The sequence below is a fragment of the Heteronotia binoei genome, chromosome 15 (assembly GCF_032191835.1).
Source record: "Heteronotia binoei isolate CCM8104 ecotype False Entrance Well chromosome 15, APGP_CSIRO_Hbin_v1, whole genome shotgun sequence".
Taxonomy (NCBI): domain Eukaryota; kingdom Metazoa; phylum Chordata; class Lepidosauria; order Squamata; family Gekkonidae; genus Heteronotia; species Heteronotia binoei.
Window position 1 is genome coordinate 18,095,800 of NC_083237.1, and position 69,673 is coordinate 18,165,472.

Below are 69,673 nucleotides of genomic sequence, written 5' to 3' on the forward strand. Positions count from 1 at the left end.
GCTACGCGCACGCGCACCCCTACCTTCCCCCCCCAATGTGTCCCTGGCTGGCCTTCAGACATTATGGTCACCCTAGTTCTATCCCAATGCTGTTTGACATTTACATGCGACCCCTTGCTCAGATTTTCCGGAGGTATGGGCTGGGTTGTCATCAGTACGTCGATGACACCCAGCTTTATCTACTGATGGACGGTCGGCCTGGCACTGTCCCAGAAAACTGGATCAGGTGTTGAAAGCCGACGGCTGGTTGGCTTAAGCTGAATCGAAAAAGACAGAGGTCTTTTGCCTGAGTCATGCAGCCTGGGCAGGGAAATCCCCCTACCAGCCTTTGAGCGACACCACTGTCAATGGCGCCAAGGTCAGAAGCTTAGGGGTGCTGTTAGAAGCCTCCCTGTCAATGGAAGCCTAAATAGCAGCAACTGTGAAATCCACCTTTTTTCATCTGAGGCAGGCAAAACAGCTGGTTCCCTTCCTCAACTGTCGCGAACTGGCAACTGTGATCATGCAACAGTCACCTCGAGATTGGACTACTGTAATGCCCTCTACGTGGGGCTGCCTTTGTCGTGAACCCGGAAACTCCAGCTAGTGCAGAATGCGGCTGCAAGGCTGCTGTTGGGGCTGCCCAAGTGGGAGCACATACAGCGAGCACAGCAGGAACTGCACTGGTACCAGTAGTGTACCGGATTCGTTACAAGGTGCAAGTTTTAAAGTTTTAAAGCCCTGTATGGCGAGGACCCGTTTACCGTCTGTCCCCACACGTTTCCCAGAGGGTACTAAGATCTGGATCATCTTCCAGTGATCCCTGGGCTGAGGGAGGCGAGATTAGTAACCATCGGGGATTGGGCTTTTCAGTGGCAACCGCGTCCTGGTGGAATCAACTGCCAGAAGAGGTTAGGGCCTTGTGGGACCTCGCCCAGTTCTGCAAGGCCTGTAAGACCATCTTCTTCCTGCAGACCTTCAACATACCGTAGGAGAATTCTGGAATAACCACCATCCTGGAACTACGAGGAATATCTACTGTGTTAGCACCAAGATGTATATTTTTTAATCTATGCGTTTTAACTTACATATTTAAGTGGTTTTATTGTTTATGCTGTAATCATAGCACACTATGACTTTGATGTAGCCACCCTGAGCCCGCCTTGGCGGGGAGGGAGGGGTATAAATCAAATTAAACATAAACATAAACAAATCTCTCTTCTTCAAGGGTCCCCCAAATAGGGTTATCCTAATACAGTTATGGCTGGTCAGCAGTGTTCCCTCTAAGTGAGTTAGTGTGAGCTAGCTCACAATTTTTTAGCCCCCAACTCACACATTTTTGTCTTAGCTCAGGAAAAATGGCCCAAGAGCAAGTTAATTGATGCAGTAGCTCACAACTTTAATGCAAGTAGCTCACAACAAAGAATTTTTGCTCACAAGACTCCACAGTTTAGGAGTATTGCTGGACAGGTGTGCACACAGAGAGATATCATTATCCCTCAAGAGTTAAGCTGATGTGGCTAGGCAGATATGCAGAGAGAGACTCACACTCAAAACTACGTGAATTCTTCAAATACCTGAGAACTTGCAATTACTGCTTTCCCCTCATAGTAACACTGCAGTCTGGATTGAAGGAAGCATCTTAGAGAGTGGGAAAGCTTGAGGAGGAAATCCTCACCTACAGTTCAACAGAAGAGGAGAAGAAACACTTTGCAAGCGTTGAACAGAGAGGAAAAACACCCAAGGGGGAAGTGAAAAGCTGCAGGAGACTAGGAGCTGGGAGCAGACTTAACTGGCTTCACCTTTCTTAAAATCATAAAGTTGGAAGGAACCTCCAGGGTCATCTAGTCCAACCCCATGCACAATGCAGGAAACCCACAAATACCTACCCCATATTCAAAGGATCTTCATCGCCGTCAGATGGCTATCTAGCCTCTGTTTAAAAACCTCCAAGGAAGAAGAGCCCACCACCTCCCGAGGAAGCCTGTTCCACTGAGGAATCATTCTAACGATCAGGACGTTCTTCCTAATGTTGAGCCGGAAACTTTTTCGATTTAATTTCAACCCATTGGTTCTGGTCCTACTTTCTGGGGCCACAGATAACAATTCCACACTATCCTCTATAGGACAGCCCTCCAAGTACCTGAAGATGGTGATTCTTCTTGTAGTTCTCCTTCACAGAAGACCAAGTCATCATTTTTTGTGTGTTGCTTAGGAATTGCCTGTGGCCACATCCCTGATTTAAGACATGCCTAACAAAGGCACTATCACAATATTGACAGCCAGCATGGTAGAGTAGTTAGAGTATTGGGCTATAATCTGAAAGATGCAAGGTCGAAACTCCACTCTGCCATGGACCCTTTCTTGGAGAACTTGGGCCAATCACACCCTCTCAGCCAGACCTACCTGACAAGTTTCTCACAAAGATGAAATGGTGATAGGGAGAATGTTGTAATCTACTTTGAGTCCTCACTGGGAAGAAACATGGAGTGGAAATGAAGTCAATAGATCAATAGATTCCTTCTGATCCTTGGTATGGTCGAAGTACCTTTTGACAAGATGAGTTGTCTTCCAGGAAGAAGATGCTGCTGATACTCAGCTAAGGACTGCTGTTGGTAAAGATGGGCATGGATAAGTCAGTAGGAAATATGCAGTCTAATTGTAACACATGCCTTACTGAATCACAGTGAAGTATTCTTATTTTGCAACTATTTGTCAAAACATCATCATCTAGCAGATAACAGGCAGTGCATATGAAATTAATAGCTGGGCAGGTGTTCTTCCTTCTGCCCTCCCTTCATTTTGATTTGTTATATTACTGAAAAGCAGCATTATATATTTGTCTGAATCAAACAACTGTGTTAATGGGAAGTGGGAACAAATAGCTCAAAATCTTTCAGACCAGCCTTCTTCTTCGATGACACTATTATCAGCTCTAACCTTATAGAAGGACTTCTCAATCTCTACTTGCTTCAAGATGCCTCAGTAGCTCAGAGACAAATATCCAAGACTCAAACTGATTCTGGTGGTGAAGATGGTGGCATAGGGTGAGGGTAGGAAGCTTGTTGTGGGTTCTCTGTGAAGTACGAATTAATTATTAAAAGATCTGCAGAAGTTTCTCTTCAGGAAATGAACAGATCTTTGGGATTTATTTACATTGTGTAGTCCTTTTTCTTATCAAAACAAAATCTCCTCAGAAACTAATTACCTCAGTTGAGAGAAGCAACAATTTACATGTTTGTTTTTTTCCACGTAATGAGGCCTCCAAGTAGCTAGGAGAAGAATGTAAGAACATAAGAGAAGCCATGTTGGGTCAGGCCAATGGCCCATTCAGTCCAACACTCTGTGTCACACAGTGGCCAAAAAAACTCAGGTACCATTAGGAGGTCCATAAGTGGGGAAGGACACTAGAAGCCCTCCCACTGTTGCCCCCCCCAGCACCAAGCACCAAATATACAGAGCATCACTGCCCCAGACAGAGAGTTCCAACAATATGCTGTGGTTAATAGTCACTGATGGTCCTCTCCTCCATAAGTTTATCCAATTCCCTCTTGAAGCTGTCTATGCTTGTAGCGGCCACCACCTCCTGTGGAAGTGAATTCAATCTGACTCAGGTCTTTCAACACTCCTCCCAAAATCAGCAGTTCTGGAGTGGGCAAACCCTTCTCATCTTCCACAGTGAAGACAGAGGCAAAAAATGTATTCAGTTTCTCAGCCATTTCCCTATCCTCCTTCAGTAATCCTTTTACCTCTTGGTTCCCCAGGCACCTTGCCCACACTCTTTTTCCATAATCCAAATGGGGCAGCACCCTACGTACTGGGAGACATCTTTGTGCAACCCTGGCCACCACAATTGTCTCTGAATGAGATGAAGTGTTTTCACAGACCCAAAATGCCCCCCCCCCCCCAATTTGCTGTCATGAGATCGCCCCAGTATTTCTCTCAGAATATTGAGGGGAATGTACAATTTGCCATCTTTGTAAAAATATCTGTCCGGATGCTTCTCCAGTTGCAACCCCCTCCCATTTGTCTTTTCCTCCCTTCTCTAGCTCCATCTGTATTCTCTGCAATAGGTTAGCAGAGGGCTGGGGAGGAATTAAGTGCTGACAAGCCCCCTGGCTGAGAGTGACAACACTCCCTCCCAACTGCGCAGGTGTGAACATAGAGTCAATAATCTCCTCCCTCTTGCTTTCGTGTTGAGGGAGGTGGCAGAGGGCATCAGACAAGAAGTTTGGTTTGCCAGGGAGGTGCTTGAGGGTGAAACAAAACTTAGAAAAGAACCCCACCCATCGTACTTGCTTAGTAGATAGTAGATAGTTTTTGTGGGGCCTTCCAGGAAGTGATGCCAAGTCTCCAAAGCAAATTTAATGGCAGATGCCTCTTTGTTCCAGACAGAATGATTGTATACAGTGGCTTTATTTTTATTTATTTTTTTAATATAAGCACAGGGATGGAGTCACCCATCTTCCCCCTCTTGGGGGAGCACCCCCTCTCAGGCAACATCACTGGCATCACACTGGACCACGAATTTTTTTCTTTCCTCAGGGTGCATTAGGATGGCCTTGGAAGTGAACAAACTCTTGTGCAGAACCGCATAATGTTTTAAACTATGTGCATGTGACACGCATGCACCTAATGCACATAGAAGTGGCAAAAAAAGAACTGCATGGTGCCGTTGTGTGGATGGCAGAAGACGACTTCACCACAGAGTGATTCAAATTGCAGTATGGCAGTCTGATCGATAATATCCGGAACAAAGATATTCGGAACAGAACCGGGTCAGTTTAACACGGACTCAACACGTTGTGTGAACAGGGCCTTAGTAATTCTTTGGTTAGTGGGAAGGGGTAGGCATTCATCATCAACAAGCGTCATTTCGTAGCAGGAGCTCCTTTGCATTTTTGGCCACACCCCTGATGTAGCCAATCCTCCAAGAGCTTACAGGGCTCTTTTTTGAAAGCTCTTGGAGGATTGGCTACATCAGGGGTGTGTGACCTGATATGCAACAGAGCTCCTGCTACAAAATGGCCCGTGGTCATTGATACTTCGTTTATTCCTCAATAATCTGTACACAGTCTCGGACTCCCGACATGGATGAATTTAGGTTTGTCTATATGAATTTTTGAAGCTTAGGTCTCCTGTCTATTCATTGAGTAGAGTTTAGCTTTTGAAAGTTGCTCCCCCTCTATGAGCTCAATAGCACAGTCTGTTGATCAATGAGGGGGGAGCTCATCCACTTCCTTCTGTTCAAACACCCTTTTTAAGTCTCTGTATGCACGAGGGATCAACTCCACTTCCTCCCTGGTGAGGCATGGTCTCTGGAATGTGGAAGGGGACCCACTGCCTTATCTGCCTAAGGTGATAAAAGGCTGACTTACAGTGGCCACCACCTGGGCCTCCATTGTCAATGAAGGCTCCAGGAGTAACCCCAGATTCTTAACCTCAGACTCTGGCACCAATGGCGTCCCATAGAAGGTCAATAGGGGGACCTCTCTTCCCAGACCGCCACAACCCAGGTGGAGGACCTCTGTCTTCATTGGATTAAATTTCATTTGACTCTGCCTGAAACAATTCACCATGGCTTGCAATGCCAGTTCCAGATTTTCTGGGGTGCAGTTAGATTGGCCACCCATCAATAGACAGAGCTTTTTTATTTCTTATTTGATGTTTCTTAGGCAGCAAACAGTAGCTTCCAGAAAAAAGTGGTCACATTCAGTGAAACCAGGGCTGAAAAGCTGAATCCTGCCCAACTAATACTTCAGCAGAAGTCAAATAATTCCATTCCCGCTACTTGGAGACCTCATTACATGGAAAAAACAAACATGTAAATTACTACTTCTCTCCACTGAGGCAATTAGTTTATGAGGAGATTTTGTTTTGATAGGAAGAAAAGGGACTACACACTGTAAATGAATCCCCAAGATCTGTTCATTTCCTGAAGGAAAACTTGTACAAATCTTTTAAGAATGGGTTCATACTCCACAGAGAACCCACAACCAAGCTTCCTATCTTCACCCCATACCACCATCTCTGCCACCAGAACCAGTTTGAGTCCTGGATATTTGCCTGTGCGCTACTGAGGTATCTTGAAGCAAATAGAGATTGAGAAGCCCTTCTATAAGCCTAGATTTGATAACAGTCTTCAAAGAAGAAGACTGGTCTGAAAGATTTTGGGCTTTTTGTTCCTGCTTCCCATTAACACAGGTGTTTGATTCAGACAAATGTATAGTGTTGTTTTTTTCAGTTATATAACTAGACATCCAAATAAAGGGAGGGCAGAAGGAAGGACACCATCTGCCCATCTATCAATTTCTTATGCACTGCATATTATCTGATAGATGATTCAGTTTTGGCAAATAAGTTTCAAAACAAGAAAACTTCACTGTGATCCACTAAGGCATATGTTTAAATTAGGTTGCATATTTCCTACTGACTTATCCATGGCCATCTTCACAAACAGCGGTCCTTAGTTGAGTATCAGCAGCATCTTCTTCCTGGAAGACAACTCATCTTGACAAAAGATAATTTTACAAAAGCAGGGATCAGATGGTATCTATTGATCTATTGACTTCATTTTGACCCCATCTTTCTTCCCAGTGAGGACTCAAAGTAGCTTACAACATTTTCTTCATCTCCATTTCATCTTTGCAGCAATCCTATCAGGTAGATCTCGCTGAGAGGGTGTGATTGGCCCAAGTTCACCCAGTAAACATCCATGGCAGAGTGGGGTTTTGAATTTGCGTCTCTCAGATCCTGGCCTGACTCTCAAACTACTCCACCACCCTGGCTCTCAATATTTTGGAAGTCTCTTTGGTGGTTGTCGTTTAGTTGCACAGTAGAGTCCAACTCTTTGCGACCCCAAGGACAAAGTCACGCCAGGCCCTCCTGTCTTCCACCATCTTCCGAAGTCTGCTCAAATTCGTGTTTGTTACATCAGTAACACTATCCAGTCATCTTATCTTTTGCCATCCCCTTCTTCTTTTGCCTTTTGTCTTTCCCAACATCAGGATCTTCTCCAGGGAGTGCTCCCTTCTCATTTGATGGCCAAAGTATTTGAGCTTCAGCTTCAGCATCTGACCTTCCAGGGAACAGTCTGGGTTAATTTCCCTTTGGTCTGACTGATTTGATCTTCTTGCAGTCCAAGGGACTCTCAAGAGTCTTCTCCAGCACCACAGCTCAAAAGCATCTGTTCTTCTGCACTTGGCCTTCTTTATGGTCCAGCTCTCACAGCTTGCGTCTCTCAGATCCTGGCCTGACTCTCAAACTACTCCACTACCCTGGCTCTCAATATTTTGGAAGTCTCTTTGGTTGTTGTTTAGTTGCACAGTCGTTTAGTCTGCACTCGGCCTTCCTTATGGTTCAGCTCTCACAGCCATACATTACTACTGGGAATACCATCGCTTTAACGATACGGACTTTTGTTGGCAGGGTGATGTCTCTACTTTTTATTATACTGCCCAGGTTCACCATAGCTGTCCTCCCAAGGAGCAAACATCTTTTAATTTCATGGCTACAGTCACCATCTGCAGTGATCTTGGATCCCAGAAATGTGAAGTCTGTCACTACTTCCATGTCTTCCCCTTCTATTTGCCAAGGTTTGATGGGGCCGGATGCCATGATCTTAGTTTTTTTGATGTTGAGTTTCAAGCCTTCTTTTGTGCTCTCCTCTTTCACCCTCAACAAGAGGTTCTTTAGGTCCTTCTCATCTTCTGCCATTAGAGTAGTGTCATCTGCATATCTGAGGTTGTTGATGTTTTTCCCAGCAATCTTAATTCCGGCTTGTGCTTCTTCCAGGCCAGCATTTTGCATGATGTACTCTGCATATAAATTAAATAAGCAGGGTGACAATATACATCCTTGTCGAACTCTTTGTCCTATTCTCTTTGGTAAGCATGCCTTAAATCAGGGATGTTGCCACAGGCAATTCCTATGCAAACTCAAAAAAAAAATGATAATTGGGACTTCAGTGAAGGAGATCTGTAAGAAGAAAGGTGAAGCCAGTTAAGTCTGCTTCCAACTCTTTGTTTCCTGTAGCTTTTCACTTCCCCCTTGAGTGTTTTTCCTCTCTGTTCAACTCTTGTAAAGTGTTTTCCCCCCTCTTTTTCTGAATTGTAGGTGAGGATTTCCTCCTCAAGCTTTTCTCCTCTCTAAAATGCTTCCTTAAATCCAGACTGCAGTGTTACTGTGAGGGGAAAGCAGTAGTATTGAGTTCTCAGGTATGAGAAGAATTCACACAGTTTTGGGTGTGGGTTGCACTCTCTCCACATATCTGCCTAGCCACATCAGCTTAACTCTTGAGGGATAATGATTTCTCTCTGACCAATTTTGCACTCACCCTACACGGCTCTCCTGTTCATCTGCAAAGTGTGGCTTCCTTCCGATTTCCCACTGTCTGCCCTGCGGCTGCAGCAAGGATCGCCGTTTTAGCACAGCAAACAGAAACTGGTTTTTAGCGGTTTCTGTTTGCTGCACGAAAACACCAATCCTTGCTGCAGCCCCAGGGCAGATAGTGGGAAATCAGAAGAAAGCCACGCTGAGAAGACGAGTGTGAGAGCGGTGTAAGGTGAGTGCGAAATTGGTCTCTGTGTGCACACCTGACCAGCCATAACTGTATTATCATAACCCTACTTGGGGAGACACCTGAAGAAGAGAGATTGAAAGTTCTGGCTGAGGCAAAGAAGCCAAATAGTGATACAATCATTTGAGAGCTAGTGTGGCATAGCCATTAGATGACTGGACTAGGATCCAGGAGACCCCAGGTTTGAATCCCCACTCTTCCATGGAAGCTCACTGGTGACCTTGAGCCAGTCATACAATTTCAGCTTATCCTACTTTATAAGGTATTTGTGAGGATAAAATGGAGGAGAGAAAAGGAGAAAGCTGTGTTTGGTCCCAATGGGAAAAACAGCAGGGCACGCATGAAATAATTAAAATGAAGGGGGTGAACAAACATGTGGACAAAGGAGACCTGATAGATATTGTTTACCTTGACTTCCAGAAAGCTTTTGATAAAGTTCCTCATCAAAGACTCCTTAATAAGCTCGAGAGTCATGGAGTAAAAGGACAGGTCCTCTTGTGGATCAAAAACTGGCTAATTAATAAGAAGCAGAGCGTGAGTATAAATGGGCAGTCTTCCCAGTGGAGGATGGTAAGCAGTGGAGTGCCGCAGGGCTCAGTACTGGGTCCCATTCTCTTTAACTTGTTCATAAATGATTTGGAGTTGAGAGTAAGCAGTGAAGTGGCCAAGTTTGCAGATGACACTAAATTGTTCAGGGTGGTGAGAACCAGAGAGGATTGTGAGGAACTCCAAAGGGATCTGTTGAGGCTGGGTGAGTGGGCGTCAATGTGGCAGATGAGATTCAATGTGGCCAAGTGCAAAGTAATGCACATTGGGGCCAAGAATTCCAGCTACAAATACAAGTTGATGGGGTGTGAACTGGCAGAGATTGACCAAGAGAGGGATCTTGGGGTCGTGGTAGATAACTCACTGAAAATGTCAAGACAGTGTGCGATTGCAATAAAAAAGGACAATGCCATGCTGGGAATTATTAGGAAGGGAATTGAAAACAAATCAGCCAGTATCATAATGCCCCTGTATAACTCGATGGTGAGGTCTCATTTGGAATACTGTGTGCAATTCTGGTCACTGCACCTCAAAAAAGGATATTATAGCATTGGAAAAAGTGCAGAAAAGGGCAACTAGAATGATTAAAGGTTTGGAACACTTTCCCTATAAAGAAAGGTTAAAACGCTTGGAGCTCTTTAGCTTGGAGAAACGTCGACTGCTGGGTGACATGATAAAGGCTTACAAGATTATGCATGGGATGGAGAAGGTAGAGAAAGACATGCGGAGTGACATGATAGAGGTTTACAAGATTATATATGGGATGGAGAAGGTAGAGAAAGAAGTACTTTTCTCCCTTTCTCACAATACAAGAACTCGTGGGCATTCGATGAAATTGCTGAGCAGTCGGGTTAGAATGGATAAAAGGAGGTACTTCTTCACCCAAAGGGTGATTAACATGTGGAATTCACTGCCACCGGAGGTGGTAGCAGCTACAGACATAGCCAGATTCAAAAGGGGCTTAGATAAAAATATGGAGCAGAGGTCCATCAGTGGCTATTAGCCACAGTGTGTATTTATGGCCACTGTGTGACACAGAGTGTTGGATTGGATGGGCCATTGGCCTGATCGAACATTGCTTCTTTATGTTCTTATGTTCTTAATGCCTAATATGTCTTTGTTATTCCATTTATATATATATTTGTTTATATCTGGTAAAATATATCAAAAGAGAAATTGCAACCTAAGTAGTCTTACGCTTAAGCAGGGAGGGTGTGTGTGTGCTTCATCAGGTAAAAAATGAAAATACATTTGCATGTTTTTAGGTGAGGTTGTGTGTCCTCTTTTTATCTTTACAATGGATTGGTTTTCCATTATTTGAATTGATGCCAGACCAGCATCCATGAGCAGGGGAGAGGTAGTGGCCAGGGGAGGGCAGATTCCTGGATGTATTTAAGCATCACTGATTATGGTGCTTTGCAGAATTTAAAAGCCCCCTCCCCAAGGAACTTACAATATACAATCTGGAACAAGGGAGACATCCGAGAGAGGCAGAGATGGAGATGAACAGAGAAAAATGTGAGTTCCAAATGCCTTGCTTTGGATTCTGGAAACTGTGTTTCGTGTAACAGCTCGGAAACTTATTGCTCCGGAACGTCAAAACACAATGTGCTGGAAGATTCGCCTGAAGGATCCTCTTTAGGAGGACAGGCAGAGAGGAAAATAATATTTGCTTCTTCTATGTGATGATTAGGGTTGCCAATCCCCAGGTGGGGGCAGAGGATCCCTCAATTTGGAGGCCCTCCCCCCGCTTCAGGGTCATCAGAAGGCAGGGGGTGGGATCTCTGCTGGGCACACCATTATTCCAATAGGGTATAATTGAGAACTGGTCCACAGATATCTGGGGCTCTGGAGGGGTGGGATGTTTTGTGAGGTGGAGATACCAACTTTCAAGTGCAGCATTCAGTGCCTCTCCTCAAAATACTCTCCAGATTTCAAAAGGATTGGACCGGGGGGTCCAATTCTATGAGCCCAAAGGAAGATGCTCCTATCCTTCATTATTTCCAATGGAGAGAAGGGATTGAAAAGGTGTGCAGTCCCTTTAAATGTGCTTCCCAGAGCTCCCTTTGGAGTTCAATTATACTTGTCACAACCTTGCTTCTGGCCCCACCCCCAAGGTCTCCTGGTTCCATCCCCAAAGTCCCCATATATTTCTTGAAATGGACTTGGCAACCCTAGTGGGGATGAATATGTCCTCTAATTCCAGATGGAGCTGGGCCAAACGGTCAATGGGACCAAAGTGACGGAGTTCATTTTGCTGGGATTTGGAGTCGGCCAACAGGAACGGTTCCTGCTCCTCATCTTTTTTTCCATTCTCTACGTGGTCACATTGGCAGAGAACCTCACTATCATCATACTGGTGGTTCTGGATACCCACTTGTCCCGGCTTCCCATGTACATCCTGCTGAGCAACTTTTCCTTGCTGGAGATTGGTTACGTGAGCACCACTGTGCCCCGGATGATCTTTGATCTGACATCCCCTCAAGGCGTCATCTCTTTCAGGGACTGTTTCCTCCAGTTCTACCTTTTATTTTCTCTTGGTAGCTCTGAAGATCTTTTCCTTTTATCCATGGCCTTCGACCGGTACCTGGCCATCTGTCACCCACTGCGCTATGCACAAATGATGTCTTCAGGTTTCTGCTTTGCTCTGGTAATTGCTTGTTGGGCCCTGGGCTTCATGGCCTTCATCATTCCAGTCACTATGATCTCCAAGTTGTCCTTCTGCGGCCCCAACATCATTGACCATTTTTTATGTGATCCTGCCCCCATCCTATCCCTGGCTTGCCCACCCATAGGAAGTGCTCCCTTAGTCTGTCAGTTGTTTCTTGATATTTTTATTTTAACCATTGTCTTGTTGATTGTGCTCTCCTATGGCACTGTGATTCTCACCCTGATGAAACCCTCTTTCGCGGGCAGTCGTAGGAAGGCCTTCTCCACCATATCCTACCATCTAATTGTGGTGGCACTTTTCTACGGCTCTTTAGCAGCAATATACATATGTCCCAAAGGAGAAAATCAGGCAGAAGTCACCAAAGTTGTTACGCTCTTCTACACTTCCATTGCTCCCTTTTTGAACCCCATGATTTATTGCCTGAGGAATGATCAGGTGAAGGAAGCTCTGAGCAGGCTGAGGAGAAAAAAGGTGTCATTGCTGGGGAGAAACAATGACAATATAAAGGGGGGGTGAGGAAGCCATCCAAAATGAAACTAAACTGAGAAGGCATTGTGAAACCCAATTCACATGGGAGATTTGATTATTATCCTCTTCTGGGGGGAAACTGCTTGCCTACGACCAATATTCCTTCTAAGTCAGGGGTTTCAAACATGCAGTCTGGGGGCTGAATCAGGCCCCCAGATGCCTCCTATCAGGCCCATGAGTAAGTCTGCTTCCTTCTCCCTCTCTCTTGCTTCCTTCAGATATCAGAGATTGTTAAATCAAATATTGTAACAGTGCTAATCTTTTAAACATGTTTTATTTAGAGATTTTAAAAATATATCTTTAATTGTGTTTGTGTTCTTTAAATAAAGTTTATGTCACCACTTTCTGGCCTTACCCCAACCCGACAAGATCTCATTTATGTCAGATCTGGCCCTCATAACAAATGAGTTTGACAACCCTGCTCTAAGCTGTGGAGCCCTGTGAGCAAAAATTCTAATTCTTGAGCGACTGGCATAAAGTTGTGAACTACTGCATCAGTTGGTTTGCTCTGGGGTCATTTTTCTTGAGCTAAGAAAAAAATGTGTGAGCCAGAGGTTTAAAAACTGTGAGCTAGCTCACAATAACTCAGCTTAGAGGTAACACTGCGAATGACCCTGTTTAAGTTTAGCAAGAGACATTTAATGGACTTGTCCTCTAATTGTTTATGTAGAATTAATGATGGGTGTTAGCATATTTGTGTAAGTCATTTTAAAAGATGTAATTAGTTATGCTACAATAAAAATAAAATGGAGACAAGATTCTCTGTATACAATACCCATGACGAACCACGCACATTGTTGGATATATCTCTTGTCAGGAGAATAATGGTCTGATATTGGAAAGCTAACTGGATGCCTAAGATTTCTTAAAAGCATGTCTATACCTGAATTATGAACACATAAAAAAGGAAAAACTTCTAAATAGAGAAGAGAAAAAGATGTGCAAAGCACCAGTGGTTATAAATGTTTATATGGCAATTAATAATTGATATATGTATAGAAAAAGAACCAAGCAGATGTGAAAAATAAAATATACTAATGACTAGTCAAAAAATATTCATCCTGTGTGTCCATCCTGTATCCTGGCTCTGTCTTTTAGCATATTTCCTACACCTCCCAATTCAGTATCATCTGCAGATTTAATAAGCACTCTCTCTATTCCTGCATCCAAATCATTTACAAGGATGCTGAACAAAACAGGTCCCAGGACAGCTCCTTGAGGCACTCCACCTGTCACTCCTCCCCAAGACAATGAGGAACCATTCACAAGCACTCTTCGGGTTTAATCTGTCAAACAGTTACAAATCCACCTATTTTGTTTACCAATAAGTAGTGAGACATCACCTGATGGGCAACACAGAAATCAGATTGATTATATACTCTGCAGTCAAAGATGGAGAAGCTCATTATAGTCAGCAAAAACTGTAGCTCAGATCATGAGCTACTCATCGCAAAATTCAGGCTTAAACTGAAGAAAACTGGGGAAGCCATTAGGCCTTTCAGGTTTAACCTTGATCACATCCCTTATGAATATACAGTGGAGGTGAATAATAGGTTTAAAGAACTAGAGTTGATAGAGTGCCTGAAGAACTATGGATCGAGGTTCATGACATTGTACAGAAGGCAGCAATCAGCACCATCCCAAAGAAAAAGAAATGCAAGAAAGCAAAGTGGCTGTCTGATGAGGCTTTAAAAATAGCTGAGGAAAGAAGGAAAGCAAAAGGCAAAGGTGAAAAGGAAAGATTCACCCAACTGAATGCAGATTTCCAGAGAACAGCAAGGAGAGATAAGGAGGCCTTCCTGAAGGAACAATGCAAAGCAATAGAGGAAAATAATAGAATGGGAAGGACAAGAGATCTATTCAAGAAAATTGGAGAAATCAAGGGAACGTTTTGTGCAGAGATGGCCATGATAAAGGACAAAATGGTAGGGACCAAACAGAAGCAGAAGAGTTCAGAAAGAGGTGGCAAGAATACATAGAAGAATTATGCAAGAAGGATCTCAATGTCCCGGACAACCACGACAGTGAAATCGATGACCTTGAGCCAGACATCCTGAAGAGTGAAGTCAAATGGTCTTTAGAAAGCATTACTAACAACAAAGCGAGCGGAGATGATGGTATCCCATTTGAGCAATTCAAAGTCCTAAAAGATGATGCTGTTAAAGTGATGCACACATGTCAACAATTTTGGAAAACACAACAGTGGCCACAGGATTGGAAAAGATCGGTTTATATTTGAATCCCAAAGAAGGGTAATGCCCACAAATGTTTAAACTATCACACCATTGCACTCATTTCACATGCCAGCAAGGTCATGTTAAAGATCCTACAAGCTAGGCTTCAGCAGTATGTAGGTCGGGAACCACCAGAAGTTCAAGCTGGGTTATGGAGAGGTAGAGGAACTAGAGATCAAATTGCCAACATTCGATGGATTATAGAGAAAGCACGGGAGTATCAGAAAAGCATCTATTTCTGCTTCATTGACTATACTAAAGCCTTTGATTGTGTGGATTACAGCAAACTGTGGCAAGTCCTTAAAGAGATGGAAGTACCAGACCATGTCTCCTGAGAAACCTGTATAAGGGTCAAGAAGCAGCGTTCAGAACTGGATATGGAACAATTGATTGGTTTAGAATAGGAAAAGGAGTTCGACAAGGATGTATATTGTCACCCTGCTTATTTAATTTATATGCAGAGTACATCATGCGGAATGCTGGCCTGGATGAAGCGCAAGCTGGAATTAAAATTGCCAGGGAAAACATTACTCTAATGGCAGAAAGTGAGGAGGACCTAAAGAACCTCTTATTGAGGATGAAAGAGGAGAGCACAAAAGTAGGCTTGAAACTCAACATCAAAAAAACTAACATCATGGCATCCAGCCCCATCAAACCTTGGCAAATAGAAGGGGAAGACATGGAAGAAGTGAAAGATTTAACATTTCTGGGATCCAAGATCACTGCAGATGGTGACTGTAGCCATGAAATTAAAAGATGTTTGCTCCTTGGGAGGACAGCTATGGCAAACTTGGGCAGTATAATAAAAAGTAGAGACACCACCCTGCCAACAAAAGTCTGTATAGTCAAAGCGATGGTATTCCCAGTAGTATTGTATGGCTGTGAGAGGTGGACCATAAGGAAGACCGAGTGCAGAAGAATAGATGCTTTTGAGCTGTGGTTCTGGAGAAGACTCTTGAGAGTCCCTTGGACTGCAAGATCAAATCAGTCAATCCTAAGGGAAATCAGCCCAGACTGTTGCCTGAAAGGTCAGATGCTGAAGCTGAAGTTCAAATACTTTGGCCACCAAATGAGAAAGGAGCACTCCCTGGAGAAGATCCTGATGCTGGGAAAGACAGAAGGCAAAAGAAGAAGGGGACGGCAAAAGATGAGATGGCTGGACAGCGTTACTGATGTAACAAACACGAATTTGAGCAGACTTCAGAGGATGGTGGAAGACAGGAGGGCCTGACGTGACTTTGTCCATGGGGTCACAAAGAGTCGGACTCGACTACGTAACTGAACAACAAAAAGTGAGAAAGGAACACCTGGAAGCAGATCCAGAACACAAGTCTTTTACCATCGGTGCCAATTAATTCCCCCAGTGAAGTTTGCTCTTCCCTGTAATTATCAAGATTTATTTTTTTATTGATAAGCCACAGTGACTCTTAGGAGGAGCTAGAGAAGAGTCTTCAGCAAGACTTCTGGTGGTTATAAAAAGAAAAGCTCCTTCTGCCCTTCAAAATGGGGAGGGTGGTGTGATGAATAATCCCTGTTATTTTACTTCCCATTGTATCTGGCTGCTCTTAAACCATGTATCGGTAATCCCTGATGTCCTTCTGAGGGATGTATTTCAAGCCACATGGCTTTAAGGTGATCATCATTTCTCCTTTTGTAACCATCTTGTCCGCCATTGCCACACACAGCAGTTTGTTGACAGCCTCTTTGCAGCCAGGATATTGGTACTAGTGGTGTTGCCTCCCTCTTCTCTTTACTCCAATGGCATTCAAAGATTTCGTTCCCTGTCCTGGGGGTGATGCTCTCCTTGTTCCCCATGAGTGGTATCAATCAGGAGATCTCCTAGTTGGTGGGATTATGTCTCAGATGACTTTTTATACTTCCAAGTATTCTTTCAGGAGACATCCACTGAAAGAAATCATCCCTGGCACAAAGTATGGAAACTTTTGTGATTAGCAGTGGAAATCACTCACCAAGGTTTCTCAAGGATCTTCAGAGGATTAAGAGACTTGTTTGGGAGTAATCTTGGAACAATCAGTGCCAACTGAGGGGTTATCAAAACGTCACAAAGAAGTTCTATGATAGATCTTAACTGAACATTTGAGAGTATTTGAGGGGCACATGTAGGACTTGATTCCTCAGGGGACAAAAGAATGGAGTGTTTGCAGCCTGCAGCATAGCTGCTAAGCTGCAGAGGCACAGTTTTGCTGCCCTGAGAGGAGGAGGAGGACAGCCCGTTTGGGCGCGCTTTCTGGGGGTGGGGCTAGGTCATTGTAACAGCCAGCCCTGCACTCCTCGAGGCTTTGCTGCTGCGATCGGAGCCTGGGCGGGAGCATGTTTCGGCGCTCCATGCCTCAGGCCCCTGGAAAAGTGTCACAGCGGAGTTGAGGCTGTGAGCGGGGTTTTTTGCGCTCCGTGCCTCTGGCCCTGCTGTTGGAAGCGTCTTTGCACTAATCGGAGGCTTATCTTTCCGATCAGCGCTTTGGGCCCTGACAGCATTGCACTCAGTGGAGTGAAGGCAGGGAGTGGCGGTTCCTTGTCTGGTGGGGGTGCCTGTTGCTGCCTGATGGTGTTTGGACGGCATCAGGATGAAAGGAGGCTGTGGCATAGTTATATCTAAGGCCTAGTATCCATGGGGGTTTCTTGTCTGGTTGGTGGAGAAGGGAACCACACAGGTTGGGGGAGTGGCCCCTCATTCTCTCCTGGGGAGTTGTTCCTTTATTTCTTCTGGGGAGGGGTATTTTTGGCTCCCAGTGGCTCTCATTTGTGAGCCAATTTATCCCCCCCCCCTTCTTGTTAGTCTGCTGGTGGCATAGGGCTGGGGCAGCCATTTTATAGCTCTTCTTCTTCTTGATCAGTGGGCGGCCATTTTGGTAGCTGTCTGTGGGTGGCCATTTTGTAAGACCGGTAGCTGATTTGGGTATTTAGCAGTGGTAAGTAATCAGCGTGTTCTGCAATATGTCAGGAAGAAAAGGGGCTGGAAAATCCAAGGGGAAGCAGCCGGCTCCTAAAGCCCCAAAAGCCCCTGCCAAGAGGCCGCCGGTTCAGAGTTCCTCATCAGAGGACGAAGTGGATGAGCTGGTCAATGCTAGCATTGTTCAGAGGCTCAGGGCATTGGAGGAAGCGTTGGGTATGCTTCCTGCTGAGGGGGTTGGCACTGGTAGGGTGTCCAAAAGGGCGGCTCAAGCGAATCTTTTAACCCGTCTGTCTATTCTTGAGGGCAGATCTGGTGCACTCCTTTCTGGTGGTGCCCAGGGTCTCGGTGGCACAGATGGTGGATCCGGGTCATTGGCTGGAGTGGCTGGAGCAGGGTCATTGAGGGTGCCTGCTGGAGTGGTTGGTAAGGCTGGTTACATCTCTCAGGGGTGTGCTGGGTCTGTGTGGCCTTGGGGTCCTTGGAGCCAGGTTTCTCATTCTGGGCAGGGCATCACAGTGGGGGGTTCAGGCCTGGGTCCTCCTACATGTTGGTGCCTTGTCCAACTAGGCTTGTCCAAGTGGGCAGGTTGGCTCATTCGGATTGTGGCCGGGTGCTGTGCAGAAGGGTACGGCAGGCCCCTTTTTGGGAGGCTGGGGTGTCCCTTCTCCTTATGGGGTGGTTCCGTTTGCCGCCTTGCCTTTTGGGGAGGTGGCCTTGCCCCTGGGTGATCACTTGCTGCTGGAAACTAGGGAAATAAATTTGAAAGGTGAATATGTCGACATCTTTTTCCTCCTTTTTCAGGAGTTGGAAGAGAAAGACAAGGAAGAATTGGATGAGAAGAAGAAAGAAAAGTTGAAAAAGTGAAAAGTAGAACGGACGTGGGCCAATTGGCTCCCTGGGTTTCTCATTTACGCTGGGGTGATTGCACGGGCGCAGCCTTGGAGGGCTGCTGCCCTTTTTCAATACTTGGATATAATCTACAAGGGGTATACGACTTTTAGCGGCCCTGCATGGATACAGTACAACAAGGAATTTCGGATGAGGGCTGCCTTGTATCCTTCTCTGCAGTGGGACCATATTCATCAGCAGCTCTGGCTGCAGGTTATGTCCCCTGCACGGCCAAACTTGGGTGACCGCTCTGACAGTGGTTATTTGGTGAGCAAGTCATCCGCTAACTCCTCAGCGTCCTTAGGCTCTCCCCGCGGTTCAGCGGGGCAGGCGGTTCAACCCCACTTGCTCTGTTGGGAATTTGGATCTCAGGGGGTGTGTAGCAGGAAGGCTTGCCAGTTCAAGCACAAATGCCCCATGTGCGGTGGGTCCCACTCCTTTAATAACTGCCCTAGAATGCGGGGAACGTAAGAATTCGAAGAAGCCTGGTGGGGGTGGAGGACCACATCAAGCTGGAAAAGGGGCTCAGCCCGATAAGAGTGGGGCCTCTTGAGCATTGGTTGTCGAGGTACCCTCGAAGGACAGACAGTTTTTATTTGTTGGAAGGTTTTAAAGTTGGTTTTAGGATCCCTTTTCAGGGGCCTCGAGTCCCCTTTTTGTCTGGAACCTTAAGTTAGTTAAGGGCTTAGAGCAGGTCGTTAGAGACAAGATTGCCAAGGAGTTGGCAGAGGGTAGGATTTTGGGTCCTTTTTCACAACCTCCAGTGGGTAATCTTAGGGTTTCGCCATTGGGTGTGGTGCCGAAAAAGGCGCCTGGTGAATTTCGTTCGATTTACCATCTCTCCTTCCCCAGGGGGAAGCCTGTGAATGATGGGATCCTGAGCAGTTATGCTTAGTTAGGTATACCAGCTTCAACCAGGCGGTAGCTGTGGTGAGGCGCTGTGGGGTGGGCGCTGAGTTGGCAAAATGCAATATTAAATTGGCATTTTGCCTTCTACCAGTGCATCCCGATGATTTTGAGCTTCTGGGGTTTTCTTTTGAGGGCCAATTTTACATGGATAGAGCATTGCCAATGGGTTGCTCTGTATCATGTTCCGCTTTCGAGTGTTTCAGCACATTCTTGGAATGAGCTGTGCGGGAGAAAGTGGGTCTACAGGACATTGTTCATTATTTGGATGACTACTTTTTGTGGGCGTTGTGGGCAGCTGCTGTCTGGCTTTATAGAGCTGGCGGCGGAGCTTGGGGTCCCTTTGGCTCCAGAGAAAATGGAAGGTCCGACCCAAAAGCTGACCTTTTGGGGGATTGAGATTGATACTGTGGCGCAGCTGTCCAGGGTACCTCTTCAAAAAATAGTTGAATTGAGGACTAGGATTTTTGCCTTTCTTCTTAAAAAGAAGGTTACCTTGCTAGAGTTGCAACAGCTAGTGGGGCACCTCAACTTTGCGTGCAAAGTGGTTGCTCTGAGGAGGGCTTTTCTTAGAAGGCTTTGTGATGCTATGGCAGGGTTACGCTTGCCTCAGCATAGGACTCAGGTTACCAGCAGCATGAGCGATGATTTGAGAGTTTGGCAGGAATTTTTGGAGTCCTTCAATGGAGTCTCCTTCTGGAGAGAGGACATGAGGCTTGAAGCGGAGCTCCAGGTCATGTCCGATGCTGCTGGGTCTTTGGGTTTTGGAGTCTATTTCCATGGACATTGCTGCGCTGATAGTTGGCCAGACTCCTGGATACAGGTAGGTGTGAACCGAGATCTTACGTTTCTCGAGTTCTTTCCCATTTTAGTCATGGTTTGACTGTGGGTAAAAGATATGGCCAATCACACCGTTCATTTTTGGTGTGATAATATGACGGTAGTCCATGCCATTAATTCCCTTTCATCCAAATCCTGGTGGGTTATGAGGTTGATGAGGGCCTTCGCTCTGCGTTGTTTGCGGCTTAATATTTTGTTTTTAGCCAAGCATGTTCCTGGGGTGAGTAACGGAATGGCTGATGCTCTCTCTCATAAACAGACGGAGAGGTTTCGTCAGCTGGCCCCAGATGCCGACAGAGAGGCGGTGCCAATGCCCCAGGAGCTATGGCTAATTGGAGAGCTGAGGCCTGCAGAGCGATAGGCCTAGCCATTGCGCCTAGCACCAGGAAGTCTTACGAACGGGCTGTGCGGCAGTTTGAAGACTTTAGGGCTGAGGTAGGGCATCGCATTGTTTGGCCCCTCCCAGTGGAGCAGTTGCTCCATTTCTGTGTTTCGCTTCAAGGTAAGGGATTGGCCGTGCGATCCATTAGGGGGCGCCTGTCCGCACTGGCTTTTGCCAGTAAGGCGCTAGGTTATAGGGAGGAAACAGCTGATTTTCGTCTTCGAAAGATGCTGGAGGGGTGGGCCAGAGAGGCCGGACCCAGGGTAGATACACGGAATCCTATGTCTCTGTCGATTCTGTAGGGTTTGAAGGAGATTTGGGACGTGGTGTGTGCTTCTTCTTTTGAAGCATGTTTGTTTCATTCAACATCTTTATGTGTTTTAAACAATTTATTGGTAGCATATGGTTACAAAGCTTATCTATTTCTTAATTTTTTCTTTTTTCACATTAACCCATATGACATTTCCATCCCCCCTCCCTCCAGTGTTGACTTCCCCGAGGTTATAAGTTCAAATCCATACTAAAGGCACTTCTGATTGCTCAAAGTTCCGTATATATATTCTTACAACTAAAAAAATGTCCAATATTTCTTTACTTTCCAAGTTTTCTCCATATATCCTTTAAATTTTCTCCACTCCCTTTTGAATATCTCTAAATCATAGTCTCTTAGTGTTCTGGTTAATTTGTCCATTTCACACCACGATAAAACTTTCATGGTCCATTCCCATTTCTCTGGTATTTTTTCTTGCTTCCAAAGCTGCGCGTACAAAGTCCTAGCAGCTGATAACAGGTACCAAATTAAAGTCCTGTCTTCTTTTGGGTATTTTTCTAATTGTAATCCAAGTAAAAACGTCTCTGCAATTTTCTTAAAATCATAGCCCAAAATTTTGGTGATTTCTTGTTGTATCATCTTCCAGAATTCTTTCGCTCTTTCACATGTCCACCACATATGGAAGAAAGAACCTTCATGTTTTTTACATTTCCAACATCTATCCGACATTTTCTTACTTATCTTAGCCAATTTTTTCGGAGTCATATACCACCTATACATCATTTTAAAACAGTTCTCCTTAATGCTTTGACAAGTTGATATCTTCATTGAGTTCTTCCAGAGGTGCTCCCATGTTTCCATTTGTATTTCTCTATTCACATTAATTGCCCATTTGACCATTTGAGACTTTACTACTTCTTCTTCTGTAGACCATTTCAATAATAACTTATATACTTTTGATATCAATTTTTCATTGTCACCTAACAGGACTCTTTCCAGTTCTGTTTGTTCTCGTCTAATCCCCTCTGATTTTATGTCATTTTCCATCAAACTTTTAATTTGTTGCATTTGAAACCAATCATAATTGTTATTTAGCTCTTCTGAGGTTTTTAATTCAATTTTGTCTCCTTGAATCTTAAGCAGTTGGTTATATGACATTTCTCTTTTTTCTTCAGAATCAGCTGTTATTTTTATTACTTCTGCTGGCACTATCCATAATGGTTTTCTCTCGTCCCCGTATTTCTTGTATTTTATCCAAGTATTTAGTAATGTATTTCTGACATAGTGGTGAGAGAAAAAACCATCCATTTTATTCTTCCCATAGTACATGTATGCATGCCAGCCGAATCTATTTCCGTGAGCTTCTAACCACAAAGGTTTTTTATCTAACAGCATTATCCAATCTTTTATCCATGTCAAACAAACTGCATCGTGGTATAGTCTTAGATCGGGAAGTTGAAAACCTCCTCTCTCTTTGGCATCCGTTAAGATCTTCATCTTTATCCTTGGTTTCTTTCCGGCCCAAATGAAATCAGAGATTTTCCTTTGCCATTTGTTGAATTGTTTTGCTTCTTTTACAATCGGGATGGTTTGAAACAAATACATTATTTTTGGCAAAATATTCATTTTGATTGCAGCTATCCTGCCCAGTAAGGACAAGTTGAGTTTATTCCATTTCATCAAATCTTTGTCCATCTTACACCACAGTTTTTCATAATTGTTTTTGTATAAATCAATGTTCTTCATTGTTATCTCTATTCCAAGGTACCTAACTTTGGTTGTGACTTCACAACCTGTCACCTTTTGTAGTTCGTTTGTTTTATTTGGTTGCATGTTTTTACAGAGGAATTTCGATTTCTCCTTATTTATGTATAATCCTGCTAGTTCTCCGTACTCTTTTATCTTAGCTAACAGCAGTGGTGACACTTGAACCGGATTCTCCATTATGAACATTATATCATCTGCAAAAGCTTTATATTTATAAGAGAATCTTCTAATTTTTAGACCTTCTATTTTTTCATCTTTTTGAATTTGTTGTAACAAAATTTCAAGAGTCATTATAAACAACAATGGTGATAGCGGGCATCCTTGCCTTGTTCCTTTACTCACTTTCAATTCTTTGGTAAGGTCTGCATTTATACACAATTTTGCATGCTGATCTGTATATATTGCTCTTGTCATTTTTATAAATTGTTCCCCTAAATTAATTTTTTCCATTACCGCAAACATAAAGTCCCAATTTAAGTTGTCGAAGGCTTTCTCTGCGTCAACAAAAAATAAGGCCACTTCTTTTTCCGGGTGCTTTTCATAGTATTCCACAACATTAATAACAGCTCTTACATTGTCCCTTATTTGTCTTTTAGGAAGAAATCCCGCTTGGTCTTTGTTTATAAAGTTGGTCAGGTATTGTTTCAGTCGCTCTGCTAAAATTCTTGTATAGATCTTATAGTCATTATTCAACAATGAGATTGGTCTATAATTTTTTACGTTTGTGCTATCTTTATCTTCCTTAGGAATCAGAGAGATTACAGCTTCCCTCCAGGTCTTTGGGATTTTCCCTTCTTCTCTTATCGTGTTTAACAACTTCAACAGTTTGGTTGTTAATTCATCCTTGAGAGATTTGTAAAATTTTGACGTGAATCCATCTGGCCCTGGAGCTTTACCCTCTTGCATTGCTTTTATTGCTGCTTCTATTTCAATTTTCTCTATTGGGTCATTTAATATCTTTTTCATATGTTCCGTCAAAGGTGCCACCTGAATGTTTCGTAGATACTCTTCCACTTTTTCTTTACTTACATTCACACCCTTGAATAAATTTGCATAGTATTTAAAGAATTCTCTTTTAATTCCTTCTTGATCCACTACTGTTTTCCCATTTGCCATGATTTTATTTATAGTCTTATTTTCTTTCCTTTTTTTTAATTGCCAGGCCAGGTATTTACCAGGTTTGTTTGCACTTTCAAACGATTTCTGTTTCAAATTTTTTAAATTCCATTCTAGTTCTTTATTCAGCAAATGTTTAACTTGGGATTGTAATATCGTAATTTCTTTTATTAATTTTTTCTTCCCTGGTCTTTTTTTTAAGTCCTTTTCTTTTTTATCTATTTCATTTTGCAGTGCTGACAGCCTTTCTTCTCTTGCTCTTTTGTCTTTATTATTCAATGTAATTAATATACCCCTCATTACTGCTTTATAAGTGTCCCATACTGTTGGATATTCCATATCATCCGTTTCATTTATTTGGAAGAATGCTGCAGTCTCCTTTTCTAAGAATGATACAGTGTCTTTATTTTGTAGTAAATCCTCATTAATTCTCCATCTTCTTGATTTTCTTTGCAATTTTGTTGACCAGCATATTGGATTATGGTCCGCCCAAACCTTTGGAAGAATCTCAATTTTTTTTGTTATGAGGCCCAAGCCTTGGGAACCCCACAACATGTCAATTCTGGAAAAAGAATTATGCCTTGCTGAGAAAAATGTATAGTCTCTTACCTCAGGGTTGAACTTTCTCCAAATGTCTTCTAGATTTTCCTGTTTAATCAACTCAAAGAAAGAATTGGGCAGCTTCCCTTCTTTATCATTCTTCTTTGGACTTGATCTGTCAAGGTTGTTTTGTATTGTCCCATTAAAATCGCCCATCATCAATACCTGGTCATAAGTCTCTTCGTCCATTTGTCTATTTATGTCTTTAAAGAATTTGTCTTTCGCTCCATTGGGTGCATAGAGTCCTAGTAGTAACGTTTTTTTCGCCTCTATCGTCACCTCAACAGCAATGTATCTTCCTTCTTTGTCTTTAAAGATTAATTTTGGGTCAAGTTGTTCTTTAATGTAAAAAACCACCCCTCTTTTCTTTTGCTCTGCTAGTGAAAAAAATTCCAACCCCAAATTTCTATTCCACAAAAATTTACTGTCCTTGCGTTGTATATGAACTTCCTGTAAACAAATTATATTACATTTTTGCTTTTTAATCCAATGAAATGTTCTCCTTCTTTTCTGTGGTGAATTTAGTCCATTTATATTCCAAGATAGTAATTTGTACTCCATTATGATGTTGGTTCTTTATTTTCTTCAAAAAAGCTATGCATCTCTTGTTCGCTTCTTATTGTAATCCTTTTGCCATTTTGTTCAAATCCAAGACCCTCTGGTATTATCCATCTATATCTTGTGCCCTCTGCACGCAACTGATCGGTTAGCTTCTTGTACTTTTTCCTATCGCTGATCACTTCTCTTGGTAGCTCTTTCATTATTTTAACTCTGCTCCCTTCTATTGCCCAGGCTTTTTGGTACCCTTTCCTCAAAATTTTCTCTGCCACTTCTTTTGATCTTAATCTTATGACGATGTCTCTTGGCAGACCTTTATTTTTCGCATAAACTGAGTTGACTCTGTAGGCACCCTCCAACATACTCTTAAATCTGTCAGGGTCTTCTTCTATGTACTCAGTGATGATATCCACCATATAGCCTTTTAAGTCTGTATCTTCTTTTTCAGGTACCCCTCTTAGACGCACTTGTGACTCCAGCAACTTACAGTCGTGTATTATGACCTTTTCTTGAATTTTTAGCAAGGCAGAGGCCTGTGTATCCACTTTCATCTCTACCTCTTTCACTTTATTTTGAGTCTCTTCCTTAAAATTCTCTATCTCCTTCTTAAGGTCTCCAACTTCTTTTTTAATATCTTTTTTTATTGCCAAATGCAATTTGTCCATAGCTTTTAACATTTTTGCCTCCAGAGCGTCAAATTGAGACTGCATCTTGTCAAATGATTGGGCTCTTGCACGTGTTGTTCTTTCTACTGACATATAAAAAATCACCAAACCTTAAAAAAATCCCCACATAAAATTTAGCATCCAATCCAATAGCTTAGAGCCAGTTCTTTCAGATGAGACTAGTTTCGTTTTTCTCCCTTCTTCCTGAGCAAAGATATTGAATTTTAACAATTTTGACAGTTTTTCTCCCTTTTAAAATGGCAATCGTTATTTCTCTATGGTACAGTTCCAGCCTAGAGAGGTCTCTCTTCGTCTTTCTTGATCTGAGTCTTGGACTCAATTCCTTCCTAGTTCAAAGGTCGGATGTCACAGCTCTTGTTGTCCTTATAGGCTCTGATTTATTGTCCAGCCCCTTTTAGTTTCACTTCCTGTCACAGCTTAGACTGATCTCGTGTCTAGTCTCGCAGTTTTTTGAGCTGCATGAAGAAACCGCAACCACAAAAATTCACAACAATATGTCTTTTCTCCAAAATATCTTTGAAGGCAATTGTTTTTACGGCGTTCAGTTTTCACAAGCTGAATTCTTTTCCTGCTATGCCCCCACTCAGCTCAGTTCATTCTAGGTTCTGCAGTTTATGGGCATATATACACGGCAACTCTCTTTTCTTTCTTCTGCGTCACCAGCCTCCCATTGCCAACTTTCACTCTTATCTTGAAGGGTTTTTTTTTTTTTTTGCTGTTGTTCACATCCAAAGCCACAGAGCTCAGCTTAACAAGGTAAAAGTTTTTTTTTTTCCCATTCAATTATGCTTTGCCTTCGTCTGTTATTAATCCACTCAGTGTTTAAACTATATTCAAAGTCTCTCAGAGTGAAGATAAGAATGATGAGTCTACCTTTTAGATGTTCTCAACTCCCCCGGCTGCTATTTTCTTGCAATTAAAATCAGTCCTTCTAGAGTGCTTGGATTCCGACAGCCTTAAGTGACCGAGGTCACTTTAGAGTCACTGCAGATGATGGTTGACATTCCATTGCCGGACATCAAGAAATGAAGGAGTCAGCTCCCTGACTGCTCCAGTTCGATATCAACAGCATTAAAGGAAGATAAGTTGTCTTGGGTTAACCCTTGCCTAGGGTTAATGAGCATAGACCTTATCAGGGGTCTTTAATACCCTGAACAGTGACAATAAAATCCCCCTCTGTTAGGGAGCTGCAGACTGTCTTCCAGCCAAACAGGAAGTCCCCAACATCTTTAGTAGCCTTTTTTGGGGAAATGGAGCTGGTGGCACAGTCCAGAAATGATGTTTCTGTAAGGCTCTGTTGTTAAGGGACCTGAAGCTATTTGAGGGTAAGGCAGTGATTACTGTCGGTTGCCCTAAGACGGATCAGTTGCAAAAAGGTACCATACTTGAGCTGGGCAGTTGTTCAGAGCTTGAGCTATATCCAGTTATTGCGTTGGCTGCTTATTTGGCAGTCAGGGGGCCCAAGGATGGGTTTTTGTTTTGCCGTTTTGATGGTAGCCCGTTGACGAAGCATCAGTTTTGGGCTGTGACTTCACGGGCTTTAGGTAAACTGGGGTTGTCGGGGGTGCGGTTTGGGACCCACTCCTTTAGAATTGGGGCAGCCTCGACAGCTGCTGTTATGGGGTATCTTTCCTCCTCAATTCAGCGATTGGGTCATTGGCGTTCATCGGCCTACAAGTCTTACATTCAACCTTTCCTCAGGCCTTAAGTACTTTGTTTGTTGGACGGTTATTGGTTCTGTTCTTGTTTAACTGTTTTTTCTCTTTAGGTGCTGTTGTTCTTGGCCAGAGGAGCCGAGTTCTTGTCTGTGGCCATAGCCACATGTTTTGGGCCACTCATCAGGTGTGGAGAACTTCAGTCGGCTCTCAGCTGGGACTCAGCCAACATGTTTGTATTGAATGGCAGGGGTGCCGGGGCCTTCAGTGGCTGGGTCTGCTGCCTTTGTTATTTCAAGATAGTGTGGGTCTTCCTCCTCAGGTTTTAATTGTTTGCCTGAGAGGCAATGATCTGGGGCTCTTAAAGGGCAAGGCCTTGGTTTGGCAAGCCCGCGATGATTTTCAGTATATTAGGGAGCGATGGCCTGGGACCACCATAATTTGGTCAGCCATGCTGCCCTGCTTTGTTTGGCGCTGTGCTTGGGACCCTGTGGCTATTGAGAGGGCCTGGTATAAGGCCAATAAGGAGATTAGGAAGGCGTTGGAAGGGGGGTTGGGCCACTATCTACCCCACCCGGATATTTCTCTGAAATTTCCAGACCTCTACAGAGGGGATGGGGGTTCATCTCTCATAAAAGGGTAATATGCTTTTCTTGAGAGATCTCCGGCAAGGGCTGCAGGTGGCCTTGGGGCTCCCGGTGGGTACTAAGGCCTAACTAGAGACTTGTCCGTAGTAGTGGCAGGTTTTTTCCTGGGTTATGGTACTATGCGGCTAGGAGAGGATCATGAAGCATCCCCCTTTTGGGGAATTAGGGGTCTGGCATGATCAACCCTGGGGTGTGATGACCCGGGGTGGGGAGAATGCACACCGTCCTGGAGGCTCGATGAGATGGTGCCTTTCACTGAGATGTGCGTCTGGGGTTTGGACCCTCTGGAACAGGCCTCCCTGCTGGGCTGGGCTGGCCTGGAATGAGCTGTCTCACACAGCGCCAGCTGGGGGCTGGGTCTCTTGCCCGCAAATGGCGGAGGAGCGGTCTGTTGAGACCCCTAGCCCTGACCAGGCCGCTGTTGGATGCCCTTGCTGGGTTGTTATGATTTATAATAAAGTGGCCCATAATTTTTACCAATTCATTTGTGTCCGACTCTTTATTCTGACTTGGGGGGCAAACAATGATAATGAATAAATGTATAGAACAACAAAAAGAGAGAAAGAGAGAAAAGTAGAGATGCACATAGCATCTGGCTATGGGTGCCAATGTGTTGGTGGTTCACAAATATTAATTCGGTTTAAGGGGGAGATTCATTAATACTAATTCTGTTTAAGAGGGAGCAAATGTGGTGTGGCAGTTAAGAGTGGCAGCCTATAATCTGGAGAACCGGGTTTGATTTCCCACTCCTCCTCCACATGAAGTCAGCTGAGTGACTTTGGGTCAGCCACAATTATCTCAGCTCTCTCAGTCCCACCTGCCGCATAGGGTAACTATCATGGGGAGAGAAAGGGGAAAAGATTGTAAGCTGCTTTGAGATTCCTTCAGTTAGAGAACAGGTTGGTTTAACAATTCTTTCTGAAATGGAAAACAGAAATAAAAGGCTGATCTTACTGACAGGGAAATGAAAGAACAAGACCCTAAGAGGACCAGAACTGTGATAAGATTACCTTATGCCATCAAACATTTATTTCTTACTTTAATTTAATCAAAACATGAAAGAAAAAGCAATACATAAAAGAAATATCAGTGCCTAATACTCCGTTGAGGGTTTATAATAATACTACTACTACTAATAAATTTTATTTTATATCCTGCCCTCCCCTGCCAAGGCAGGCTCAGGGCGGCTCACAAGACATGGTATAACCATGATTACAATAAAATACAGTTACTACAATAAAAGATAGTTAAAATATAATTAAATTACATTCATAAATTAAATTAAGTAAATCAGTTAAAACCATTATAGATTAAGGTGCTACAGTTCGATACATGTATAAGGGCAGCTAGATGTCATTACCCGGGTTCCATCTTAAAAGCAAGTTGAAAGTTGAAAGAATCATTATATAGATTCTACTAAAGTTAAGGACATAGGAATGGTAGATATAGGTATATAAATCAAAATTATACCTCTCTCTCTCTCTCTCAGCTTGGCTTCGCGAACGAAGATTTAAGAAGGGTGCAATAGTCCATGTCTGCTGCAGGCTCGCTGGTGGCTGACAAGACCAATGCGGGACAGGCAGGTCCGGCCACAGTGGCTGCAGGGAAAAGTCTGATTTAGGGTTGGTGCTGTAGCAGTGCGATTCTTCCTCAATCTCCTTTTGTCCTCAAGACCAGCTATGCGTGCGTTCTCAAAGGAAGAGACAGCCTGGTGGATGGTGTGCCTCCATGCTTTGCGATCTGAGGCTAGGTCAGACCACTGGTGATGGTTGATGCGACAGGTGCCAAGGGATTTCTTCAAGGAGTCCTTGTACCTCTTCTTTGGTGCCCCTCTATTTCGATGGCCGGTGGAGAGTTCGCCATACAGGGCAATCTTGGGAAGGCGGTGGTTTTCCATCCTAGAAATATGCCCTGCCCAGCACAGCTGCGTCTTCAGCAGCAGTGCCTCGATGCTGGTAACCTCCGCCCGCTTGAGGACTTCAGTGTTGGTCACAAATTATACCACTACAGTGTATATCAACATATGTTAAATATAACAATGATATAATTCCTGTGAGATTTCCTTCCGATTAGGCAGATAGGTTAGAATTGGTAACCAAATTTTCTTAAATTCAAGAAGGGTCTGGTGGGATTATCAATAAAATAATCATCTGATTCAAATTAACTAGAACGTAGTGATTCCATAATCATGTATACCAGCTCTGCAGAGTTGGGGCAGGAGAGGTTTTCCAAAAAAAAGCTATCAAAACTTTGGCTGCTGATAAAAGGATCGCAAAAACAGTGGTTATCCATTGGGGTTTATCTTTATTCCAATTTGCTCCTAATAGAAAGCATTCTAAAGTACATTCTAATGTCACACCTATTCTTGTTGCAACTGATTCCAAAATTGCTTGCCAAACAGATATCAATACTGGACAGGTCAGCCAACACTGGATATAAGATTCAACCAATCCGCAGTTTTTCCAGCATACTGGATTCAGCTGTGGAGAGGTATACAATAAACATTTTGGTGTTAAGTACCATCAAGAGAATAAGCATTTGGTAGCATATTATCAAGACTGAAGAGTTAAATTCTGCCAGTGACCAGACCACATTCCACCCATCTGCAAGAGCCAGTGAAGGACAATCTTTTTGCTATTTACATTGGTATGGTAATGGCTTTGAAAAGCTGCAGTTATGCCTTCAAAGAACCAATCTTGTATCACAAAAGATGTGAATCTGGAGATCTGTAGAAGATGTTTTGAGGAAAATTTGCCCCAGGATGAAACAAAGCTTTTAGAAATGGATTATATGCCACTTTCGGATGTCTATGGTGGCTATCCTGCCATACAATATCAGCTAAGTCCAATGAGGATTTAAAATGTTTGTAGACCGCTGTCCAGTCTCTGGAATTGGTGTCAATAAAAATCTTACCAATACTGCCAAGTGTGCAGCATGATAGTAGAGGGATAAATCTGGTAACCTAAGGCCACCAGGCGTTGGACATTGTAAAAGAGTACGTTGGCCAATTCTGTGCTTTTTGTATGCCAGAAAAAACAGAGAATTGTTGCCATTTATGCAAAGTCGGGTGAGGAATACCAATTGGAATTGTTCTAAAGAGAAAAATAAATTTAGGGAGCAAAAAATTAATTATGTTAATTCTGTCATTCTGTGTTAATATAGTGTTTTTCCAGGAGGCAAGTTTAAGTCGTACATCCTGTAAAGCTTTGTCATGATTAAATTTTTGAAGGTCCGATAAAGAATCTGGAATTTGGATACCTAAGTATTTCAGAGAAGTTGTTGTCCAGCGATATTGATAAGTTTGTTGAATTCCTGTTACCTCTGCATATGAAAGGTGTGATGAAGGAATAACCAATTTATTTTGATCAATTTTCAGACCAGAGCTCTGCGCATAAGTCTCCAGGAGTCGTTGGAGATCTTCCAGCGAGTATATAGGATTGCCAAATACAGGAGCATGTCATCGGCAAAGAGGCTAATTTTATAAGTGCGATTGCCAATCTTGATCCCTTTAATGCCACGATGATTTCTTATTGCAATAGTCAATGCTTCAATGGCAAGTGCAAATAGCACTGGAGATAGCGGGCATCCCTGTCATTTGCCCCGTCTGATTTGGATCTTGTCAGACAACAAATTGTTGGTTTTAATTCTTCCCTGTGGTTCAGTATAAAAAGCTGCTACTGCCTTTAAAAAGGTTTGGTCTACAGCCCATATGCTGTAATAATAAATCCAAAAACGTAGGCTCTGAAGAATCAAAAGCTTTTTGGATATCCAAAGAGAGTAGTAGCATTCTGACTTTCCGGCTTTGTGTAATGCCAAATATTCAGAGCTTTATGTGTGTTCTCTATAAGGTCCCTACCAGGAATAAATCCCACCTGGTCTGGGTTAATATATTCACTAATAAAGGTGCTAAATCATGTGGCCAAGGCTGCTGTAAAGGTTTTGTTACCCACATTGAGAAGTGAAATAGGTCTATATGATGCTGGCAATGTCAGCTCATTATTGTCCTTTGGTAAGACAGTTACCACTGCTTGAATCCAAGATGGTGGTAGACAGCCAGTCTTTTTGATTTGGTTGCAAGTATTCACCAGAGGGCTCATCCATATCTCTGCATACTTTTTATCAAATTCAACTGGTGAAAAGCTGAATCCTGCAGCAGAAGTTAGATAATTCCATCCCTGCTACTCGGAGACCTCATTATATGGAGAAAACATACAACATGTAAATTGTTGCTTTCTCGGTTGAGGCAATTAGTTTCTGAGGAGATTTTGTTTTGCTAGGGACTACACATTATAAATAGATCCCCAAGATCTGTTCATTTTCTGATGGAAAACTTCTGCAGATCTTTTAAGAATGGGTTCATACTCCATAGAGAACCCACAACCAAGTTTTCCGTCCTCACCCTAGGCATCCATCTCCGCCGCTAGAACCAGTTTGAATCTTGGATATTTGCCTCTGCACTACTGAGGTATCTTGAAGCAAATAGAGACCAAGAAGTCCTTCTATAAGCCTAGATTTGATAACAGTGTCTTCAAAGAAGAAGACTGCTCTGAAAGATTTTGGACTTTTTGTTCCTGCTTCCCATTAACGCAGTTGTTCGATTCAGACAAATGTATAGTGCTGCTTTTTCAGTTATATAACTAGACATCAAAATGAACGGAGGGCAGAAAGAAGAACACCATCTGCACATCTATTAATTTCCTGTGCACTGCCTGTTATCTGTTAGAGGATGCAGTTTCGACAAATAGTTGCAAAGTAAGAAGAGTTCACTGTGATCCAGTGAGACAAGTGTTTAAACTAGGCTGCATATTTCCTACTGACTTATCCACGGCCATCTTTACAAACAGCAGTCCTTAGCTGAGTATCAGCAGCATCTTCTTTCTGGAAGACAACTGGTGTTTTCAAAAGGTACTTTGACCATACCAAGGATCAGATGGAATCTACTGATGTATTGACTTCATTTCAACCTCATCTTTCTTCCCAGTGAGAACTCAAAGCAGCTTACAACATTCTCCCCATCTCCACTTTATCTTCGCAACAACCCTGTCAGGTAGGTCTGGATGAGAGGGTGTGATTGATCCAAGTTCACCTAGCAAGGGTCCATGGCAGAGTGGGGTTTTCAACCTGCATCTCTCAGATCCTGGCCTGACTCTCAAACTGCTCCACCATGCTGGCTCTCAGTATTATGGAAGTCTTTTTGGTAGGCATGTCTTAAATCAGGGATGTGGCCACAGGCAATTCCTTTACAAGCTCAACTCTTGCAAAGTGTCACACACACCTCTGCTGAACTGTAGGTGAGGATTTCCTCCTCCAGCTTTTCCTCTCTCTAAAATGCTTCTTTAAATCCAGACTGTAGGATACTGTTTGAAAAGAATGCAGCAGTTGTGAGTTCTTACGTATGAGAAGAATTCACACAGTTTTGGGGCTGGGTCACACTCTCTCTTGCATATCTGTCTAGCCACATCAGCTTAACTCTTGAGGGGTAATGATTTCTCTGTGTGTGCACACCTGACCAGCCATAAATGTACTAGGGCTTTTTTTGTTCAGGAAAGCACAAGAACGCAGTTCAGGCTGGTTTGGTGTCAGTGTGTGTGGCCTAATATGCAACTGAGTTCCTGGTTGACTTTGTCTATAAAAAGCCTTGTGTGAAACAATGGTGATGTTAGGGGGTGGCTTAAAGTGCAAATGAGTTCCTGCTGGGGTTTTTCTACAAAAAAACCCCCCTGCACCTTACTTGGGGAGAAACCTGAAGAAGAGAGATTAAAAATTTTGGCTAAGGCCAAGAAGCCAATTAGTGATACAATCATTTGAGAGCTAGTGTGGCAGAGTCATTAGATGACTGGACTAGGATCCAGAAGACCCCAGGTTCAAATCCCCACTCTGCCATGGAAGCTCACTGGGTGACTTTGGGCCAGACATACAATTTCAGCTTAACCTACTTTATGGGGTGTTTGTGAGGATAAAATGGAGGAGAGGAGAACAGTAGAAAGTTGTGTTGGGTCCCCACTGGGAAAAACAGCAGGGCATGCATGAAGTAAATCAAATGAATGCCGAATATGTATCTGTTATTAAGAACATAAGAGAAGCCATGTCGGATCAGGCCAAAGGCCCATCTAGTCCAACATTCTGTGTCACACAGCGGCCAAAAAAACCAGGTGCCATCAGCAGGTCCATCAGTGGGGCCAGGACACTAGAAGCCCTCCCACTGTTGTCCCCCCCCCCAAGCACCAAGAATACAGAGTATCACTGCCCCAGACAGAGAGTTCCAACAATACACTGTGGCTAATAGCCACTGATGGACCTCTGCTCCATATGCTGATCCAATCCCCTCTTGAAGTCGTCTATGCTTGTAGCTGCCACCACCTCCCGTGGCAGTGAATTCCATGGGTTAATCACCTTTGAGTGAAGAAGTACTTCCTTTTATCCATTCTAACCCAACTGCTCAACAATTTAATTGAGTTTCCATGAGTTCTTGAATTGTGAGAAAGAGAGCAATGTACTTCTTTCTCTGCCTTCTCTATGCCATGCATAATCTTGTAAACCTCTATCATGTCACCCCTCAGTTGACATTTCTCCAAGCTAAAGAGCACAAAGTGTTTTAACCTTTCTTCGTAGGGAAAGTGTTCCAACCCTTTAATTATTCTAGTTGCCCTTTTCTGGACTTTTTCCAATGCTATAATATCTTTTCTGAGGTGTGGTGACCATAATTGAACACAGTACTCCAAAGGAGGCCGCAGCATCAATTTATAAAAAAGTAAAGGTAGTCCCCTGTGCAAGCACCAGTCGTTTCTGGCTCTGGGGTGATGTTGCTTTCACAGTGTTTTCACGGCAGACATTTTATGGGGTGGTTTTCCATTGCCTTCCCCAGTCTTTTACATTTCCCCCCCAGCAAGCTGGGTACTCATTTTATCAACCTCGGAAGGAATGGAAGACTGAGTAAACCTAAGCCGGCTACCTGAAACCAGCTTCCGCTGGGATTGAATTCAGGTCATGAGCAGAGAGTTCAGACCACAGTACTGCAGCTTTACCACTCTGCGCCACGGGGCTCTTTATCAGTTTATACAGGGGCATTATGATACTGGCTGATTTGTTTTTCATTCCCTTCCTAATAATTCCCAGCATAACATTGGCCTTTCTTATTGCAGTTGCGCAATGTCTCAATATTTTCATATCTTTGTTTATATCTGGTAAGATATATCAAGAGAGAAATTGCAACCTAAGCAGTCTTACACCTATTGTGTATGTTGGGGGGAGCTTCTTCAGGTAATAATGGGGAAAGCATATGTATGTTTTTAGGTGAGGTTGTGTGTCCTCATTTTATCTTTACAATGAATTGGTTTTCCATTATTTGAATTGACACCAGGCCAGCATCCAGGAGCAAGGAGGAGGCAGTGGTCAGGGGAGTGCAGATTCCTGGCTGTATTTAAAGTGCTTTTGTCATTTAGGTTCTGCATTTTGTAGTTCAATAGCATCACTGATCATGGTGTTTTGCAAAATGTAAAAGCCCCTATCTCAATTTGGGACAAGGGAGACATTCAAGAGAGGCAGAGATGGAGATGAACAGGGAAGAATGTCAGTTCCACATGCCTTGCTTGGGCTTCTGGAAACTGTGTTTGGCGTAACAGCTCAGAAACTTATTGCCCTGGGAAGTCAAAACACAATGAGCTGGAAGACACAGCTGAAGGGTCCTCTTTAGCAGGACAGGTAAAGAGGAAGACAACAACAACAAACACAAGCCTCTATTGGCATATATCAGATTATAAATAAGGCAAAAAAAGAGATACAGAAATAACAAAATAAACTGTCATATACAGCTATACATTGGACAATCGATCCTTGATTACCACCCTAAAGAATAAAGCAACCTTTTCAGTTATTTCAGATGAGAAATCATTCAGAAGCCGGCATACCTTTGCAGCATCTGAGCAACTTGTCATATTGAGCAGAACTGGGTCTAGATTTTGAGAGGAAGACAATATTTGCTTTTGCTATGTGATGATGACTATGTCGTCTGATTCCAGATGGAGCTGGGCCAAATGGTCAACGGGACCACAGTGACAGAATTCATTTTGCTGGGATTTGGAGTTGGCCAACAGGAACGGTTCCTGCTTTTCATCTTTTTTGCCATTCTCTACGTGGTCACGTTGGCGGAGAACCTCACTATCATCATACTGGTGGTTCTGGACACCCACTTGTCCCGGCTTCCCATGTACATCCTGCTGAGCAACTTTTCCTTGCTGGAGATTGGTTACGTGAGCACCACTGTGCCCCGGATGATCTTTGATCTGACATCCCCTCAAGGCGTCATCTCTTTCAGGGACTGTTTCCTCCAGTTCTACCTTGTATTTTCTCTTGGTACCTCTGAAGATCTGTTCCTTTTATCCATGGCCTTCGACCGGTACCTGGCCATCTGTCACCCACTGCGCTACGCACAAATTATGTCCCCAGATTTCTGCTTTGCTCTGGTAATTGCTTGTTGGGCCCTTGGCTTCATGGCCTACATCATTCCAGTGACCATGATCTCCAAGTTGTCCTTCTGTGGCCCCAATGTCATTGACCATTTTTTATGTGATGCTGCCCCAATTTTATCCCTGGCTTGCCCACCCCTAGGAATTGCTCCCTTTGTCTGTCAACTGTTTGTTGATACTTTCGTTTTAACCAATGTCTTGTTGATTGTGCTCTCCTACGGCACTGTGATTCTCACCCTGATGAAACCCTCTTTTGAGGGCAGCCGTAGGAAGGCCTTCTCCACCATATCCTACCACCTAATTGTGGTGGCACTTTTCTACGGCTCTGTGGCAGCAATATACATATGTCCTGAAGGAGAAAATCAGGCAGAAGTCACCAAAGCTGTTACGCTCTTCTACACTTCCATTACTCCCTTTTTGAACCCCATGATTTACTGCCTGAGGAATGATCAGGTGAAGGAAGCTCTGGGCAGGTTGAGAAGGAGAAAGGTGTCATTGCTGGGAAGAAACATGACAATATAAAAGGGGCCTGAAGAAGACATCCTATACAAACTAAACTGAGAAGGTATTGTGAAAGCCTATTAATATGGGAGTCTGACTTGATTATCACCCTCTACTTGAAGGAAATGCCTTTCCTGCTACCTTATTTGAGTTTCCAAGGGACATTTAATGGGCTTGTTATAGTTGTCCTCAAATTGTCTATGTAGAATTAATGGCAGGCAGGCCTTTTTTGAGCAGGATTGCGTGGGAACACAGTTCTGGCTGGCTTAGTGCCAGGGTTGTGACCTAATATGCAAATGAGTTCCTGCTGTGCTTTTTGTGCAAAACAATGGTGATGCCAGGGGGTGTGGTCTAATATGGAAATAGGTCCATGCTGGGCTTTTTCTACCAAAAAAAACGTGATTACAGGTATTAGCATATTTGTGTAAGACAAGTCATTGATAAAGATGTAAATAGTTGCACTTTAATTAAAATGAAATGGAGACAAGATTCTCTGAGAGTATTGACTTGTGTACAATACCCATGATGAACCATATACATTGTTGGATGTATCACTTGCCAGGAGAGTAATGGTCAGATATTGGGAAGCTAACTGGATGCTTAAGACTTCTTAAGAGCATATCTATACCTGAATCATGAACACACACACATACAAAAGAGAAACCTCTGAATGGGGAAGAGGAAAAGATATGCAAAACACCAAAGGTTATAAATGTTTATATGGCAATTAATAATTGATATTACATGTATAAAAAATAACCAAGCAGATGTGAACAATAAAATATATTAACGACTAGTCAAAAAATGTCCATCCTGTATGTCCATCCTGTCTTCTACCATATTTCCTACACCTCCCAATTCAGTACCACCTGAAGATTTAATAAGCATTCTCTCTATTCCTTCATCCAAATCATCCAATAAGGATGCTGAACAAAACAGGCCTCAGGACAGATCCTTGAGGCACTCCACCTGTCACTCCTCTCCAAAAGGGTGAGGAACCATTCACAATCACTCTTTGGGTGCGATCTGTCAACCAGTTACAGACCTACCTACTATTAATAGGATCCAAACCCTATTTTTTAAAATTTATTTACAATATTCTTATTCTTCCTCTTAGGAGTCCTACTCAAGGTGGCTTACAATTTAAAAACACAAAAACCATAGATACATAAATAAATCGCACTGGATTTCCTCTCAAGCTTCATCTTTAGGCCTAGTTTTCCTGTGGTTTCTTGCTTGGAAACAAACATGGTGCCTACTTTCCTTTGTTTATTACTGAGCAGCGAGAAGGGAACGCCTGCAGGCAGATCCAAAACACAGGGTTTTTAACCGTTGGTGCCAATTAATTCCCCCCATTAAGTTTGCTCTTCCCTGTAATTATCAAGATTTATTTTTCATCAGCAAGCTGCAGTGACTCTTAGGATGAGCTCGAGAAGAGTCTAGTCTTTTGGTGGTTATAAGAAGAAAATGCCCTTCTGCCCTTCAAAGTTGGGAAGGTGGTGTAATGATTAATCCCTCTTATATTACTTCCCATTCTATCGGGCTGCCTTTATGTCAGGTATTGGTAGCCCCTGATGTCCCTCTGAGGGATGTATTTCAAGCCACTTGATTCTCAATTTAGGGTGATTGTTTCCCCTTTTGTAACCCTCTTGTCAATCAGGCACCATACACAGCAGCTTGTTGACAGCCACTTTGCAGCCAGAATGTTGGTGCTACTGGTGTTGCCGCTTCTCTTTACTCCCGTGGCATTTGAAGCTTTCATTCCCTGCTCTGAGACCGATGCTCTCCTTGTTCCCCATGAGTGGTATCAGTCTGGGGATCTCCTCATTGGTGGGATTATGTCTCAGATGACTTTTTTTACTTCCAAGTATTCTTTCAGGAGACGTCCACTGAAAGACATCATCTCTGGTACAAAGTAAGGAAGCTTTTGTGATTAACTCACTCAGGCTTCTTAAGGATTTTCAGAGAATTTAGAGGTTTGTTAGGGAGCAATCTCGGATCAAGTAGTGACAGTTGAGGGAGTATTAAAGAGTCACAAAGCAGTTCTATGAGAGATCTCAACTGAACACTTGACAAGAGTCTTTGAGGGGGCACGTGTACGACAATTTCTCAAGGGACAAAAGAAACAAAAACAATGAACAAATTTTAGAACAACAACAAAAAAGAAAGTAGAGATTCCACATAGCATCTGGTAAAGGGTGCCATTGTGTTGGTGGCTCACAAATATTAATTTGGTTTAAGAAGAAGAAGAATTGCAGATTTATACCCCACCCTTCTCTCTGAATCAGAGACTCAGAGCAGCTTACAATCTCCTATACCCTCTCTCCCCACAACAAACACCCTGTGAGGTGGGTGGGACTGAGAGGGCTCTCACAGCAGTTGCCCTTTCAAGGACAACCTCTGCCAGGGCTAATCCAAGGCCATTCCAGCAGGTGCAAGTGGAGGAGTGGGGAATCAAACCCGGTTCTCCCAGATAAGAGTCCACGTACTGAACCATTACACCAGACTGGCTCCAGGGTGAGTTACATTAATATTAATTCTGCTTAAGAGGGAGCCAGTGTGGTTAAGAGGGAGCCAGAGGGTTAAGAGTGGCAGCCTGTAATCGGGAGAACCAAGTTTGGCTCCTCACTCCTCCTCCACATGAAGTCAGCTGAGTGACTTTGGGTCAGCCATAGTTCTCTCAACTCTCTCAATCCCACCTGCCTCACAGAGTGTCTGTTGCAGGGAGAGGAAGGGAAGGAGATTGTAAGCTGCTTTGAGACTCCTTCAGTTAGAAAAAAGCTGGTTTAACAACTCTCCTTTCTGAAACACACACAAATAAAAGGTTAATTTTACAGACAGGGAAATGAAATAATGAGAGCCCAGAAGGACTAGAACTGTGATAAGATTACCTCATGCCATGCCATGTTATGAAATTCTACTTGCAGAATGGTGACAAAGTTCTATCAGCACAGTCTTGCCTTGACATTTGCTGTAAATGAGATTAACACGAATCCTAAAATTTTGCCCAACATCACCCTTGGATTTCACATCTATGACAGCTACGTTCATGAAAGGATGACATATCGTACCACTCTGGACCTCCTCTTCAGATCACACAGATTAGTTCCTAACTACAAGTGTTCAACCTCAAAGAAACTAATTTCTGTGATTGGAGGACTTGGATCTGGTATCTCCAATTGTATTTCAGGCATCTTAAGTCTCTACAAAATTCCACAGGTAGGACCTGAATTGGCTAGATTTTTAACTCCTGTATACATTGTTCTCTTATTACTGCCTTCTCATACTAGTTTTGTGGTTCGGAAACATGATGATCTGTGATTAGATACTTTAATGCATACAATGTATAATATGGAATGTACATAGTTATTCAGTTAGGCAGTAGGGACAAGAAACAGAGGGCAGAATCAGATACTTCCCTGTACACATTTCTCAGAAATGCCATGTTATTTCAAAATTTCAGTTTGTAGAACACCCACCAAACTAGCACTGCAGATTACAATCTGGATTTGAGACTGATGAACAGCCTTGAAGAGAAGTCAGAATACAGATCGGGGCACTCCTTTTAATCCAACTCTAAAATATTCTAAACATTTCTTTTAGTTCCCATATGGGTCCTTTGCTCCAGAACAGAGGAAAACAGTGCAGTTTCCCTTTTCTTACCACATGGCCACTGAAGAAACCCAACAGTACATGGGTATTATCTGGTTACTCAAGCATTTTGGATGGACATGGGTTGGACTCTTTACGGTGGATGGTGACAGTGGAGAAAATTTCTTGAAGGCCCTGGAACCGTTACTTTCCCAGCATGGAATCTGTCTGGCCTTCTTACAACAAATGCCACAAAAAATGCGTCTCAATGACTGGATTGAAATTAATAACATGCTCTCAAAGTTCTCTGTATTTCTTAAATCAAGCAATGCCAATATATATGTTGTCTATGGAGATTCTCAGACCATGAGATTCCTGTTAACAATTTGTGGACATAAGGAATTCACATCTTTTGGGAAGGTGTGGATTACAACAAGCGAGGTTGATTTTGCTTTATCAGAATATGAGAGGCATTTAGATCTGACCATTTTCCATGGAACTATTTTATTGACCATTCATTCCCAGGAACATCTAGGGTTTGAGAAATTTCTTCAGGTGATGAAACCTTTCCAAACCGTAGAAGATGGGTTTTTCAAAGACTTTTGGGAGCAAGCATTTAAATGTGTGTTTTCAAGATTTCAAGTGCAAAACAGATGTACAGGAAAGGAGAGACTGGAGAGTCTTCCTGGTCCTGTTTTTGAAATGCACATGACTGGTCACAGCTATGGCATCTACAATGCAGTCCATGCTGTTGCACATGCTTTGCACACAATGTACTCCTCCCGATCAAATGATCAGTCGATTCTGAGAAGCAGAAATAGTGAACTCCATGATGCCCAGCCTTGGCAGGTAACAGGTACATAATGTCTGTCTGGGCAAAAGGAGGCAGATCTCGCTAGCTGGCAATGTAATTTGATCAGTGTACATTGATGCACTTTTAATGCATTTTATCTTTATTGCTTCAATGATTCTCTGTTTTTATATCTGCATTAAGAAATAGTTTTATTGTGTTTTATATTATTGTTACACATCTGGAAACCTGATTTGTTCAAGAGAAAGGCAGGCAGGCAGAGAGAGATGGATGGATAGAGGATTGAGGAAGGAAGGAAGGAAGGAAGGAAGGAAGGAAGGAAGGAAGGAAGGAAGGAAGGAAGGGAGAGAGGGAGGGAGGGAGAGATAGATAGATAGATAGATAGATAGATAGATAGATAGATAGATAGATAGATAGATAGATAGATAGATAGATAGATAGATAGATAGATAGATAGATAGATGATATCTTTACTGCCATGACAGGACTTGTACAATGTTAAAATATCTCTTCCATGAATATCTCATTCTTCACATTATTCATTGATCAATTTTTGTAGGTTCACATATTCTGTTATGTCTGGGATTTAAAAAGGATTTGAAAATATAATATGCCAGCATTTTCAGGATGTGTCTAGCTGGAGCTGTGTGGAAGTGTATTAGCACTAGCATGGAAGGTGTTGCAATTCTCAATAGGAAGAATCAAATACGTTACTACCTTGACATTTCTTGTGTTTCTTCCAATTAGCTCCACCAGTTTCTTCAAGGAATGTCATTTAACAACTCAGCTGGAGAAACCATGTCTTTTGATGAGAACAGGGAAATGGGAGCTGGCTTTGACATCCTCAACATGGTCACCTTTCCAAACAATTCCATCATTAAAATGAAAGTTGGAAGGGTGGATCCTAAGGCTCCTGAAAGTAAAGAAGTCACCCTCGAGGAGGATTTACTCGTGTGGCACAAGGGCTTTAACCAGGTGGGTGTTCTAAAGTAGTTAGGAAGGCAGCTTTGTTCTATGGGCTGGTTATCAGCAGGGATTTTCTTTAAAAAAAAAAGCCCAGCAGGAACTCATTTGCATATTAGGCTACACCCCTGGTGCCAAACTAGCTGTGCGTTCCTGCTAAAAAAAAAAAAAAACTGGTTATTAGGGTAGGAATGACAGTTAACATTCTTTGCTTTATAATGGACACTGTAATGGTCGATCAGCCCATGTAATGAACTCCGTGCCATCAAATACTGAACAGATGCATAAATTTAAGGTGTCAATTGTCTCCACCTCTGTCAACACAGTGATTAATGAGATATCAAGAATGGTTTTATTAATAGATCTTAAAGCACACTTACTGATAATTCAGCAGATACATACTGAAGGGGAAAGCACAAGTTTTGTTCCATGCAATTGTAGCCTCTATGATGCTGGTGATAGAATTTCTGAAATCTAAAGGATTGAGATTCACTGTAAATTATGCAGAGGATGGATTTGCCATCGCCCTAGTTTAATTCAAAGGAAACATGAGGGTCCATTGGCTGTAAAGAAGACAGAGCAGCCAATCAGAGTGCCTAGGGCAGCCCAACCTCAAAATCATCAGGTAATAGAAAAATCAGCAGTGATGTAGATCAGCCATTTATGTAAGTTGAATATTGTTAAATAGGGCTTTATTTGTAGAAGGAACTCTTTTGCATATAGGGTTGCCAAGTCCCCTGTGTCTTCCGGTGGGGGACTTTAGCGCATGCACTTTGCATTATAGCATTGATGCCTACCCAGAAGTGACATCATCGTGTCGGTGACATTGTGCGTGGCCGCTCTAGGTGTTTCCGGGAAAACTCTATGCTTTTCTCAAGCGCTCTAGCCATTTGGAAGGGGAAAACTTTATGGTACCTATTGTACCATAGAGTTTTCTCTCCCAAATGGCTAGAACGTCCGGGGAAAACATAGAGTTTTCCCCAAAACACCTAGAGTGGCCACCACTCAACATCACTGGTATGATGATGTCACTTTCAGGTGGTGTCATTGTGCCAGTGACGTAGGGGGAGGTAACCCGCGCTGGCCCAATGTGGGCCAGCAGGTTGGGAACCTCCCAGGTGGGGAAACCTCCACCTGGACCGGGGGCTTGGCAACCCTATTTGCATATTAGGCCACACACCCCTGATGTAGCCAATCCTCCAAAAGCTTTAAAAGAGAAAGGTAATCCCCTTTGCAAGCACCAGTCATTTCTAACTCAGGGCTCCTATTACAGGGTCTACTGTAAGCTCTTGGAGGATTGGCGACATCAGGGGTGTGTGGCATATGCAAAGGAGTTCCTGCTACCAAAAAAGCCCTACTGTTAAATAATTAAACTAGTTGGTGTCTCATGTCTTCATCTGGGGGATGCTGGGGCAAATATCTAAGTACCAGGACTTGGTTCTAATGATGTGATCCTAAGCAAAATGACTACTTTTAAAGACCATTGACTTAAATGGATCTAGAAGTTTTGTCTCTGTTCAAGATTACATCATAAGTCTCCAAAACTTTGTAAAGTTGAACACAACTTCCTTGTATATCTGGATAAAAGAAACAAGGGAGAAACTAAGCATTCTAAAAGAGCATGCCATTTTATCCCTTCCCTGGATAGCCCTGGGAAGCCCAATCTCATTTGATCTCACCCAAAGGGTGATGAACACATGAAATTCACTGCCACAGGAGATGGCAGCAGCTACAAGCATAGACAGCTTCAAGAGGGAATTGGATCAACATATGGAGCAGAGATCCATCAGTGGCTATTAGCCACAGTGTATTGCTGGAACTCTCTGTCTGGGGCAGTGATACTCTGTATTCTTGGTGCTTGAAGGGAGGCACAGTGGGAGGCTTCTAGTAGTCTTGGCCCCAATGGTGGACCTCCTAATGACACTTTTTGGCCACTGTGTGACCCAGAGTGTTGGACTGGATGGGCCACTGGCCTGATCCAATATGGCTTCTCTTATGTTCTCAGAAGCTAAGCAGGGGCAGCTCTGGTTAATACTTGGACAGGAGACCACCAAGGAATTGAGGAAGACTCAGCATGGGTTCTGTAAGGGAAGATCCTGCCTCACTAATCCGTTACAGTTCTTTGAGGGTGTGAACAAACATGTGGACAAAGGAAACCCAATAGATGTTGTTTACCTTGACTTCCAGAAAGCTTTTGATAAAGTTCCTCATCAAAGACTCCTTAGAAAGCTTGAGAGTCATGGAATAAAAGGACAGGTCCTCTTGTAGATCAAAAACTAGCTAATTAATAGGAAGCAGAGCGTGAGTATAAATGGGCAGTCTTCCCAGTGGAGGACAGTAAGCAATGGGGTGCCACAGGGTTCAGTACTGGATCCTGTGCTCTTTAAGTTGTTCATTAATGATCTGAAGTTGGGAGTAAGCAGTGAAGTGGCCAAGTTTGCAGATGACACTAAATTGTTCAGGGTGGTGAGAACCAGAGAAGATTGTGAGGCACTCCAAAGTGATCTGTTGAGGCTGGGTGAGTGGGTGTCAACGTGGCAGATGAGGTTCAATGTGGCCAAGTGCAAAGTAATGCACAATGGGGCCAAGAATCCCAGCTACAAATACAAGTTGATGGGTTGTGAACTGGCAGAGACTGACCAAGAGGTCGTGGTAGATAACTCACTGAAAATGTCAAGACAGTGTGCGATTGCAATAAAAAAGGCCAACACCATGCTGGGAATTATTAGGAAGGGAATTGAAAACAAATCAGCCAGTATCATAATGCCCCTGTATAAATCAATGATGCGGTCTCATTTGGAATACTGTGTACAATTCTGGTCACCACACCTCAAAAAGGATATTATAGCATTGGAAAAAGTGCAGAAAAGGGCAACTAGAATGATTAAAGGTTTGGAACACTTTCCCTATGAAGAAAGGTTAAAACACTTGGGGCTCTTTAGCTTGGAGAAACGTCAACTGCGGGGTGACATGATAGAGGTTTACAAGATTATGCATGGGATGAAGAGACTATGATTTAGAAGATTTTAAAAGGGAGTGGAAATATTTAGAAGTTATGTAGAAGATGAGTGGAAAGTAAAAGGACTTTGGATAATTTTTGATAATGATTAAACTTTAGAAGAAAGAAGAATATTAATTTTAGTTCTTAGTAATTAAGGGTACCTTTTAATGTTAGTATTTTGAGTAAATAACACTGGCGGGGGTCAAGTAACGAGGGGAGGGATGATTAGAAAGAAGCATATGGGGTAGATGAAAAGAAGTTATTAATGGAAATTGTTACCCTATGTTATCAATAAAATTGTTTAAACATAAGATTATGCCTGGGATGGAGAAAGTATAGAAAGAAGTACTTTTCTCCCTTTCTCACAGTACAAGAACTCGTGGGCATTCGATGAAATTGCTGAGCAGACAGGTTAAAACGGATTAAAGGAAGTACTTCTTCACCCAAAGGGTGATTAACATGAGGAATTCACTGCCACAGGAGGTGGTGGCAGCTACAAACATAGCCACCTTCAAGAGGGGTTTAGATAAAAATATGGAGCAGAGGTCCATCAGTGGCTATTAGCCACAGTGTGTGTGTGTGTGTATTTTGGTCACTGTGTGATACAGAGTGTTGGACTGGATGGGCCACTGGCCTGATCCAACATGGCTTCTTTTCTGTTCTTATGTGACACAGAGTGTTGGACTGGATGGGCCATTGGCCTGATCCAACATGGCTTCTCTTCTGTTCTTATGTGACACAGAGTGTTGGACTGGATGGGCCACTGGCCTGATCCAACATGGCTTCTCTTCTGTTCTTATGTGACACAGAGTGTTGGACTGGATGGGCCACTGGCCTGATCCAACATGACTTCTCTTATGTTCTTATGTTCTCAGAAGCTAAGCAGGGGCAGCTCTGATTAATACTTGGACGGGAGACCACCAAGGAATACCAGGGTTGCTATGCAGAGGCAGGCACTGGCAACCCATCTCTGAATGTCTCTTGCCTTGAAAACCCTGCATGCTCGCCCGAAGTTAGCTGGGATTTGATGCCAGAAAAAGTCATGTTATTGGGATTCAAAGCAAGGCTTTTTCCTTGTCTCGTTGGTAATCTGTTCTTGTTCTCCATCTAACAATGTTTTTGCATTTAATGTCTGTCTGTTGCTATGAACATTTATTGCATTCGAAGGTTCCACAGGATTCTGTCTTCTTCCTGGATAGAAACTGCCTGTTTCGAGATGTAGCGATGCCTGTCAGCCTGGTTATCAGAAAAGAAAGAAAGAAGGGGAGCCCTTTTGCTGCTATGAATGTGCTCCTTGCCCAGAAGGGAAAGTTTCATTCCAGAAAGGCAAGTGACTGTGACTTCCCCAAGACTTAAGAGAACCCATGTGGCCAAAAAAAACAAGTGCCATCAAGAAGTCCACCAGTGGGGCTAGAAGCCCTCCCACTGTGCCCCCCTGCAAGCACACTTAAATACACACATCCCCTGGGATTAAAAACAGATGGCACAGAAGTCAGGACCGACCCTAGGCTGTCTGGCACCCTAGGGAAGGCTAACATCTGGCGCCCTCTCCTCACACATTAACATCCCTGAGTCACAGGGAAGGGCACCCAATTTGGTGCCCCAGAAGGCAGGCACCCTAGGCAATTGCCTAGCTTGTCTAGTGGTCGGCCCTGACTGAGGTACAAGTAACCATTTGGGGACAGTTGATACAATGCATGCACCTGCTAGGCAGGAAAAACACCCGAGTTCAGTCCCTGACATTCCCAATTAAAATCCGGTTCCACTTCAGGGTTTTAGTACTGACATATGAGCCCTGAAGGCAGCTGCGATCCGCCAACCAACATCTGGTTATCCCTGGCCCAAAGGACGTCCGTCTCGCCTCGACCTTTTCAGCCCTCGCCCCATCCTGGTGGAATCAGCTCCCAGTAGAGATACAGACCCTACCGGATTTGTTACCTTTCCGTAGGGACTGTAAGATGGAGTTGTTCCGCCAGGCCTTTGGTTGAGATGGGTTGGCGCCCTTTGCTTTATTGCCTATACCATTGGCTATCCTCCCCCACAGTGATCTGTTAATGAATGATTGTATCTGGGCCACTGATTATACTCCAACCTTCACTATGAGCCCGCCCTCCTTTGTTATACTGTACTGTGCTGTGTTGCTGTTTTAATTGTATTTTATTGGTGTTATTCTATTGTATTTGCTTGGTTCTATTTCAATGTAATCCGCCCTGAGCCCGCCTGGGAAAGGGGGGGAATATAAATTAACCTAAATAAATAAATATCTCAGTCAACACATCTGAGAAAAATTACTTGACCTTCACAAACAATTCGATAACAGTAAAATGCCTCTTAGGAGATGCTCCTTAGTATAGGGATCCCTAAATTTTTGAGCCTGTTGATACTATTGGAATTCTGGCCTAGGGTCGTGGGAAACACTGATAAACAGCAGCAGCAGCAGTGGAGGGGGAGGAGGAAGAAGAGGTTGGATTTATACTCCATCCTTCGCTACCTGAAGGCGTCTCAGAGAGGCTTACAATCTCCTTTCCCTTCCCACAACAGACATACTATGAGGTAGGTGGGGATGAGAGAGCTCTGACACAAATGGCTCTTCAACAGCCTCGGACAGAGTTATGACTGACCCATGGTCTATACCAGCAGGTGCAAGTGGAGGAGTGGGGAATCAAACCTGGTTCTCCCAGTTAAGAGTCCACACACTTAACCACTACACCAAACTGGGTCTCAAACTGGTGCCAGAAAAGTTCTCAGTGGGTATTATGGCATTCAGGGCAATGGGGACCCCTGCCCAGCACATAACCGTTTGCTGGAATTCAGTATGAAGAATATCTCGCATATTGCAGGGAGTCAGTTGAAATATCCCTTTACTTCCTATGAACTGAAACTGAGATGGTCACTCTTCCTTTTTTTTCAGACATGGATGTCTGTTCTAAATGTCCAGAAGATCAATATCCAAGCATAGACCACGATCAATGTATTCCCAAGAAGATAAACTTTCTCTCCTATGAAGAACCAACGGGGATCTGTTTAGCTTTAGCTGCTGTTTCTTTCTCCATAATCACAGTCCTGATACTAAGAACTTTCATTAAGCACAAAGACACTCCCATTGTCAAAGCCAACAACAAAGATGTCACCTACGCTCTCCTCATTTCTCTCCAGCTCTGCTTTCTCTGTTCTTTCCTCTTCCTTGGAAAACCAAGCATGTTGACCTGCTTACTCCGACAATCTGTTTTTGGCATCATCTTCACAGTAGCAATTTCTTGTGTGTTGGCCAAAACAGTCACTGTGGTTGTCGCTTTCATGGCCACCAAACCAGGGTCCATCGTGAGGAAGTGGGTAGGGAAAAGACTTACAATCTCCATTGTCCTTTTTTGCTCCATGATCCAAATATGTATCTGTACAGTGTGGTTAGGAACCACTCCCCCCTTCCCCCATGTGGACACAAAGTCAATGACGGAAGAGATCATAGCAGAATGCAACGAAGGGTCTTCTGTTATGTTTTATATCGTTCTGGGCTACATGGGTCTTCTGTCCTCCATTAGCTTCGCTGTGGCTTTCTTTGCCCGGAAGTTGCCAGACAGTTTCAACGAGGCCAAATTCATCACCTTCAGCATGATGATGTTTTGTAGTGTTTGGTTGTGTTTTGTCCCAACCTACCTGAGCACCAAAGGGAAATATATGGTTGCCGTGGAGATCTTCTCTATCTTGGCCTCCAGTGCTGGGTTACTGGGTTGTATCTTTTTCCCCAAATGTTTCATGATCGTTCTGAGGCCTGAACTGAACAAAAGAGAACAAGTAATAACAAGAAAACATTAAATAGTCGTTATCCCAGATCTTTTTTTTTTCTTGTGGAACAAAGATAATGTGCCAAATTAGGGACCATATTTGGCTGGAAAGGTAGCATATGTATGTTTTAAGTAAGCAAACAAATAAAAAGAAGTAGTCTAGGACTTCCTTTGGTTTTCGATTTGTAACACTCCTTCTTTCTACTCATATGTTTTAGTATGTAACCACTTATTCAGATTGGGGAAATACAAAGCAGTTTGATACACGTTCAATTTAGGTTGCCAGGTCCGACACAAGAAATATCTGGGGACTTTGGGGGCAGAGCCAAGAGCTCCAAAGGGAGTTCTGGAAGTCACGTTTAAAGGGACAGCACACCTTTTAAATGCCTTCCCTCCATTTGGAAAGAATGAAGGATAGGGGCTAATTGGGGGCTGATAGAATTGGAACCCCTGCTCCAATCTTTTTGAATCCTGGGAGACAAGTTGAGGAGAGGCCCCAGATGCTATGATGAAAATTTAGAGCCGTTACCTCAAAAAATAGCCCCCCCCAGTGCCCCACATACCCACAGATCAATTCTCCATTATACCTTATTGGAATCGGTCTTCAAAGGGTATAACGGAGTGCCCAGCAAACATCCCCACCCCGCAGTTTTCTGATGACCCTGAAGTGGGTGGAGGGCCTCCAAACTGGGGGTTGGCAACCCTCATTCAGTTGCTCTGTTGACAAAACAGATTGAGTGATCAGCTTATGTCTGATCACCTCCTTCAAACATAGTGAGTTCAACTGTCGAATATCTTTCCTGCAAAAATTGCAGCCTCTTTACGTAGAGCCCACTGAAATTTGCAGACGTGTTCTCTATTTCAGTCCCCCAGCCAGGGAAAAATTAAGACACGCTGAGGCCCAGAGTTACTCCAAATTTAAGAAGCCACCTCATTAACATAAACATGCTAGACAGTGTCTGAAAGACTGTTTAGGAAGAAATTTATTTGGTTCGTAGTTTTTTATTCTGCCCTTTCTCTAAGGAGGTCAAGGTGACATAAAAAGTTGCCAACTCTGGGTTGGGGAATTCCTGGAGATTTGGGGTTGGAGCCTGGGGAGGGTGGGGTTTGTGAAGGAGAGGGACTTCAGCAGTAGAGCAGGGTAGTGTAGAGTCCATACTCCAAAGCAGCCATTTTCTTCAGGGGATCTAATGCAAATTGGCTGTAATTTCAAGAGGCTGGCGCCCCTAGTTGTGTGCATTACCCACTCTTTAGTGTAGTGGTTAAGTGTGCAGACTCTTTTCTGGGAGAACCGGGTTTGATTCTCCTCTCCTCCATTTACAGCTGCTGGAATAACCTTGGGTCAGCCATAGCTATCGCAGAAATTGTCCTTGAAAGGGCAGCTGCTGTGAGAGTCCTCTCAGCCCCACCCACCTCACAGGCAATACTCTTTCTAAGCTGTGGAGACTTGTGAGCAAAAATTCTGCTTCATGAGCTACTGGCATTAAAACTGAGAGCTACTGCATGAGTTGGCTTGCTCCGGGGCCATTTTTCCTGAGCTAAGAAAAAAATGTGAGTCAGGAGCTAAAAAGCTGTGAGCTAGCTCATGTTAACTCAAGTTAGATGGAACACTGCTCACAGGGTATCTGTTGTAGGAGGAGAAGATATAGGAGATAATAAGCTGCTCTGAGTCTCTGATTCAGAGAGAAGGGTGGGGTATACATCTGCATTCTTCTTTTTCTTCTCTTTCATTTTATCGTCACAACCATCCTGTAAGGTAGGCTAGGCTGAGAGACAGTTATTAGCCTGAAGTCACCCAGGGAGCTTCATGGCAGAGCAGGGTGAACCATACCTGAGCCTGACACAAACTCTACATCATACTGTGTTGAGTCCTTTCTCGCCTATCTGCCTCTGATGTCAGGAGATTTTAATCACTGTCTGAGAGGAGTCTCAGAACTGGGCCATTTGCTTTCATTCAGACTAATGGCCTGTGGGCAGGTCAGTTGCCACAGAGATGTGTGGTCTAGGCATAGGCCCAAAAGGGTTTGGGAGCTTTGGTGGAAATGTGGGCAGAAAGTCCAGCATAGCTGCCTTAAGAGATGTATTTCACTGGGTTTCCCTGTCCTTCTTTCCCCATTCACCTCCTTATTACAGCTCTCATCCCCTGTGACTTTGATCCATCGTGCAGGTGTCATGATCCTTAGCATAGCCATTTTGGGTGGTTACGGGTGTCTCTTCCTCCTTTCTTCATCAGCAGAAAAGTTGATGAGATACAAATTCAATTCTAGACCCAGGGGTTCCACCTCTCCCGCTTGGAGTCATCAATACTCATGACAACAAAAGACTTGTTAACTGTTTATTCTTCAGTAAGGGAAATTAGTCTCTGAGGAGATCCTGTTTTGATAGGAAGAAGAACTACCCTCCACAGACAAGTTCTCAAGGGTCCTGTATTTCTTGTAATTTTAAGAAGTCTGTTAAGGAACTCTAAAATGGCTTGCAAAAAACCAGATATGAGCACCATAGCAATTTACAATCTGACCTTCCCAAAGCTGTCTTCTCTATCCTCTAACAAGACTACATTTAAGCTCAGAGTAAGACACACACACACCAGATTTCATCACTAGGTTATGTCCTGAGTTGGTTAGAGAGCACTTCACCTTGTACCACAGAGGCACAGAAATGTGGATGATTACCAAAGCAAGAGGGGCCGAGATAAGAAACTCAGAGGAAAGTTTCTTAGAGTGTCATTTCTAAAGAACAGATGGAAGGGTCTTGCAGCATTCTGCATTCCCAGGACACAACAGATGGTTTCACACCACCTTACGCTGGTGTTCTATAGTTACTTAACCTGCTATCCAGAACCTTGCAAGAGAACCTTGGGGTCAATTTTTAGCCATCTGCCTAGTGTTAGCTGATATTTTGGCAAATATTTTTGAACTTTATTAGCCTCATGTCAACCCAACGGGCACTTTGCTAGCAAGTGCAAGTTGGAGATAACACTGATACATTGAGATGGAATTTCATTCTTATTTTGGATCGTGGTTTTTAGGGAAACAAAGAAGACCATGCAGGATTCAAGTCTGGTCTAAGTCATACCATCTATTAGTAAGGACTCACAGTCAATGTTCCCTCTAAGCTGCAGAGTTCTGTGAGCAAAAATCCTACTTTGTGGGCTACTGACATTAAAGTTGTGAGCTACTGCATAAATTAGCGTGCTCTGGTGTCAATTTTCCTAAGCTAAGACAAAAATGTGTGAGCTGGAGCCTAAAAACCTGTGAGCTACCTCACACTAACAGCTTAGAGGAAACACTGCTCACGATCCATCCACACCTCATTGGGTTTTGAACTATAATAATCATTTACCACTCTGTTTTCATGTGGTAACAAGATGATCAGGTCACAAATGACTGCTCTAACGCAGCAATGGTGTGATACCTAATTATGTGTGACTGCAAACTTAGAAAACATATAGACAATGATTATACTCCCAAGCTGGCTTCCTTCTCATGCAAAGGCTATTTTTACATACAGTGGTGCTTCTTTTAACTACAGCTGCATCCTCTATGTGGCATATAAGCCACGCCATATCTGCAGATGTTTTATCCATTCTGAACATGTGAGGAAGCATCATTAGTTTACCATTGAATGCTGGAAGACCAGTGTTGCCGCAGATCAATTCTGTGCCCCAGATGGAACTGGCCAGTCGGACCACAGCAAAGGAAACCTTTCTGCTGGATAAATTGATGCTTTGGTTCTACTTGAGGTAAAGAAAATGGGAATCAGTCCCTGGGCAAAGGAGGCTGAGGTAGGAACCACGGTGGTATGGGTGTGAATAGCACCACCTTCTAGGGAAAAGGTGAGTTTCCACAAACCGGTGTTGATATTCTTTCTAAAATTATAGCCAGAGAGTGAATGGAGGGGGGGGGGGGGGCTGATAGAAAGGATCATGCATAGCATCACACACTGCCAGTCACATTTCTGATCTTTCCTGGTTACTTTGACTCACTTGATCATCATCCCAAAGAATTGCTGTGTGTTAAATTCTTGCAAAAGGAGGAAGGTGGAGCTTGAGAATGGGAGTAGGGTGCAAAGAAAAGCCATGTGAAGAAGCCTGAGGGCCAAGGCAGATGGGGTCATTAGAGAACAAAACAAGGCGTGGGTGCTTGTATTTCAGTGCTAAATGTCTCTGAGCCAAGATAGGGAAGATGGAGAACTTGGCGCCAAATGACAATATAGATACAGTGGGCATTTCAGAAATCCGGAGGAAAAGGGAAAGTCTATCGAACACCATTATTCCTGGATAAAAAGTCTACAGAGAGGACAGGAAGGAACATACTTGGGTGGTGTTGTTCTCTATATCAAATAGGAAGACAGTAATTTTCAACATATACTCACACATCCTCCTTTTTTCACACTCACAATTAGTCAACAGTTGGCTAGTTGGTTTGACTGAGACATAGGATGAGATGAACTACTGGTTCATTGTACCCAAGTATTTTTTAGATTTTTTAAAAAAGTATGCCCTGTTTTCCAATTTTAGTGATTAGTGAATTTATATTTTGTATCTTTGGTTATTTCTAATTGACCACTGCAAGTTCCAGTCTTTTTAAATTGAAATACTCTGTATGCAGCTGTTCTACAACTATGAAATGTATATCCTCTTTAATTATCGTATTATCTTTTGCTCAATCTTAATAAATACTTTTAAAAAAAATTTAAAAGAAGGAATAAGAAGTAATGGTAGTGACCAAAGGGTAGAATGTTGCAATACTGCATGACTTCAGAGAGCCAGTTTGGTGTGGTGGTTAAGTGTGCAGACTCTTATCTGAGAGAACCAGGTTTGATTCCCCATTCCTCCACTTGAAGTTGCTGGAATGGCCTTGGGTCAGCCAAAACTCTCATAGGAGTTGTCCTTGAAAGGACAGCTTCTGTCAGAGCTCTCTCAGTCCCACCTGCCTCACAGGGTGTTTGTTGTGGGGAAGGAAGATAAATGAGATTGTGAGCCACTCTGAGTGGAGGGAGGAATATAAATCCAATGTCTTCGTCTTCTTCAACTATTCTCTCATTGATCCGTGCAAACATATGCTCAGATATTGCCATAGAAGCAAGCTTTTTAGTTATAAATTACTGTGCCCTGGAGCAGTTCATCAATGAGCCAACTAGAGGTGTAGCAAATCTGAACTAGAAGGGGGGCTGGAGATCTGGTGCCAGATGTCAATGTTGGTGCACCAGCTGGGAACACTGGCAACAATACTATCAACTTCAGCATTCAGATCAACAGAAATTTGCCCCCAAGGTCCAAAACAATCCCTTTTGATTTCAAAAGGGAGAGATCTGCTAAAATGAGACAACTAGTCAGAACAAAAATAAACAGAATCACGTTAAGAGAGTCAAATTCTTCCAGAATGCCCAGAAACTAAGCTGATCGAGGCCTGGATAAAATCTATACCTCAAGAAAGGTACCAACAAGTCTAAGGGAATGTCTGCATGGTTAACAACTGCATGGTTAAGTCAAAGAAGCAATAAAAGGCAAAAAAGATTATTTTCCTAGTAAAAGTGAACAGAAAAGGGCACAAGTAAATGTAAGTCGACAGTAAGCAAAAGAAGAATTTGACGAGTGGGTGGTCAAAAATGTTTAGACAAACGATAAGAATTTTTCCAGATATATCAGGTGCAGGAGATTGGCTTAGATTACAGGAATAAAAGGATTGCTAATGAGAAACCAAATGAATTCTTCACAGCTGTATTCAGTGTGTATTCAGGATCTGGAGCACATACCCAGGCCACAGCCACTGTTTTTCTTAAGGATTTCTGAGGAACTGAGTCAAATTGAGGTAACAAAAGGCAAACTCAAAACTAATAAGTCTTCTGGTCCAGTGTCTCAACCTAGCCTAATTAAAGGCACTGTTGTGAGGATAAAATGGAGAGGAGAACTCTACAATCTACACAAAGTTGTGTGGGTGGGCTAAACAGGTGGCAGACAGACTAGTGACATCCGTATTATTTGATTCCAGATGGAGTTGGCCAATGGGACTGGAGTGCAGGAATTCATTCTGATGAGCTTTGGTAGTGGACAACAGAAGCGGCTCCTGCTCCTTGTCTTTTTCACCATTCTCTATGTGCTCACATTGGCTGAGAACATCACCATCATTACACTGGTGTTTTTAGATATCCACTTGTCCAGGCAGCCCATGTACAACTTGCTGAGCAACTTCTCCTGGCTAGAGATTTGTTATGTGAGTACCACAGTGCCCCGGATGCTTTTTGACCTGACGTTCCCTCATGGGATCATCACTTTCCGCTCCTGCTTCCTTCAGTTCTATGTCTTCTTCTCACTGGGCAGCACTGAATGCTTCTTCCTCTCAGCCATGGCCTTGGATCGGTACTTGGCTATCTGCCACCCTCTGCAATACCCACAAATTATGTCCCAAGACTTCTGCTGTTCTCTAATGGTCCTTTGTTGGATCCTTGGCTTTCTGTGGCACATTTTCCCAGTGATTTTGATCTCCAGGTTGTCCTTCTGTGGCCCCAATGTCATTGACCATCTCTTGTGTGATCCTGGACCAATTCTATCCTTGGCCTGCCCGCCACTAGGAATCGCCCCCAAAGTCTGTGAGATTTTTATGAATGTGGTGGTTTTAGGTAATGCTTTCTTTGTTGTGCTGTCCTATAGTGTTGTGATTCTGACCCTACTGAAAGCTTCCTTCCAAGGCAGCCGGAGGAAGGCCTTCTCTACTATATCTTTCCACCTAGTGGTGGTGACACTTTTCTATGGCTCAGTGGCAGCGGTGTATTTAACTCCAGCTGGAGAGAGTCATTCAGCGTTGACTAAAGCAGTGACTGTTTTCTACACAGCTGTTACGCCTTTTCTCAACCCCTTGATCTATTGTTTGAGGAATGATCAGGTGAAGGAGGCACTCCACAGGCTGCTGAGAAGAATGACATCAGTGTAAGATTGCAGAAGCAAAGGAGGAGGAAAAACAAAACATTCAGCTGACCAGGCTAAAAGATAGAATGCATATATTCACCAGTCCTCGGATTCAGTGGTAGCTCACTGGAGCACAGTTCCTGAACCTGAGAGTTCCACCTCCTCCTTCCCAACTTGTCCATTGAATAGTAGGTGCAGCTGCATAACAATCCTGGATGAGCTCCATCACCTATTTTTCTACAAAATGACCCCTGATATTCACTATTGGTCAAGAGAGGCATCTCTTCTCCTTTCATTTTTGTTTTGCATTGCCCGATCAGGGTGCAGAAAAATTAAGCTAGGATTAGTGTGAGCAGCTGTAGAGACAATCTGCCACTAGAACAAAGTTTTCATCTCCCTTTGAAAATGAATTGCAGGTGGTTGTTTTTAAAAAAGAGAGGTATGGTTCTCCTGCAGTTTTTTGGGAGCTAAAGAAACAGCCAAAGAATCTGGGTTCTAGGTCTTCATGTTGATAGACCCTGCATCAACTCTTATCTGGTAGTAGGGAATTATGGTCAAAATTCTGTTCAAGCAAATTACCTTTATGTCTTAGAATTCCCTAAATATCTCAGCATTTACTTTGATCGGTTTCAACATTCTGCCTTCAGCTCAGGTGCAATGCAAATATTTAGGTATCCCTTATTTCTACTGTTTTCTGTTTTTGCCAGCCAAAAACTATGGAAGCAATTGAATATGTATGGAATGCGCTGAATGTATGGAATGCACTGAATGCAATTTAGTATGAATGGAATGCACTGCCACATGAGGTGGTGATGGCTGCCAGTTTAGACAGCTTCAAGCTGTCTAAACTGGCAGCCATCACCACCTCATGTGGCAGTGCATTCCATTGGATAAGCATATGGGGCAGAGGTCCATCAGTGGCTGTTAGCCACAGCATGTTGGTACTCTCTGTCTGGGGTATTCTTGATGCTGGGGGGGGGGGCACAGTGGGAGGGCTTCTAGTGTCCCGGCCCCATTGATGGACTTTCTGATGACACCTGGTTTTTTTGACCACTGTGTAACTATAGAGTGTTGGACTGGATGAGCTATTGGCCTGATTCAACATAACTTCTCTTATGTTCTTACTTCATTGTTCGTTTTATTAGGGTATTTGTTCCCTGTATATTATCCCAATTTTATCTATGTTACCAGGAAAATCTGATAAATGTTATATGTCCACTCTCCTTGTAGATTGCCTTAATTAAATCATACTTAAGGTAGCCAGATTTTGCACTTTAGCTCAGTTGATGAGGAAACAGGTGTTTTAATTCTTTCATTAACTGCCTTGCATTACTAACACTGGCGCTTAACAGGGTTTTTGGTTTTATATGCTGTTACCAATTTAGCTTGGACTCTTAGGTTGGCTGATCTTGGATCATAATAAATAAAACAAAATGAAATCTTCTGCTGGTTTAAGAAATAAAATATAATTGTTTGTTCTTTTATGTGGCAACCTCAATTGTGTGATTTTTGTAGGCTCTATGAAATGCAATTAAAAACTTAGATGCAAAGATCAAATGTTATTGATTTTAAATTAGACCATGGTTGTAGACACTGTGTGCATACAGATGCACACATGTGTACTTGAACCAGGGCAAAACTCTCCCCTCCCCGCACTATTTTGGCATGAAAAACATTTTATATATTTCATCATCTTTAAGATATATCACATTAACATTGTTTTATTTTTTAAAAACCATAAGTTTTATGTTTGATCTGGTCCTCTGAGTAACAGAGAAGGAGCTCATTCCAGAAAAATATCCAAAGCAAATATTTCTGATTAATAAAACTCCCCTACCCTCAGTGACATTAACCAGAAAATGACAAATACAATAGACTGGTTGATAGGTAGTGTGAGGTAATGGTGAAATTGTTGGACAAAGAGTGAGGAGACCTGGATTCAAGTCTCTCTGCTTCCACGCTATTAACTGGATGACATTGGGTCAGTTACCTTCTTTTGCTCTAATTTTCCTTATAGGTTATTGTGAAGATCAAATGGAGGAGAGATGATGGACACTGATGGATTGACATCACTTCTGGTTTTGTGTCAGAAGTAACATCATGTATCAGCCTGATGCTGAATTCCACCCCCTCCCTCGTGGTAGGAAAAGGGGTCCAGGCCAAATGGTCTCCAAATATAGTGGGAGACCTGCCCTGCAATGACTATCCCCACTGCAACAGAGCTCATTCTCCCACCCACATTCACCTATTGTGTTTATAATCTGTAGCACTGATGAAATCAGGGTCCAGAATTTCCCAGGGACAGGAGAAGAAGAAGGTAGTGTGTATTGCTGTGTACAGGACTGGTATCATATATCTAAATCTGAACTAGGTCATAGAGTGTGAAACAACAAATTACAAAATGGGCTAGGGACAAATGGGGGGAGGGAATTTCTCTATAACCTGAAGGAAATCCCAAGTTGGAAGGAGGAAAACGCCTTGAATTCTAAGAAAAGATACATCGTAAAAAATAACTTCCTAAAATAACAGAAACAATGCCTGAAGCGCTAGAAAAGAATGCCTACTGAGCTCTCAGTAACCATGTTGGAGATTGCCGGGCAATCACAACAATACTGTTAAGCCCTCCAAGTCTTGGTTTTTGTAAAGCATAGCCATGGGGGGGGGGGGGGTCACAACCCTGGTAGCCACTGTGCAACTTGGCCTTCCTCTGTGGCCACCATGCAACTGGGCCCAGTCACAGCAGGATGTGCACCATGCAACTGGGTCAGACTTTTCCTGGGGCGAGACTACCAAGAGGAGGAAGGAGGGAAAGCTGAAGACGGGAGCCAATTATGGTACTTTGGCTGGTGGGTTGGAAAAAGTGAAGGAACCAAAAATCTTTGCAGGTCCCCACTTGTTTTATTTTAAACAGCACAGTGGGGTGGGACTACGGTTGCCAGGTCCTACATGGCTGCCATGGAGGGGGTGGGGATCCTGGTTCTTCTCCAGGATCTTCTGCTGTGTGTGATTTGTGTGCATGGTACAATGACATCGCCCAGAAGTGATGTTATCACTTTGGGGTGATGCTCTAGTTTCTGGCCAAAACTCTATGGTTTGTAGCCAATCTTGCAATAGAATTTCCCCAAAAAACTAGAGCATTGTCATGTGACATTGGTGACATGATTATATCACTCCGGGCAATGTCATCATATCACCTTTTGGGCCAGTTAGGGACAGGATTTCCCCCCTGCCAGCCTGCTGGCTGATGATGGAGAAGCGCCTCCACATAGGCAGGGGTTCCCTCACCCCCATCGGTGACCTTAGGTGGGATGGCATCTAGACTGAGCCAATAATCCTGATGTCAAGTCAGCAGATTCAATAACGAGTCATTGTTGATACAAAGAAACTATTTTATTGATACTGATACTTGAGGCTAGGCCAGCATTGAAAAGACTAAAGAGTATACAGTAGATACATTGCATATAAGGGACACTTCAAAGGAATTCCTAAGGGGGGAGGATTATGCAGGGAACATTCACACATTGATGTTACCAATTCGTTCTCAGGCTTGCATGGCCTTGATCGTAGTGGGCTCCTGACTCCCTTCCGAGAGCCAGGCCTGAGAAGGCACAGATAAGACTTTCACATCTTTCCATTTCAAAGCAAAGCTACACACTACAAGATGGGAGGGGGAGGGAGAGTATGAGCTAGCAGCATTTGATTATACTTTGGTTCTACACAGAATGCTCTTTGACTGAGCCAGAGTTACAGACAGACTTGACATACTGCCCCCCTTAAGCCACCTCCACAGCCCCATTGGAACATTTTTGATGGAACCTTTTGATCAGATCTGGTGCTGAGATATTTTCCTCAGCCACCCATTCATTTTCTCTGGCTGGGAAGTGCTTCCATTTGACTAAGTAATACCCCTCTTTTGACTTTAGAGTCCAGGATTTCTTGGTACTCGAGGATGCCAGGCCGAAGCCCCGGGGTCCCGATGAAGGAGGCTGCAATGAAATACAGGGTGTACTTTACTCAGTGCCTTTGGCAGCTCTAGTTCCACTGTCACCTGGTTTATGACCCTCTTGATCTTAAAGGGCCCTAGAAACCTATAAGCTAGTTTCCTGGAAGGTTGGCTGAGTGGCAGGTTCTTAGTGGATACGAATAAAGAGTCTCCCACCTTGAAATCCCACGCAGGAGTATGGGACTTGTCATATTGCTTTTTGTAGGTTTCTTTAGCTGCCTCTAGGTTCTCTTGAATAGTTTTCCAACTCCCGCTCGGCCCCTGCCACCTTTGCTCAAAGGCTGTAGGATCTGAGGAGGGTTCCCCTCCTGGCAATAGGGGCATGGGCTTTCCCTCATACCCATATACCGTGGAGAATAGTTCCTTGGTGGAACTATGCACACTATTATTATACCTATATTCGGCAAATGGGAGCAGGTCAACCCAGTCGGACTGTCGGTGGTTAATAAAGCAATGTAGGTACTGCTCCAGAACCCCGTTTACCCTCTCTGTCTGTCCTTCCTTCTGGGGGTGGTAGGCGGAATTTAAGCCTTGTTCAATTCTGACCAATTTACAGAACTCCCGCCAGAAGGTGGCAATGAACTGCGGCCCACGGTCACTAATGACCTTGTTCGGGAATGAGCAGAGTCTAACCATGTGATTAAAGAACAGTGCGGCCAGTTTCTTTGCGGTGGGAAATTGGGCACAAGGAATAAAATGAGCTTGTTTGGAAAAGGTGTCTACCACCACCAGGATCACTGTCTTCCCATGGGAGGGAGGTAGCTCCACAATGAAATCCATAAACACCACCGACCAGGGGCGTTTCGCCGTTTCTAAGGGCTTGAGGAGCCCTGGGGTCTTCCCACCCCGTCTTTTGGCCATGATGCAAATGGGGCAAGAAGCTACATACTCAGACAGGTCCTTTTTTAGGGACGGCCACCAGAATTGCCTGCTAATTAGATGTAGGGTTTTTATGTAGCCAATTAGATGTAGGGTTTTTATGTAGGGTTTTTATGTAGCCCCGCCAGCTTATTTGAGTAACAGAACTGTAGCACCTCTGCTCTTAAGCTTTTCGGGATGTATAGCTTTTCCCCTTTGTACCACAGCCCGTCTCTCCCCTTCTGCACCCCATCGGGTCGATCCTTCCCTTCCCCCTTTGTTTCCGTGGCTAGTTTTTCTTTACTCAGCCCCTCCAACTCCCTTTTCCTTTGCAATCGAGTGGTGACCATGGCCGCTAATTGGGAGGGAGGAACCAAAGAGTCTACCACTTCCTTCCTCTGGCTCTCGTGCTGCGGAAGCCGCGAGAGGGCATCCACTAAGGAGTTTTTCGCCCCTGGTATATGCCGCAAGGTGAAATCGAATTTGGAGAAGAATCCCACCCACCTGATTTGCTTCTCACTCAACTTTCGTTTCCCTGTGAGGGCTTCGAGGTTTTTATGGTCGGTCCAGATTTCAAATGGCACTTTTGCCCCCTCCAACCAGGACCACCAAGTCTTTAGGGCGAACATAACAGCAAAAGCCTCTTTGTCCAACACTGACCAATTTCTCTGCTCTCCCAAGAACTTCTGGGAGATGTAGGAGCATGGTTTCAACTTCCCCCCCCTCGTCCCTCTGCATGAGAATGGTGCTGATGGCCACGTTGAAGGCATCGCATTGAACAACGAAGGCCCGCTGCTCATCAGGGTGGCTCAGGACCGGTTCGCTTGTGAACAGGCGCTTTAGTTTGTCGAAGGCCGCTTGGCACTTCGGAGTCCAATTTAAGCAGGCTCCTGGCCGTTTGGCGTCTGGCCCTTTCCCTTTCGTCTTTAAGAGCTCTGTTAAAGGGAGAGCGATTTGTGCGAACCCCTCTATGAAGGTCCTGTAAAAATTTGCGAACCTGAGAAATGTTTGGAGCTGTCTATGCGTCCTCGGGGGAGCCCATTCTAAGACTGCCTACACTTTGGCCGGGTCCATCGCCAACCCCTTTTCTGACACGCGGAACCCCAAGTAGTCTAGTTCGGTCTGATGGAATTCGCATTTCGACAGCTTGTCATAGAGCTGGTGCTCTAGCAAAGTGCTGAGCACCTCCCTCACGAGTTTCACATGAGATTGTTCGTCCTGCGAGTAAATAATGATGTCATCCGGGTACACCACCACCCTCTTGAACAAGAATTTTCTGAGTACATCGTTAATAAAGTTCATGAACACCCCCGGGGCCCCCTGCAGTCCGAAAGGCATGACCAGGTACTCGAACTGTCCCATGGGCATATTGAACGCTGTCTTCCATTCGTCCCCCTCCTTGATGCGCACTCGGAAGTATGCGTCCCTCAAGTCCAATTTGGTAAAGATCTTGCCCCCCGCGACACCGTACTCAACAAGTCCCAGATGAGGGGGATGGGGTAGGCATTGGAGGTGGAAATCGCATTTATTCCGTGAAAGTCCATGCAAAGTCTAAGTGAGCTATCCTTCTTCTTCCTAAATAGGACCGGGGCAGCATGGGGGGCCGTGGCTGGCCTAATGAAGCCCCTCTCCAAGTTCTGGTCTAGGAACTTGCGGAGCTCTTTCTTCTCGGCCCACCCCATCGGGTACAGTTTCGCTCAGGGTAGGGTTTTCCCCGGAATTAGTTCTATGGCACAGTCCGTGTCCTGATGGGGGGACAGTTGGTTGGCTCCCTGCTCGCTAAATACCCCCATCAGGTCCCGGTAGGCTCTTGGGACGGCGTGGACCTCCTCTACCGACATGCACGCCCGTTCCTTAGCCACCGGAGCTCGTGGGCCCCAGGCTGGGTCCCACAGGTGCTTCGTGCAAAGGGGGTCTATCAACCTGATGGTCTGCGCTCCCCACCTAATGCGGAGCTCGTGTTTTTCTAGCCAGCCCACCCCCAGGACCACCGGGTAGGAGCATGATGGGGCAATAATGAAGGATTCCTGATCCCAGTGCTTCTTGATCCCCGTCGGAAGGGGCTGGGTCTCTAGTTTACATGGTTCCCCTCGCATCACTGACCCATCCATCTGTTCAAACTGCATGGGGCAGGGTAGCGGTGAGCTCTTGAGCCCCAGCGCTTCCACTATCTTGGGGGACATCAGTTCTCAATTGCACCCCGAGTCTATTAAGGCCCAGACCTGCATGAACCTTTTCAGGTTAGTGTTCAGCAGTTTCACCGTTACAAAATATAAACGTCCTGTTACTCTCACCCTCACTGGTGCTTCTTCTGGCTTGACCTGCTGGCTGGCACCCTTCAAAGCAGGTCGGTCTCGTTTCCCACCGGCTCGGACACCCAAGCCAAGTCCCCCAACTCTGCCGACAGCAGCACCTCATCGTCCAGCTCCTCGGTCATGGCGACGCTGCTCTTCACCGCTTCCTTAGGGCGGGCGGCCTGCTTCTTTGGGGTCGGGACGTTGGTCTTCGCCCCCCCTTGCAAAGTTTTGGGAAGAGGGGGGTTCGGGCAGCTGGAGGCCAGGTGGTTCGGATCACCGCACCTGAAGCATTTACGGGGCCCCACGGCCGCTCCTCCTCCCCCCCGTGGGCTTCTTAGGCTTGGATTTGGGGGGGGGGAGTTTCTGCTGGCACTTCCCCGAATGGTGCTGGCACTGCATCACCACCCGCTTCATGTTGGTCTCGACTTCCCCCACTAGTTGTATCCAGCCCACCAGAGTGGTGGGTCTGGCTTGGGTAAGGGCCTGATCCAGGATACTGGCGTTCAGGCCCTGGGTGAAGTGTTCAATCTTCATAAGCTCGCTCCACCCCCTGACCTTAGCAGCATTCGCCTGGAACTCCGCAGCGTATTCTCGGATGGATCGGGACCCTTGCTGCAAGTCCTTGAGAGCCGCCAGTGCGCGCGTCTCCTGCAGGGGGTCTTCGTATTGGGCCATCAGAGCCTGGAGGAAAGTTTGCACAAAGTCCAGTTCGGGGCTCATGGCCTCGTACAGGCTCACGTTCCACCTCTTCACGGCCCCTTTAAGCTTCGAGCCAAAATAATCCACTCTACTGAACTCGTCGGGGAAGGTGTTTCCCCAGTAGTACATGTAACTATTCGCTTGGAAGGCAAAGTAGTCCACCTCCTCTGGATCCCCGTCGAAGGTGGCTTCCAGCTCTCTGCCTCGCCCCCCGTCCCTCGGGGCGATGGGGCCCGCTGGTCGTGGCATCGGCCCTCTCACGAGGGGAGCTGCCGGCACCGGTGGTGGAGCTGTAGGGGCCCAAGCCTGCGGGGCCAGTTGGGGCCTCCGGGATCCGGCCAAGCCCAGGGCGCGGGAGAGCTGGGCGGTCATCGCTTGCATCTCGTCTTTTAGTCCCTTGATCACCCCATCGACCTCTTTTCGAACCATGGCTCAGAACATGCGGGCGTCCTCCTCGTGCATGTCCTTTGGCAGTGGTTCCTCTTCTCCCTCCCCGGCACACTCAGTGTCGTCCTCTGGCACCTGGACGACAATGATGCTATCCACCTCACCCGGCTCAATGGTGCTCGGGTTGATGGGCTCTGGTTTGGTCATCCGCACCCTCCTCATGTGGCGGGTCATGATGGCATCCCAGCGGATTGACGCCTCGTCCATGGTGGTGGTTGATGTCTGCTGTTGGTACTGCCGGGGGGTGATCACGAGCTGGAACTGCGGAGGGGAGGCAGCCGCTCTCCTGGTATCCAGGATGTGCCAAGGTGCCTCCTGCTCTCCTTCCTCATTGGGAAGCTCCCCATCTCCTGGAATCTTTTCGGCCATCTGGTTACAAAGTTGCCAGGACAGTTGAGCTACGAATCGGGAGTCTTTTCAAAATGTCAAGTCGGCAGATTCAATAACGAGTCATTGTTGATACAAAGAAACTACTTTATTGATACTGATAATTGAGGCTAGGCCAGCATTGAAAAGACTAAAGAGTATACAGTAGATACATTGCATATAAGGGACACTTCAAAGGAATTCCTAAGGGGGAGGATTATGCAGGGAACATTTACACATTGATGTTACCAATTCGTTCTCAGGCTTGCATGGCCTTGATCGTAGTGGGCTCCTGACTCCCTTCCGAGAGCCAGGCCTGAAAAGGCACAGATAAGACTTTCACATCTTTCCATTTCAAAGCAAAGCTACACACTACAAGACGGGAGGGGTAGGGAGAGTATCAGCTAGCAGCATTTGATTATACTTTGGTTCTACCCAGAATGCTCTTTGACTGAGCCAGAGTTACAGACAGACTTGACACCTGAGGGAAAAGAAGATCAGTTCTTTCTCACCACAAATAAACAATTTTCCATGGAAGATGGACAAATATCTCATATATCTCACTCTGACTGTGTTAATTAAGAACATCAGAGAAGCCATGTTGGATCAGGCCAATGACCCATCCATTCCAACACTCTGTGTCACACAGTGACCGGAAAAAAAAAAGTGCCATCAGGAGGTCCCATCAGTGGGGCCAGGACACTAGAAGCCCACCCACTGTTGCCCCCCCCCCCACCAAACACCAAGAATACAGAGCATCACTTCCCCAGATAGAGAGTTCCAACAATACGCTGTGCTCCATATGCTTATCCAATTCCCTCTTGCAGCTGTCTATGCTTGTAGCCGCCACCACCTCCTGTGGCAGTGAATTCTATGTGTTAATCACCCTTTGGGTGAAATACTTTCTTTTATCAGTTTTAACCAGACTGCTCAGCAAATTACTCACACAAGCTTGTTTTCTTGAACAAAGTTCTGGTTCAGTGGCACCTTTAAGACCAACAAAGTTTATTTAAGGTATAAACTTCTGTGTGCATGCACACTTCCTCTGTTACATGGAAATAGAAGTTACCAGTCCAAACATATAGGTAAAGGTTGAACAGCAAACTAGCATACAACGTATTGAAAATGTTTTATTCTTGGTTTCTTAGTATTGTTGAAATAACAGAAGCAATTTTTTCACACGATTCATATAGGCAGTGTTCTCCTTTGTATTATGGGTATGTCCCTACAACTTCCTTTATAGTTGCTAATCATTTTGGTTACCATTTAAAAAATCTCAAACATAGACATTTGATTATTTTGTTTTTGCAAGATGCAATTCACTCCCAACAGCTGAAAACACAGGAAGGCTTAAAGGAAATCCCTGGACTGAAAGAAATGGTTCTGGTGTCATCTTCAGCAACAGAAACCATCTCACATGTGCTATTACATGACCCTTGGCTTATTGAAGTTAGGCACGATATAGTGGAATCTCTTGGCAACTCTGACATTCGGTGCTCTAATAATTACATTATTCTGAAATGGCTGTTTTCAAATGAGGCGGCCTGGCTGGAAGCTGTTCTTAGATTTCTTACATACATTTTTAAATGATCTTAGTATTTATTGGGGTGTTGTTTTTTTTGAAGGGATTGAGAAATGAAATAAAGATTAGTAATGAAAAAAGATTAGTAATATTTAGGGCGGGGGGGGGTCAAACGTGCAGCCCAATAGCTGAATCAGGCCCCCAGAGAGCTCCTGTCAAGCCCATGAGCAAGTCTGTTTCCTTCTCCCTTTTTCTTGCTTCCTTCAGTTATCAAAGGCTGTTAAATAAAACATTGCAAGAGTGCTACTCTTTGAAGCATGTTTTATTTAAAGTTTTGTTGAATATGTGATCGGTTATATGTATAATGTATGGTGTTCTTGCCTGGCTCACTGGAGCCTGTAGGACTGAGCTTGGGGACTCGGGACCAATAGGCAGCAGGATTCAAATCCCTGCTGCCCTGCTCCAATCACGGGCCCCCTGCTGGTTTGAATGGCCCAATAGCAGGCTAGCGTGGGAACCTTGAGTGTATATATAGTTGGCCCTGTTGGCCCAGTTTTCAGTCTTAGAGCACAGCCTATACAATGCTGTGATAATAAAAAGAGCTATGATCACTACCACCTCACCTCATCATTGTGTTGAACCCACTATATTATAAGTTTAAAAAAAAAAAAAAGCTTTGTCTTTGTGTCTTTGTCTGTGTCCATTATAAAGTTTATGTCTCTTCTACTTTGCGTTACATTTTATGACACACATGGCCCGGCCCAACAAGCTCACATTTCTGTCAGATCCAACCCTCTTAACAAATGAATTCAACACCCCTGGTTTAGGGTTTGGTTTTCCCCCCTGTTTCTTCCTTTTTTTCACTTTGTCATTTTGCCCCTCAGTAATTCCTCCTTCTCTTCCACAGCCTTCCCAGTGCCTCCTTCACCTGATCGTTCCGCAGACAATAAATCATGGGAGAAGATAAGGGACAGGGCTTTCCTCATCAAACAGAAATCAAAAAGTGACAGGTGCCCCCCCCCACCTCCATACCCACAAATAAAATGCAAGATGTTTCCTATGGGAACTGAGGCAAAATGGTCTGTGATTTAAATAGCTTTTCCATATATTTTATTTATTGCTACTTGTGAGAGAAAAGTATTTGACCTAAAAGGTCAAGGCTCTAGGTCACTGATTTTTACGGTGAGAAGTTGTAAATATTGTTGTACAATATATTTCAAAATGTTGCTTGTCAAAACAAGAGGTCTCACAGCCCACAACACCCCTGGTCAATGCACTTTCCATCGGTGTGGTTTTTGCCTGCTAATGAATGTGTGTGTATATGTGTAAAATGATAGCTGTGATCTTGCATTTAAAGATGAAACTTCACTGGTATTCCAAATATAGACAGAACTCTTAACTGTGCCATATTATCTCTTCAGAAGGGTTTTTTTAAAAGTTTATCTCCTTTCTTTCTACCCATTGGTTTCCAGTACAGCTGAATACATTTTTTTTTTTTTTAAGTCTATGAATGTATGGTGGAAAACAAATTTAATCAGATGAGCCCAAAGGCAGGACAAAACCATAATAAGCTGCAGAACAAAATAATTAAGCACTTGCATACATTTTATATCCTGCCAAGAACTTGAGAAGTCAGGGCAAATTTAACCTAGCACCTAAAAGATAACACAGTACAGACTTGCTGAATATTTTAGAAAGAGTATACCATATTTGCTATGCCATCACTGAAAATGCCATTGGCTACCACTCTCCTATTTTCTTAAGGTAGTATACCTAGAGCAAAGCCATGGATGATAATTAGCAAACAGAATGCTTCTTCATATAGGAGACATTATTCTTCCAATAACTTAATTTAAAAGAAAAAAAAACACTTTTAATTGCTTCCAGAAAGAAGTTAAATACAGAAATTAACTAAATACAAGAAATTGTATATGTATTTAAGTCTAAATTTCCCTTTATGTTCATCCTACAGCAAGTGAAATAGGCAGAAATAAGTTCTACATGCCCTGTTAAATGTGCATTCACCCCATGTTCCCCAAGTATTGTTGACAACACAAATATTTACTGCCAACTTTGGTGATTTTTGATATGGTTCCACCAAGATCAGGATCTGAACCTTTAATTGTATTCAAGTAGGCATTCATTTGCTTTTGATGGAACTCTTAACATCAGAAGATCTGGGACTTTGTTCTGAGCCATGCAGCTCACTTAATATCTTGGCACACAATACAACTTCCTTGAGTCATAATTGCTGCCAGAATATTCTTCACACCTTTCACTCCAGGTGCTGCCACCATGTTACTCTGGTGCTACTGAACAATTAGAGAGAGAGAAGGACTGGGAGAAAGAGCTGATTGCTCCCTCAACACAGGATGTTTCTGACACCGAGGATATTTCCTCGGGCACGAAGTGTGTGCCTTCTCAGCAGCCACCTACCCAAGTTCTCCATTCGAGGCGGACTACAGAGTCACTTCCTCCGCAACCTGCCTCAAACAGAGCCCGCATGGACAGCAGAGAAGGGCAAACATCCTCTAGTGTCACCTGGGAGGAAAATGTAAATGCCCTCTTATGCTATTCAGGCAAGACCCAAGGTGGGGTGTAGAAGTCTCTGCTTCTTGCTTTGGACCCTTAACACCAGCAGCTCTGGTCTCTGGTGAGGAAAGGGCAACAGGGACGCCACACATGTCACCTTTTTCCATTGTCAGCATCCTCCACCTGTTAGCACTCCAAGGAGCTGTCTGGGGGTTACTCGGGCAATGAACAGGGCCCAGGCAGTAGGAGGTTGCCTAGGATTCTAAAAGAAAAAAGAAGAGTTTATCGTTGCTGCTTTAGGGAGAAGAGCAGGTTGTGGGTCACGGTCAGCCTAGGAACTGATGATGAACCGAGGGAGCAGACAGAGGAGCGAATTTCACATTTTAATCACTCTCTGTGTAAAATAGTATTTCCTTTTGTCCGCCCTGAATATGCTATCAGACTCGTTGTATTGAGTTCTAGTATTTTGAAAGGGAGAAAAAGTTCTGTTTGTCAACTCTCTCCACCCCTTGCATAATTTTATAAACCTCTATCTTGACCCCCCTCCCCCTCCCCTCACTTAGCCATCTCTTTTCTAAACTGAAAAGTCACTCATCAGCCTTTCCTCATAGGGAAGGTGCTCCAACCCCCCCCCCCCCCAAAATCAACTTTGTTGCCCTTCTCTGTACTTTTTCTAGCTCTGCAATGTCCTTTTGGAGATATGGTGACCAGAATTGTACACACTATTCCAAACAAGGCTGCGATATAGATCTATACAGGGGCATTACAATATCGGCTGTTTTATTCTCAATCCAGTTCCCAAGAATACCTACCACAGACTTTGCCTTTTTCATCGCTGCAGCACACAGGGTTGACACTTTCACCAAACTATCCACAACATACTTGGGATTTCCCCCCTCTCAGTCACAGCAAGTTCTATCCCTATTAGCTTATACTCGAAGTGCGAATTTTTTGTCCCCCTGTGCCATCACCTTACACTTACCAGCACCTCACCCCATAGTTCCTAATCATTTATGAATAAATGAAATACTCTTGCCCCCGTACCAATCCTTATCGGACCCCCAGCTTACTTCCCTCCATTGTGAGAATTGTCCACCGATTCCTACTCTTTACTACCGGTCATTTAAACAGGTTTTAATCAGAAAGAGAACCCATCCTCTTA

General features: G+C 43.9%; 4 protein-coding genes across 4 annotated transcripts; all 4 read left to right on the forward strand.

Moving 5' to 3' along the window:
• The first annotated feature begins 11,309 nt into the window (after nucleotides 1–11,309).
• LOC132583238 (olfactory receptor 11G2-like) lies at nucleotides 11,310–12,290 on the forward strand. The gene has a single exon (XM_060254907.1). It carries the CDS (start codon nucleotides 11,310–11,312, stop codon nucleotides 12,288–12,290), a length of 981 nt encoding a protein of 326 aa, XP_060110890.1.
• Nucleotides 12,291–35,799: 23,509 nt separating this feature from the next.
• On the forward strand, nucleotides 35,800–36,753 carry LOC132583239 (olfactory receptor 11G2-like). The gene has a single exon (XM_060254908.1). It carries the CDS (start codon nucleotides 35,800–35,802, stop codon nucleotides 36,751–36,753), a length of 954 nt encoding a protein of 317 aa, XP_060110891.1.
• Nucleotides 36,754–39,660: 2,907 nt separating this feature from the next.
• On the forward strand, nucleotides 39,661–48,911 carry LOC132583240 (vomeronasal type-2 receptor 26-like). The gene is made up of 4 exons (XM_060254909.1): nucleotides 39,661–39,951; nucleotides 41,882–42,109; nucleotides 46,298–46,424; nucleotides 48,010–48,911. The coding sequence occupies exons 1-4, from the start codon at nucleotides 39,661–39,663 to the stop codon at nucleotides 48,909–48,911; spliced, it is 1,548 nt and encodes a 515-aa protein (XP_060110892.1).
• Nucleotides 48,912–54,873: 5,962 nt separating this feature from the next.
• LOC132584396 (olfactory receptor 11G2-like) lies at nucleotides 54,874–55,812 on the forward strand. Its single transcript, XM_060256267.1, has one exon. The coding sequence runs from the start codon at nucleotides 54,874–54,876 to the stop codon at nucleotides 55,810–55,812; it is 939 nt and encodes a 312-aa protein (XP_060112250.1).
• The last annotated feature ends 13,861 nt before the right edge of the window (nucleotides 55,813–69,673 follow it).

Excerpts from the sequence above, each read along its gene's own strand:
- LOC132583238 (XM_060254907.1), top strand. The coding sequence starts at position 11,310 with ATGGAGCTGGGCCAAACGGTCAATGGGACCAAAGTGACGGAGTTCATT.
- LOC132583239 (XM_060254908.1), top strand. The coding sequence starts at position 35,800 with ATGGTCAACGGGACCACAGTGACAGAATTCATTTTGCTGGGATTTGGA.
- LOC132583240 (XM_060254909.1), top strand. The coding sequence starts at position 39,661 with ATGGTGACAAAGTTCTATCAGCACAGTCTTGCCTTGACATTTGCTGTA. Across the intron at positions 39,952-41,881 it reads GTCTCTACAAAATTCCACAG|CTCCACCAGTTTCTTCAAGG; the intron begins GTAGGACCTGAA and ends TCTTCCAATTAG. Across the intron at positions 46,425-48,009 it reads GAAAGTTTCATTCCAGAAAG|ACATGGATGTCTGTTCTAAA; the intron begins GCAAGTGACTGT and ends CTTTTTTTTCAG.
- LOC132584396 (XM_060256267.1), top strand. The coding sequence starts at position 54,874 with ATGGAGTTGGCCAATGGGACTGGAGTGCAGGAATTCATTCTGATGAGC.